Source organism: Sceloporus occidentalis, unplaced genomic scaffold (genome assembly GCF_023333645.1).
Source record: "Sceloporus occidentalis isolate IW3139 unplaced genomic scaffold, rSceOcc1.0.p SCAF_1, whole genome shotgun sequence".
NCBI classification, from domain to species: Eukaryota; Metazoa; Chordata; class Lepidosauria; order Squamata; family Phrynosomatidae; genus Sceloporus; species Sceloporus occidentalis.
In genome coordinates, this window is record NW_028316981.1 from 214,391,412 (window position 1) to 214,463,500 (window position 72,089).

At 41.3% G+C, this 72,089-nt stretch overlaps 3 protein-coding genes across 5 annotated transcripts in view; all 3 read right to left on the reverse strand.

Moving 5' to 3' along the window:
* Nucleotides 1-1,172: 1,172 nt before the first annotated feature.
* Nucleotides 1,173-42,474, reverse strand: SPMAP2L (sperm microtubule associated protein 2 like). 2 transcript variants are annotated; one of them, XM_089488844.1, is made up of 9 exons: nt 42,373-42,474; nt 39,086-39,116; nt 28,361-28,414; nt 23,117-23,245; nt 19,521-19,661; nt 13,422-13,542; nt 9,617-9,748; nt 7,253-7,428; nt 1,173-1,333 (listed from the first exon to the last, which is right to left on the reverse strand). In XM_089488844.1, exons 1-9 carry the CDS (start codon nt 42,389-42,391, stop codon nt 1,219-1,221), a joined length of 918 nt encoding a protein of 305 aa, XP_089344970.1. In that variant the 5' UTR covers nt 42,392-42,474; the 3' UTR covers nt 1,173-1,218. The 2 variants fall into 2 exon arrangements, with proteins under 2 accessions (XP_089344970.1, XP_089344969.1); XM_089488843.1 differs by having other exon boundaries at nt 19,521-19,679.
* Nucleotides 42,475-44,999: 2,525 nt separating this feature from the next.
* LOC149323369 (ADP-ribosylation factor-like protein 9) lies at nt 45,000-59,644 on the reverse strand. The gene is made up of 4 exons (XM_089488845.1): nt 59,433-59,644; nt 51,967-52,135; nt 50,093-50,268; nt 45,000-47,745 (listed from the first exon to the last, which is right to left on the reverse strand). The coding sequence occupies exons 1-4, from the start codon at nt 59,589-59,591 to the stop codon at nt 47,566-47,568; spliced, it is 684 nt and encodes a 227-aa protein (XP_089344971.1). The 5' UTR covers nt 59,592-59,644; the 3' UTR covers nt 45,000-47,565.
* Nucleotides 59,645-65,447: 5,803 nt separating this feature from the next.
* SRP72 (signal recognition particle 72) overlaps nt 65,448-72,089 on the reverse strand; it is a 25,792-nt gene continuing 19,150 nt past the window's right edge. The window contains exons 15-19 of one of the 2 annotated variants that reach the window (XM_089488846.1): nt 68,767-68,844; nt 67,974-68,141; nt 67,703-67,740; nt 66,496-66,655; nt 65,448-65,726 (exon numbers count right to left, since the gene is read on the reverse strand). In XM_089488846.1, the coding sequence (XP_089344972.1) occupies nt 65,546-65,726; nt 66,496-66,655; nt 67,703-67,740; nt 67,974-68,141; nt 68,767-68,844 (625 nt within the window). In that variant the 3' untranslated portion in view covers nt 65,448-65,545. The remainder of the gene's footprint in view (nt 65,727-66,495; nt 66,656-67,702; nt 67,741-67,973; nt 68,142-68,766; nt 68,845-72,089) is intronic. The other variant, XM_089488848.1, reaches the window with a different exon arrangement.

A 72,089-nucleotide genomic window follows, 5' to 3' on the forward strand; every position in this document is an offset into this window, starting at 1 on the left:
ATATATATACACACACACACACATATACAGATGGTGCATACCCCTTTCGTAAGTTGCTAAAGGCAGCAATTCTCGTGATATTACATGCTAAATAGTAACCTCATTCTTCACCCCAGAAGTTAAAAATGTTGCCCCCGTTCAGAGCCCCACAGAGTATGCGCAAAGCTGCCGATGCACATCGGCCAATACACATTGTATTGGGCTGGTGTGGTTATCCAATCTGCACTTGCCTCACTTTGCCTGAATACGCATTGGCCGATTCGCAAAACCTCGATTTGGAAGGCCGCCCAGGTGTGAATGAACGATGCGATATGATGCGAATACGAATCGGCAAAGCGTATTCAGAGAGTGCGAGTGTGAATGAACGATGCGATATGACGCGAATACGCATCGGCCAATGCCAACTGACCTTACTTCTGTGCCCTGTGTGGAAAGGTCCTTTGTTGTTGTTGTGTACCTTCAAGCCATTTCTGACTTATGGGGACCCTAAGGCAACTCAATCATGGGGTTTTCTTGGCAAGATTTGTTCAGAGGTGGTTTGCCATTGCTCTTCCTTGAAACTGAGAGCCTGTGACTTGTCTAAAGTAATCCAGTGGGTTCCTGGCCAAGCTGGGTATCAAACTGGTATTCAAAGTCCAACATTCAAACCACTATGTCATGCTGGCTCTACAGAAAGTCATATATTCCAACCTGCTCCTAAATGCATGATCCACTATGTGTAGGTTTGCACTTGTAGCTATCCTGACAAATAAGTCATCCAGCTTCTGCTTCAATAGCTCCAGTGCATCTCCCAAGACTAGCATTTTTGTACTGCTAAACACCTCTTACCATTAGGATATTGTTCCTAACATAAAGCTGAAATTCGTTTCTCTGCCATTTCCATCTACTGGTTCTAGTTCATCCCTCTGAAGTGATAGAGGCCATGTCTGTCTGGTTCACCTTTTTCACAGTTCTAGCAGTGTTGTAAGGACTGGAGAACCCAGATAAGGTTGCAGCCATAACAGAATTCCACAGTCCCAAGAATCAGCTGCAGGTATCTTGAAAACTTGATATTAATCAATATTTTCACTGTAAGCAAAACAAGATGAATGCCTCTTAGTCCACCCTCTCCCCAAAATGGCAGGATCCTACCCCTTTAACACAAACGATTCGAAAGAAGCAGAGAAGGCAACCATGGTTCTCCCAATTTACTGAAAATTAGGTGCTAGGATGGAGTAATCAGCGCTTAATTGGTTGTGCTAATTCCTTGAGTCTCTCTGAACAGAATGCCTTCTTAGCAGACTCCTTCACAGTAAAGGCATCTGGGTTAAATTGGACAAAGTGGGTTGGAGCCCTGCAATTGCAAAGAGAGGGAAAAGTAATGGTCAGTCCAAACAATTTCCTTTTTAATCTTTCATACAAAAATCAAAACTAATATACAGCAAAACTCCTGTAGACTACCAGTAGAAACAGTGTTCCTTTTTGCCAAAGCAATCTGAAGGATAAACACAGCAATCTCACCATAAAGTTATATCTGGTGAGCAGGAATAGGATCACTGCTATGCCAGTGCAAAGAAAACCTAAACTAGTTTCATGGATTTTCCCTGGTATTATATTATTACAGCTCTACCTCATTTAACAAAGCAAATATGTTTATGGGCATGACTTCTTTAACAGAAAATTTGGTACCAAAGGCAGAAATAGCATGGAAAGAATAGGGATATGTTCTTCTTGTTGTTGCTGCTGTTGTGTGCCTTCAAGTCATTTTTGACTTATATCAACTCCAAGGCAACCTTATCATGGGGTTTTCGTGGCAAGATTTGTTCAGAGGAGACTTGCCAAACCACTGGCTCACTACCAAAAAGGAAGGGCAGTTCAACAGGTTTCAGCAGACATTTTATTCAATAATAATAACATGCCCATGTGAAACAACCAGGTCAGGGAAGTGTTGATAAGGAGACAAAAACATTCTGAGCTTTCTAGAGACCACTTGGAAGGCTTCTTCCAAAATACATCTAGGGATTTTTTTTTTCTTTCACTACCCTCCACTTTTCTTATTTTTATTGGCCAGATTTATAAACCTATGCTTTTTAATGTTGGCAGTAGTTGGTGAGGCAGGCTAATCTACTTGCTGTTCGTACATGCTTAACAAGGGATTCTGGAGGCAGCTGCTGTTTTTCTTGCCTGTTGCAACCAAGCAGAATTCCAGTCTTTCTCAGCTCAAGCTTTATTTCTTTACTGCACTGCAGACACTCTGCTACAAAACTGGCACTTAACATTTATATTTCTCTAGCCCTCCTAAACCACCCTCCCAATACTGTTGAAAACATCCAACAAGTCAGACAACAAAAAGAAGAGAAAGTGGGGCTGGGTGAGTGTAAAAAGGAAATTCTTTCGCAAAGGATTTGTTAACTAAGGTATGTCTGTACTTTGTCAATGGTACAGTCAACAAGAGCAAAATTAAAACAGGAGCAGAAAATCTGATCAGAACTTGGTGTTAAATCTCAGGAGACGCAGGGCTTTGTTCAGACTGTATTCACATCTAGAGGTCACTCCTATTCTTGTCAAGATAATATCTGTGCATGTAAAAGAGTAAAGACACTTGAGGCCCTTTGAGAAAACTTGCTATGGAACTTGGGGAGTACAAGATCCCACTGTAGGCCAGTTTTTACAAGAGTGGTTTAAATAAACTACATTTACCACAGATTTTCCAGTGTGGATTTGGCTTCTTGTGACAGTACCATTGTAATAATGACAGTACTGATCCCAACATTGGGACTTAAAAAGACTTAGGGAGCTGGGTAGATTTAGCCTGGAGAAGAGAAGGTTAAGAGCTGATATGATAGCCCTGTTTAAATATTTGAAGGTGTGTCTTATTGAGAATGGAGCAAGCTTGTTTTCTGCTGATCCAGAGGACAGAATTCAGAGCAATGGATGCAAACTACAGGAAAAGAGATTTAATCTCAACATTAGGAAGAACGGCCTGACAGTAAAAGCAGTTCAGCAGTGGAACACACTCCCTCAGAGAGTGGTGAAGTCTCCTTCTTTGAAAGTTTTTAAACAGAGGCTGGATGGCCACCTGTCGGGGATGCTTTGATTGTGTCTTCCTGCATGGCAAGGGAGCTAGACTGAATTGTCCTTGTGGTCTCTTCCAACTCTATGATCCTATGACTCTGTGATTCATTCACAACAAGGCATATTGAGACTAAGAAGGTAATGCAGCAGTGAAATGACATGGGTAGGGGCACATTTGTTCTCACATCAGGCAGTGGGACACTAGCACTTGCCTGGGAAAAAAAGTGATACACTATAGCAGTGATGGCAAACCTATGGCACGCGTGCCAGAGGTGGCACTCAGAGCCCTCTCTGTGGGCACACATGCTGTCTCCCCAGCACAGAGTTTGCCAGAGTTTCTTACTAGAAAGCCAGAGGGATGTGGCACTTTGCAATAAATAAGTGGGGTCTGGGTTGCAGTTTGGGCACTCGGTCTGTAAAAGGTTCACCATCGCTGCACTATAGTCATATTGGCCTGTTACAGACAGCCAAAATAAAGCTGCTTCGAGTCACAGTGGAGGTATGGTATTTCAATGATGCATGCGTCCTAAGAGTCCAGAAGCCACACCAAAGCCACGCTCCAGTCCTTAGGGCTGGAGCGTGGCTTTGGTGTGACTTCTGGACTCTTAGGATGCATGCATCATTGAAACACCATGCCTCCACTGTGACTCAAAGCAGCTTTATTTTGGCTGTCTGTAACAGGCCCCCGTTGCTTCTAAAGATAACAACTAGCAGAACTCTCTATTTCCTGGATTTCTTGAAATTTCAGGAACACATTTATATGATTTAATGTGCCTTTTGGTCCTTGGGTCTATCCATATGTTGGTTTTCTGATGGTAAATATACATCTCTATGGCCCCATTCCCACTGGGCAAAAAAAGTGGCTTATTTTGCTGCAATTCTGACTCAGATTCTGACTTGGATTCTGACTCGAATCTGACCCATTGTTCCCATTAAAAACGGGTGCAAACAGACTCGGGTTTTTTTACCCCAATTTTTGTTCCCATTGGTATTTTCCCTGTGGTAATTTGAAGTGGGTTATTTTGCTCCCCGTTCCCATTGCCCTTCCGGAACCTCTTTTTTTTAAAGCAGCTGTCAATCAAGCACCTAAATGCTTGACATCACAGCCAGTCACTGAGGCGCTTTTCCCCTCCAGGAAAGGGAGAATAGACCATCTGGGAAAGAGAGGAGGAGCCTCTATTCGCCCTAAACCCCTTTGTGTCCAGGCTCTTCTGTGTCTCCCCAGACTCCCTCTGAGAAAGAGAGAAGAGGAGCCTCTATTTGCCCCAAATCCCTTTGCCTCCAAGGCTCTTCTGTGTCTTCCCATAGTTCCTCTGGGAAAGAGAGAAGAGGAGCCTCTATTTGCCCCAAATCCCTTTGCCTCCAAGGCTCTTCTGTGTCTTCCCATAGTTCCTCTGGGAAAGAGAGAAGAGGAGCCTCTATTTGCCCCAAATCCCTTTGCCTCTGAGGCTCTTCTGTGTCTTCCCATAGTTCCTCTGGGAAAGAGAGAAGAGGAGCCAATATTTGCCCCAAATCCCTTTGCATCCAAGGCTCTTCTGTGTCTTCCCATAGTTGCTCTGGGAAAGAGAGAAGAGGAGCCTCTATTTGCCCCAAATCCCTTTGCCTCCAAGGCTCTTCTGTGTCTTCCCATAGTTGCTCTGGAAAAGAGAGAAGAGGAGCCTCTATTTGCCCCAAATCCCTTTGCATCCAAGGCTCTTCTGTGTCTTCCCATAGTTGCTCTGGGAAAGAGAGAAGAGGAGCCTCTATTTGCCCCAAATCCCTTTGCATCCAAGGCTCTTCTGTGTCTCCCCAGACTCCCTCTAGGAAAGAGAGAAGAGGAACCTCTATTTGCCCCAAATCCCTTTGCATCTGAGGCTCCTCTGTGTCTTTCCATAGTTCCTTTGGGAAAGACAGGAGCCTCTATTTGCCCCAAATCCCTTTGCATCCGAGGCTCTTCTGTGTCTTCCCATAGTTCCTCTGGGAAAGAGAGAAGAGGAGCCTCTATTTGCCCCAAATCCCTTTGCCTCTGAGGCTCTTCTGTGTCTTCCCATAGTTCCTCTGGGAAAGAGAGAAGAGGAGCCTCTATTTGCCCCAAATCCCTTTGCATCTGAGGCTCCTCTGTGTCTTTCCATAGTTCCTTTGGGAAAGACAGGAGCCTCTATTTGCCCCAAATCCCTTTGCATCCGAGGCTCTTCTGTGTCTTCCCATAGTTGCTCTGGGAAAGAGAGAAGAGGAGCCTCTATTTGCCCCAAATCCCTTTGCATCCAAGGCTCTTCTGTGTCTTCCCATAGTTGCTCTGGGAAAGAGAGAAGAGGAGCCTCTATTTGCCCCAAATCCCTTTGCCTCCAAGGCTCTTCTGTGTCTTCCCATAGTTCCTCTGGGAAAGAGAGAAGAGGAGCCTCTATTTGCCCCAAATCCCTTTGCCTCCCCCATTGCTCCCTGGGCTGTCTGGGGGGCAACCATGAGGCATTTACTGCAAAGCCCATCTGCTGCTCAGGCAGGGGCAAGAAATGAAAAAAGGAAAAAGAAAAGTTAAAAATGGTGTTCAATGGCTTCCTCACACATCAGTCTATGAACGTGGAGCAGGGGGGAGGTTGTAGGGGGCGTAATGTGTTTACTGTGTTTGGAGGTCAATGTAGCACGATCGCCTTACCCTGCTTCCCAATCTACCGGGGGAAAGGCTATGCGAGCGGAAGAAAATGGTGCTGATAATGCAGGAAAGAGAACAAGCGGGTGACACCCCCAGGCCAGCCCCTTGAGCACTGCTCCTCCCATCCCCAAGTTCCCGAATCAGACACCCTTTTGTTCCCATTCATTTGCCCCAAATCAGACTCAGGAGGCATAGGAAAACTTGCTAAAAATGTGCTGTTAAATTAAACTGCTTTATCAATCACTGATTCGGGTTTTTTCAGGATAATTCGATCACATGGGAGTCAGATTCGAATTCCAATGGGAACGATATCAAAGCAATGCGGATCAAATGCGCACTCAAATGGGAATGATGCACCCATGATTCGCGTCCTGATCCGCATTATAAGCCAGTGGGAATGGGGCCTATATATCACTCAGAAAGACACACATCCTCAAGGACTACAAAAAGTGCAAAGAAACTGCCCCATATGTAATTGTTGTAAATCTTTGTAAAACATGTGCTCCAACACATCTTGATTAACAGGCAAGTTTGAAAACAGAGAGTTGGATCCAGAGTAAGCACCATCCTAATCCCTGTTGAAAGCTGGCTGACATGGTTTAGAATGAGGTAGGAGTGTTGCTCTGTTGGGAGAAAAGAGTTCTGCCACCAGAGTAGAATGGCCAATAGGGTGGCTTCCAGGAAATCTGTGGAAAGTTTCACTAGCCACAGGAAAAGAACAATCAAGGAAAGGACAGCCTTAGACCTATGGATGCAAAGTATCTTTGTTCTCTAGCTTGAACAATAAATCTATGCCAGTCTGGAACTCAAACAGGTATTCATCATCTGATGGATTTTAATGGGAAGAAAAACAACTCTGGGGAAAGGAGGGAAAAATCTGTCCATCTTCTTTTCCTTAAAAGCAAAAAATATTGAAATAGGACCCAAGCAAGCATCCAAAGACAGAGAATTCCCCCAAAGGGGCTCATCCAGTTAGAAGGCCTTCTATTATAGGTATGACCAACATAGACTTGGAAAAGGAACAAAATGGAATGAAATCGTGGGTAAACAGATTTCCTTCTTCATACATTTAAACTTCCTTCCTGCTGCTGTAATGATCTGCAGTGGCATCAGTATCACAACCCATACAGACCACAGAACGGAGTGGTGTGGAAGCTCTTCATGTCATCCTGATAAATCAGGATTAGTACAGGAAAAGAGAAATTACAATAGAAGCCTAGAACATACAGACACTTGGAGAATCCAAGTTGATGATGTCTATGTGTGTTTATTACCTACATATACATATTGATGAGAGGACCCAGAATCATCAAAATGGAAGGGCATTTCCAGGAAAAATGCTTTCAAGACTCAACAATCGGAATACTACACTATGCAACCAGAGAACCAGGACACTGGAGAAAGGAATTTCCAGCACAAACAGCTCCAAATGTCTTTGACAACAACCACGCATTATTAAGCAAGACAACTCATAGGTAGATGCCTTCCATCCTGACCCTTAATGTAAGAAGCATTCAGACCTTGTGTACAAACAAAAGGTATCAACAGAGTACTACCAGAAAATCCCACCTTTTGGGAGGCTGACAAAGTTCCTCAAGTCTAGGTGTAGCCACTGCATGTTTTGCTGCCGCTGACACAGGCCACATAGGGGAACGGTCAGGGGAGCATTGAGCAGAGAGAGCTTTAGCCTTAGCAAGCTCTACTATCCTTGGACTTGCCACTGCTTGCAGGGCAGCTGGGTTCACCTACAGAAGGAAGCAGGAGAATTTATTTGGGAACAGCAGACATGTGATCAAATACAATGTACTTCGAACAAAGCCGAGTTTATCACATGGGGAAAAATTGGAAGTTTAAAATGGTAAGAACCCATTATTAACTCACAGTTGCGCAAATGGTTTCCACATGCAAAGCACTGTTATCCCATGCAGAATTAGAGATTAACCTGCACTTGTGAACAAGTGGTTTTCGCATGACACCAAATGTGCCTCCATCTCAATATTGATTAAAGCACGCACATCTTGCAAAAGCGAGCAAATGTGCAAACGATTTTCACACGTAGACTGTGACAAATCTCTCTCTCTCTCTCTCTCTCTCTCTCTCTCTCTCTCTGTGAGTGTGTGTGTGTGTGTGTGTGTGTGTGTGTGTGTGTCCCTGCCTTCCCTCAGCAGCTGCTCCTTTAAGAGCTCTGGCTACAGGGGCAGAAGCTGGAGACAGACAAGCATTCACTTAGCCTTTTCTCTCTCACTTGTTCTGTCCCTACCTTTGCCTCAGTAGCTGTTTATTTAAGAGCTCTGGCTAGGAGGAAAGGCTGAAGTGATCCCCAAACTATGCCCTTTAAGGGATTTTGGACTTCAGCTCCTAGAAGCCTCAGCCATGTTGGCCAATAGTCTGGGATTCTGGGAGCTGAAGTCCAAAATCCCTTAAAGGGGACAGTTTGGGGATTGCTGAGCTAGAAGGGAGGGCTAAAGCAGGTGGCAGATAGAGAGAGGGGGGAACGCATGGGGACTCAGACTGGGAGGCAAGCATTCATTCACTCTCTTCTCTCTCTCTCTCTGCAGTTGCATCAGCTGTTTCTTTTAAGAGCTCTGGCTACAAAGAAGGGGGGTTACTTATTTTAGGAGCTTTATAAGCATTATTATGGCATTGCCCCAATTTACTCCGCAGTACTGGAAGTAAATTCACCCCAAAGAACCATGGGAAATATAGCAACAAACACAGAAACAGGGAGAATCCCATGCATAAACCACAGGTAGGCTTCACACTGCAGCAATTACACAAAAAAAAGTGAATTTGTGAATGAAATGGAAATGAATTCATGATATTTCATTGCTACATATAGATTCAAATCTTCTTACCTCAAGAGACTAAACACTGGTGTCTGTAACCAAAGAAAGTGTCAGGAATCTGACAGATGCTGCCATAAAAGTGGTTGCTATTTTTCTATTTTACCTCTTTATTAGAAATGCCATTGTTTATGCTTATACTTTATAGAATTATTCAAATTGAATACCAACATGGTGGCAGTGAAAATTAAGTTGCTTTAAATTTGTAAAAGGGGATTGATGATAAAGTTGATGGGATTTGTAGTGCTTGCACAAGGAAAAATAATTGCTTGGCTAGGTGATGAACAGAGGTATAGGGAGGATGGTGATACCAATAGGCACTAAGGTTAGTCCCATGGGAAACCTGAAGAAGCCTGAAAGGGAAGTGTGTGAGAGAGACAGGAGGTGAGCAACACTGGCTTTAAAAAAAATTTGGCTTATGAACAAATGTTAAGATTAAGCCTGTGGACTTATGGGGCAGGAACATCGCTTACTCTATGTTTGCAGTTGGGGACTATGGTAGTTCTGTCTACAGAAGTCTTGTTAACTTCTTTGGTTATTGAAATGAAGCTTTGCTGTTCAAAGCCTGGTTTACTGAATTGAAGGGAGTGGGCAGTTTGGAACAGAAAGAAAAAAAATTACAACATACTTGCCAGCAATGTAAGTCAGGCCTGCATTAGTAATCAGGCTTGCACACCAGTGATTTCTAACACACAGTTTGTACTGATCTTGTTTTACTCTGTGGGATTCATGTAGGCTTGTGAAGGACTGCTCCATAATGACATGTTTGGATAGCTGAGGCTGGGAGCACTGAAACAGCACAAGGGAAATGGCTCTCCCTCCTTAGCACTCGTGCCTCTTCCTCTCCACTTGGACTTCCTGCCAAAGCACAAAGCTTCCCTATCCTGAGGTTCAGTGTGAAGCTGGTACCCCAATCTTATCAACTGTTATTGTTCCCTACAAATTACAGATAAATTTTGCCTTCAGCTGACTGACTGCCCTTGCATAATATCACAGCAACTCACCAACACCTCTGTCTGTTTGCACTCTTGGATAATCCAGATAGTAAAGAAACTCTCTAGCACCCAAATAACTAAAGTAATAGAATTACTTGTCGAATTGGTGCGTCCAGACATCTGTTTTCATAGCTTATAGGATACTTCTTAATTGCTGGCTGAGCTAGGTGCTCTGTCCTAAGGGATGCTGCAGCACTCTTTGCAGCCCTTGAAACATGTGTTTCAGCCTACAGAACAATAAATAAAAAATTATTTTCTATTCAGATGATATTTTCACAAACAGATAGAGACAGACACTAGCAACAAATTTATTACATGTAGGTAAAGGTAAAGGTTTTCCCTTGACATGAATGTCTAGTTGTAACCAACTGCAGGGGGCATTGCTCACCTCCATTACTACACTGAAGACTACTCTGGTGGTCAGGTGGTCAGCATGACTGCACAGAACATTGCTCACCCCATCATGCAGCACTTGGGCCTTGAACTGCCAACCTTCTGATCTTTCAAGCATTAGAACTGGCGTCTTAAGATCAGAAGGTTGGCGTTTTAGCCCCTGAGCTACCGCATCCCAGTGGCATGTTATTACATGTACTGCAATGAAAAAACAAACTCTCAGTGACCCAGAAGTGAACATTCACAGAAAATGTTTTACTAAAGTACTCAACTGCTCCTCTTTTAATTTTCCACCCATTGTTCATTCTTAGGTAATCTCACAAAACACAATAAAATATCCACACAACAAATGTATCAATTTCATATTAATTTAGTTGTTCTTGTTTTTCCCAAAAAATCTGAGGTGCTTCTAGGTGGTACTTGTATTGTGAAAAAGAAGTGGGTACCTGTCCTTCCAGTCTTAGGAGTTAAGGCTTCCTAACCTCCTAGATTTCTGAAGTCCATGATTCAAAAGGTAAGGCAAATGGCTTCCTTTGCCACCTCTTTAAAGGGAAATGGTACAAGCAAGCAAAATGCCCGGTTCACCCAAGGTTCTGGGAGAGGCAACTGTTACAAACTGGGATGTACAAAAATAATGTCATCCCTAGCATTGGTCCTATAACAAACATACCTACTCCAAACAAGAGGATAACTGTGCCCCACCTCCAAATCCTGGTCATTTTGTGGCTTCTTGAAGTGATACTTAAACGGGGCCATGCAGCTTTCTATTCGTATCTTCCTTTCCCATGATTGGGTGTGGGAATAAAAGAAGCCAGTCCACAATTTTGCATAGGGACAGGGATTGACAATTGGCTTTTGTAGCAGGAACATTCCTGAGGTTGATGACTGAGAATCAGTCTGAGAATGGCACCTTTCTTGTTCCCTTGTCAGAAGGGAGAAACCACTTTTGCTCTGTGTGATGCTATGGATTCTTCAAGGGAAAAGGTTGCTTCACTTATTAGATAAAGTGCCGTAATGTATGGAATATATAACAGCTGTAATAAGGTAAGGGCTATGTTGGGACGGTCAACAGTATGGAATGTTGGGAGTGACTAGTGACAGGCTGGACATCTCAGGGTTGTATTTTTCTTCTTAAGGGTAGATGTATATGGCAGCTAATTGGTAGTTGGTCCAGAGTTAGAGTGAGAGTGTGGTCTGCCATGGTTAGGATTAGGAGTTTGTCTGGGTTAGGAGAACTGTAGTCAGAGTCTGGATCAAAGTTAGAGTCAGAGTTAGTATTAGTTAGGATATGATTGTGTAAGAGAGAGCAGGAGTGCCAGTATTCAAATCCTGGCTCAGCCATGTAAACCCACTGGGTGACCTTGGGCAAGTCACACTCTCCCAGTCAGAGGATGGTAATGTCAAACCCACTCTTAAGAAATTTGCAAAGAAAACTCTATGATAGCTTCGACTTAGGGACACCATAAATTAGAAAAAAACTTTAAGGCACAACAACAACAACAGAGAGTAGGTTCTGTCAGAGTGAGTGTCCCTTAGGATTTAGATGTATTAAATATGCAGTCAGTGATGATTACAATTTCTGTTTATTAACGGGAGGAGGTATTGTACTCTTTTACCTCCTTTGTCCATAAAGGATGTTGGAAAGCAAAAGGTCAGACACACAGTGTCTGAGATGGCAGCAATTGTTCAAGGGTCTGATGAGTATATAGATGAACAAAAGTCTAACACAGGAAACATGAGTTCATCTAGGAAGTCCCCACAGTTGGTGGCCATAGCAGTGGGACAGGAGGAAGTGCTGGCAGTGGTGGCAGAGGTAGAGATGAGTGGAAGCCCTCACAACCTGCCAACTGGTATGTTCCTCAGCAGCTGCCCCTGACCACTACCCCAGCAGCCCTGAACCACACTTTTGGGAAACAGTTCTTTGAAATTCACCTCCTCTTCATTTAGAAATCTTTGTCATTTAAAAGAGAAAGGAGAGGCTACACCACAGATATACTACTCATGTTTATGCAGAAAGGAAACAGTTTTCTCAATCCACACATACTCCACAATACTCTACTCAGTGGTGTTGCTGAAGAAACAACCCATGTGTGGGTTGTAACTTCACCTAACTGTAACAAATCTTAAGTAATAGTTCAAATAGCAGGATGTTAGTCATACATATTAGATGAACAAAGTGGGAGCCCATTGCAACACAAAAGGATGGGGAAACAAGAGTTGTGAGGCATAAATGAAACAGAGTTTCTGTGATGATTGCATGTGGGAAGTAGACTGAGCAGATAGCTACGCAGTAATAGATTGTGCTGGTATTTACACAGAGACTGAATCTTGTTGGTAACAATTTTGGCTTAATACCTAGTTATGACAGCCACACTTATGAAGTCATAACTGGATGAGGTAGTATTGAAAGAGGTATCCATTATTTCCTTTTGCAATGCACTCATCAACAGTAGCAATGGGATTTTCAGGCACACTTCCATCCTCGTAGCTATTGATCACCTATGGGTTTTGCTAGGCATGTTCTAGTTGCTTTTGACCACCCAAGGAAGAAGGAGCAGATATACACTGGAGGTAGAGGCTGCTCCTTTTTTCCTTACTGTACAGCTGTAGCCAGACTGCGTCTGAGGACACACTTGCAAGTTACCAGAAGCTTGGAATGGGGAGAGAACTGCACCACTGCGCCCCTTGGCTGTTCTTGAGCACCTGGAGAAGATGTGGAGGGAAAAGAAGGAATCTATGCTCCCCAACAAATTCCAGCAGACATACATAACTGTTTGTGCTCACACTAACGGCTGGATGGATGAGAGAGTAGAGAGGTCAGTACTTCCAAGATAGATTATATTCCTGCCTTTCACCAGGGGACAGTTCATTTTTAGATAAGCGTTAAAGTACTTATATTGACCTGTAGATAAGTCAACTGAGGTTTTTTAAGTCAATTTTTTGACTAAACTTTTTAGACTTCTACATGAGTATATACAGTATACCTTGGTTCCCATGTTGGCAGAAATGCAGGATATTAAATAAAAAAACAAACACATTAAAGGTACTGTTATTGTTTTTTCATTGCCTTCTTCAATCTCCCAGTACATTCATATATCAGATGCCAATTCAGCCCAAAAGAAGTTCCTGATTTTTAATACCATCTAGAAGACAGAATGCTAATGAGTCATTCTTTCCTGTATACCTGGACTGTTTTATCAGAGAGAATGTAGCCAAAAACAACAGATTTATTTTTATGCAGTTGGTTATTTTTAATTTTCCAAGTTAAGCCAATCTTACACACTTAGAGGAATGGGAGCAAGCAGACACAACACTACTGCTTGTTAGCTGTTTTCAAACAGTTGAGCTGTAGGGGGAAGCTTGGGGCAGTTTTTCACAGCAACAGTTACCAAATAAGAGGCCCCTCTTATGGTCCTGAAAAAGATCTGTGATGAAGCTCTGCACAGAAACACTTGGCCAGACTGTTGCTGGAGCATCCTGTGTGTTAGAATCATTATCAATCATTACCTCTCTTGGAAGGGTGAAGCATGGATGCAGGTATCTTGGTTGTGCAAGCCGCAAAATCCGCGGAGAAGCATTGCTATGAATTGCTGGGAGGTTGTCAAGCCATTGGGGGGTGCTTTGTGGTCTGTAAGTAAACACAAGGAGGCAACCATTAACAACTGTCTGGGAATTCCCCCTGCCTCCCCCAAATAAGCATGGAATTCCATGCCTTTGGCTGGGAGTTTTTCTGGCTCTCTCACTAACACCCCAGTAATGTACAGACATTAGTGGTAGCAATCATATCATCTATAAGTAGACAATGCATCTGAAGAAAGGGGTTTACTCCATAAAAGCTTATGCCACAATAAGTTTTTCAGGTGCCATAAGATTTTTAATGGGTTTTGCTCTTACAGCCTAACACCACCTAACCCTTTTGAAATTATAAAAGGTGTACATGTGGTACATAATGAGTTGTCTACAACGACTGTATCAAAGATTTACAACTTCCAAGGAGCAGGAGGCCATTTTTCTCATTGGCCAAATGCCTGAAATCTTCCTGACTGAATGGATCATGGCATAAGGGAAAGTGGACAGAGGAACATTTCTAAAAGCTGTATAGTAAGGAATTTCTAAAAGGTAAAACTGACAAAATGACACAGATAAATGTGGTAAAAATAGATAAATGCATGCTTGTTATTTTATAAATATATAAACTTTATTTTATTATAATAAACAATTAGCATTAGACAATAAAATCCTCCCCAAACCCACCTAACAATTAAGTCATTGTTATTTGAATACATTAATGTATTTGGAATGCATTATGTATTATTGTATTAATTACAATTCACATAGAAACCAGATTAATTCTTCATAAAATACACTACAGTACTGTCATTACAGTGGGATTGTAATTCATTACAGAATGATTTTAAATAATAAATCAACTTGGAAAAGCATGAATTGACTATAGTACAGCACACAAGAAGTAGCAGTAGCATCAGAAGCAAATTGAAGCCCCGTTTCAATTAGCTGGAAAGCACTGTGAAATACTTGCAAAATCATGGTTTCCATCTGACTGGTAATCGAGAAGTTAATTGACTGGGTTAGTCAACTATACTGTGTTAATCCATTTAGCAGTTTACATTGCTAAACTGATAAGATTGGTAACTGTTAGGTAATTCAGTATGTTAGCGTATTGTACTATTACTACCTGTAGCAGTTTGCATTGCTAAATTGGTAATTAATTATGTTCTGTAATTGATTATGTTGGTCAACTGTATTGTGTTAGTACATTTAGCAGTTTGCCACCATTTTTTAAATTCAGTTTTTCTTGGGCTGCTTGGGGGAATGCAAAAGCAGAATTGGGGGTGCATGTGGCAGGCACTTAATACACAGATCTAATGGCCACATTACAAAGTTTGTTTGCAAGCTCTCCATTTTCTTGCCATGCTTTATGCTATAGAATATGTTGTTGTAGGGCAACAGGAAGAAGGTGAGTTACTGTGGTATAAGGGCACTGCCCCTTTCTTCGGACATAGGGAACCATTTGCTGCTAGCACCATTTTCAAGAAACAGTCCATACCATCCTGTCAATTGTTATACCTTATGAATGAAATTAATTTTCCTTGTGAAGGGCCTGATAAAGGCATTGTAGAGAACTCTTGTGAAAGTGCTGTTGTCCATGGTGATCGCATAGTAAAAGGCTAGTTTAGAAGTGCCCCTAGTGTTCAGCATGTTCTTCCTCTGAAACCACCATTGTGTACTAAATGATGATCAAGCAACTCCTTAAGTCCAGTTTGTAGAAACAGCATTGCTATTATTATGCCATCAAGCTGTTTCTGGTATGTACCTCTTTGAGCTGCTGTCTGGGGATTTACATCCTCCATACACATTTATTTTGTGACAGAAAACTGAATGCAAGGCAGAAGGTTTCTAGCCTTAGCATGCTTATTTTCCGTGTGCAGTGATTATCACTTTATCTAGTAAGTCATGTGAGCCCCAAACAAGTAGTGCAGTCCAGAAATAGGTTACCTCCTCGCCTGCTGTTTGTAAGAGCACATCCTAAAAATTTTCCTAAAAAAGAAAGAAAAAAAGTGGCTAAGGTTTTCCTAATATGAATATAGATCAGTTGTTGTTAACTGCCTTCAAGTTGACTTTGATATATGGCAACCATATGAATGAGACCTTCAAGTAATCTGTCATTAAGCTCTGGTCTTGAAGATTCGGGGTCATGGCTCCCTTGACTGAGTTTGTACATCTGGAATGTGGTCTTCTTCTTTTCCTACTATTTTTCACCCTACTAAGCATCATCTTCTTTTCTAATGAGTTATTACATCTAATGATATGGCCAAAGTTTAGTATCTTGGTTTCTAGGTAGACCTCAGGCCTGATCTGCTCTAGGACCTATTTATTTGTCTTTTTAGCAGTCCAGAGTATTTTCAGCACTCTTCTCCAGCACATCTCAAATTAGTTAATTTTCTTCCTACCAGTTTTCTTCACTGTCCAGCTTTCACAGCCATACATAGACATGGGAAATATGATGGCATAGAACATCCTAACTTTAATATATCTTTACATTTCAGGATCTTGTCCAATTCCTTCATAGCTGCCCTTTAAAGTCCTAGTCTTCTTCAGATTTCGTGACTCCAGTCTCCACTCTGGTTAATGACTGACCCAAAGTATAGAAAATCTTGAACTATTTCAATGTCTTCATCATCTACTTTAAAGTTATGTAAATCATCTATGATTATTATCTTTGTTTTTTAATGTTCAACTGTAAACCCGTCTTTGCACTTTCTTCTCTTTCTTCAATAATTTTCATGGCTCCTTCCACTGAATCTAATCCTGTTTTGCGTATTATATTTTCAGCATACAAATTAAACAAATAGGATAATAAAATGTAGCCTTGCCTGACAAGTTAAACAAACAAGATGATAAAATTAAGCCTTGCCTGACCCATCTAGTCAATTGGAGACCATTCCATTTCTCTGTATCCTGTCCTATGGGTAGGCTCTTGTCCTGGTTACAGATTACACATCAGGACAATTAAATGTTGTGGCATATCCATTATTTAAGAGCAATCCATAGCTTTTTGTGATCTATACAATCAAAGGCTTTCCTCTAGTCTATAAAACACAGGCTGATTTTCTTGTGAAATTTTTAGTATGCTCTAGTATCCAGCATATATCTGCAATATGATCCCTAGTGCCTCTTCCTTTTCTGAACCAAGCTTGGACATCTGGCATTTCTTGTTCCATATATGCTGGAGTCTTTGTTGTAGAATTTTGAACACCATTTTGCTTGCATGGGAAATTAATGCAATGGCCCTGTGATTACCGCAATCCCTGGTGTCCCCTTTCTTGGGAATTAGAAGATATATTGTGACTTTCCAGTTGTGAGCCATTGTTTTGTTATCCGTATTTGTTGATAGATTTTAGGTAGAATTAGAGTAGATTCTGTCACTGTACACTGAAACAGCTCTGTTATTATGCTGCCTTGCTCCCCACGCTGTTGTCTGCTGCGATGATTGACAATGAGCAGCGCAAATGGGGACGACTTTGGGGGCAAAATAAAGCAATTTCGCTTCCAGTAAGAAAAAGACCCATTTTATAATGGGAATGGGGGACCTTTTGAATTCGATTCAAAGCCGGATTGGGATTCAGACTATACTCTAAGTGGGAATGACCCCCAAGTTAAAATACTATAAATATGCAAAATACAAGTTTAAAAAACAATTAAACAATACAAACAATTACAAACATTACATTATTAAAATTTAAAATTTAAAACTCTTTAAAACAAATAACAAAACAAAACAGCACCGATGTCATGAGAAAGTCTGGTGGCACAGAAATGTCTTTACCTGCAGCTGGAAGGACAGCAGGGATGAAGCCATCCTGGCCTCCTTAGAGAGGGAGTTCCAGAGCTTTGGAGCAGCCACTGAAAAGGCCTTTTCTCTTGTTCCCACCAAACGCACCTGAGATGGTGATGGGACAGAGAGAAGGGCCTCTCTTGATAACCTCAATATTCTTGGGGGCTCGTACAGGGAAATACAGTCCTTCAAATAGCCTGGACCCAATGCTTCATTTATGGCAAAATTGGAAACAAATGGGATGCATATCTTGGCCTTCTGCAAGCAGAATATATTTTAAGTATAGTCTGCTTGTGATGTTATGATTTTCCTGCTTTCTTCCTTTCCTTGTGTTGGTCCTGCTACTCAACATCTCATTCAAAAAACTGGAGAAAACTAACTGCATACTGACCTCTGAATTTCATATATTTCACATCTGTCAATGTTAGGGGGGGGCACGGTGGGAATCACCTCTGCAATGCCACTTTTCCACACAGTTGCATGATATGACATTATCTTAAAATCTGGAGAGTGAGCTGAGTGTCAAGTGCAAAGGGTTGTGATGTGCAAAACTAATAAGAATGAAAGATGGAAAAATAAAATGAAATTGGAGGTTAGTCTTCATATTGTTCTTCTTCAAATGAATCTGTCATCCTTTCATCTCTTTTACATAGTTCTTGCACTTATTGTTTCTATCATTGTTGTATTTCTACTTGGTCATGTAACGTGTTACCCTGCTGCTTGTAGAGAATCCCCTGTCTTGATTTAAGTTTTCCTTTGATTTCTCAAAGGAAGAGATCTTTTATTTTTCCTTTTTTGTTGTCAATTCCTATTTCTCTGCATTGATTATTATAGTAGTTCTTATCCCTGCATATCAGTACCATTTCTCTTATTACTAGCTCTCCTGTGATTTCTCCAGTGTTCCCCTGTTGCTTTTGCTCATATGCTTTCTTTTTCATGCTTCATTCCCAAGTTTTGCAGCTGGTGGGAAAAGGGACAACAGTTTGGTTCAACTGCCAGTGGAAAAGCAAAAAGAGGTCCAAGTATGAGAGAAGACCAAAGAACTGTATTCAGTTATATGGTAAAGCATTTGTTCAATAAAATGAGCTTCAAAAATGATAGCATCCTTTGATTTTAATGTCAAAAAGAGACAAAAGGCTTTGGATGTATAAAAATGAGTTTTATTCAAAATAAAATAGGCAAACACATTTCAAACAGGAATTATAAACATGGCCGTCTTCAGGGAAGAACAATTTGAAAATGGGATGTCAATATTAACTGCAAGATTTGAAGAACAACCATCCACCCATCATTCCACCTGACCATGTTTTTTTTTTAATGCAATGCGGCATTCTCATTGAAATAAACAATAAATATTGACAAAAGAAGAATGACTGCATAGGTGCATCATAGGTAAGAAGTTTACATATTCCACCTTTTACAGAGATGTAACAGTCAATTTAAGCATCCAAAAGCAAGTAGCAGTTGCACAATTGTTTGAAGACAGCCAAGAATGTCACAGACAAAGACCAACTTTGGAACGAGGCATAATTGATATAAAGTACCATATGCTGAAAGATATGCAAGTTGAAACATTATTGAGCTGCAGTGATGCCTGTCAGATGAAATGGTAGCACATGCCCTCCACACTTCAGAGACAGTTATCAAGATGAGTATTGCTGGCTTGTGTACAAGTTGTTGAGAGCAGGTGATAGGAGAGCAAAATACCTACACTGAAGACTATATTCTTGCAAGGGTCACTAGAGATAGAGACAGGAATAGGTTTGGACTAAGGTACCTAGTTCTCTAGTCATGGATTAATTGTCTTTCAATGAATCCATTCACACAGGACAATGGAACAGTAAACCACTACTGTGGTGAAGCTCCCAAGTGGAAGAATTAATTAAGTCTGGGGAAAAGTCTGAGATTTGTGTGTGAAAGAGTCACATTACTGGTACCTACCCTCTTCTCCCTCATAAACACATTACTGATACATTGTGAAGGGTTTAGGAAGGCTATTTGGAATACAACTCCTAAGATTTCCCCCATGCTCAATTCAGGAAGTAGTCCTCAAAAGTTTGCTTTTCTAAACTTTGGGCACTGTGAAACCACACCATGCTGTAGGCAACATCTACATTTGTGAGGGGCAGCACCAAATGACATGTTAGAATGTGAGCCTTTCTGAAGGGTTGCTTCTTAAAGGCTTTCACACTGTGTTGAAATCCAGCTGGAACACACTAGTGACACAGCTTGCAGTTTGAGAGTCTCACCTTTGATTCAGATAGATGTCTCTTAAGCACTGTCTAGGTTCTGCTAGCTGCAGTATTCGTTTGGAGGGCATTATAGAATACAGATTTGGGGGGCGATGCCAGATCTCAGACTCCCGACCACAGCTGTACACGAAGAGGGACCTTTGGAGACACCACAAACTGTCAGAGTAGACAATGCAGGTGTGAACTATTAATTCAAATAACAAGGTCAAAGTATCAACACCACCTTACTTAGTTTATCCTGAATGTCTCTGATTACTTGATGATGAGCAACTGCCCCATCGAGGAGAAGGGTTCTAGCCTTCTCTATTCCTTCAGGGTAGTAAAAAGAATATCAGTATTTGTTCAGAATAAAAAGGATCTATGTTTAATAATTTTTTCATATTTTAAAAGAAAATCTGAAGTTCCTACAAACACACAGAAATGTTAATCTGTTGTTAATACAAAGCACATGTTAACAGTCCTGAATCACAGCCTTATTATTATTAGTAGTAGTGGTAGTATTCCGCTCCCCCCCAACTTTTACCTAAAGTCTAAAATACACTGCAGAAATAATCCAGTTTGAGAGTGCTTTAACTGCTCTGGCTCAATGCTGGGGAATTCTGGGAACTGGAGTTTTGTGAGATATTTCGCTGCCTCTGTCAGAGAGCTCTGGTGCCACAATAAACTACAATCCAGGATTCTTTAACACTGAGCCAGAGCAGTTGAAGAGTCTCAAACTGGATTATTTCTGCACTGCTTGCTTGTAAACTAGGATTGCAAATCAAGGTTTGTTGTTGGTTTGCATTTTAGAGGAAGAAGTTTTTATACAAATGTGGCTCAGAGCTAAGAATCACATGTTGGGAGAAGAAGGAAGGATAAGTATGAGCCCAAGTTTAATTCCATTTTAATTGACACTTTTGTAAGTTTTTAATTGTACAGTTGGCCCTCCTTTTCCGCAGGGGATCCATTCTAGACCCACCCGCAAAAACAAAGCCTCATGCATATTCAAGCCCCATAGGCTTGAATGGGGTGTGTGCCCATATGCACGTGCGTGGGGGCATGCCCCATTAAGAATAGCAGAGGTCACCCCTCCATGAATTTCCAAAGTCATGGATCCGAGATGACTGTACTGTGTTTTTAGACTGTAAGCTGCTTTGAGTCACATTTTTTTGGGGGGAAGTGGGATACAAATAAATATAATTATCACCATCATCATCATCATGGGGAGGACAAGGCCACCCCATTTGGAAAAACCTAGGGTGAAACTAAAATTACAGCAGCACACTTTTGTGTAAATTCATGTTGCTGCCAATTTCATCACAAGAAGGAATTGGGGTTGGCCAGCGGCTTCTATATCAGGGTACAATGAATCCACTCTGGGTTTTAATCCAGATTTTAAAGAAACTAGACAAAGTATGGAATCTATTTTGGTAACATGGCTCAGCAGCTTGGATCTTCCCTTTATAATGTGGAATAAAAATCTTGACAAGTAAATATTTATTTTTATTTATTTCATTGTTATACCTTATCACAGGTTCACCTTAGGGTCATCATAAGTCAGAAATAACTTGAAGGCACACAACAACAACAACAACAACAACAACAACAACCTCAATTTTCTGCTCACTGAAATGACTTTAAGATACACAACAACAAGCCACATACTCAGTCTTTTCTTTATGTCTCAAAATTGCCTAATGCCCACTGCCACAAATAAATCACTAGTTTGCATTTTACACATACACACATACCTTGATATTTGATCATTCTACCCACATGCATAAATAAAAGATTTAGAGGAAAATCCAAGGAAGAGAGTTCACAAACTATAAAGCTCTGCTTAAATTATTCCAGGATTTGTTCCAGTGTGCTTTATGAGGTGGCACTTAAAAGGCTCCTGGAATTCAAATTAAAACATCCTACCATTTCAGCACTAGCCACTGCTCAGTTCATGAGTCAGACCTGGCAATAAAGAATACTCCTACACCCTTTTCACTGCTGTCCAGATTGTCTACCCATTGCTGAATAAGAAATAAACTTCACATTGAATGTATGTATTATTATCTACATTATTAAAAGTAAGAAACAACAAACTTCCTCCACTTCAACTAATGAAACCTTTCTAATCCCTGAAGGCCAAAACTACTGCAGGTATTAATGGGATACCACCATTTGTTAGTAAATGCAGCCCTCTATTACGGCTCCTCTGCACTGCCAACCTATACTGATGGCACTGTACAATTAGCTGTCAATGCTTCCCTGAAAGAAAACCAGGGATTCTAGACTAGTGACCATGATGTGGAGACTCTGGAGAACAGGAAACAAGCATTAAAACAATGCTGATATTCTCTCAGGGAGCTACACACTAACCTGTGCGCATCAGTAATGTCAAAACCAGCAATACTGGTTATTACTAATGGCTAAACTTGTAATTTCTCATACTGAGTAGCAACAACAACACGATTTACAACCAAGATGGTTTACAATAGCAAAACATCTCAATTTTCCAGAATAAAAATCTATGCACTAATAAGATAACACTGGACACAATCCAGTTAAGAGCCAACTCAGCATATTTAGGTCCTATGTATTTCAGTGAGGGACTGGTCACTATGATGATCCCACTGTGGTGTCCATGTTTCTAAACACCATCTTTGGCATAAAAAGGAGGAAGGGAGACGGGGGAGGGGGGGGAAGGAATGTGGCAGCACCTTCAAGACTAAACTGGTTATTTTAGCATGAGCTTTGATGGATATAAACCCATTTCTTCAGATGCAATACAGAGTGATATAAAGCCTCAGGTTATAAAGCATATTTATAAGGTTGGGGAGTGGGATAGAATATAACAGGATCCTTCTGGATCCTATTACGTTCCATCCCTCTCCCAGAACTGAATAATTATGCTTTATTACCTGAAGCTTTAATATCACTCTATACTGCATCTGAAGAAATGGGTTTATGTTCATGAAAGCTTATGATAAAATAAAAACCAGTTCATCTTAAAGGTGCTCCCACATTCTTTTTCTGTTCCCCCTCCCTTCCACCTTTTTATGCTGTAAAAGATTAATATGCCTCCTTCTTTCAAAACCACTTTTGGCTGGGATCTAAAGAACTACTTCAGTCAAAACCAACCCCTCACATAAACAAAAGTGGGTGTTTTGTAAAGCTTTTGTAAGTTTTGCAGAATTCTCTAGCACAGAAAGATGGAAGGCTGCTGCGTTTCTATCTCTCCCTTCCCCATTCCTGTTGTCTGACTCCCTCTCTCATTTTCCCTGTAGTTATTGCTCATCAGTCTGCAGGAAATAAGGGAGAATAGGCTGCCATACTGGAAGATGTGAAAGTATGTTGTGTCAACGCTGTGCAACAGCAATCCTACAACATACGGCTCTTCCCCCCCCCCCCCCCATGTCTTACTATAAGTAGCATGTCACAGTCTCCATGGTGTCCAAAGAACCCTGTCATAAGCCACAAAAAACTACATACTGTCCAGGAAGTATGTGTTCAATGGTACCTTGGAACCATGAAATCAGCTACACAGATAGTTCTTTGAGTGCTGGACTCTCAGTTTAAATATGATTTTAAGTGAGGGAAATAAAGGCAAAGAAAAGACAAGCCTGAACTGGAGAGCTCCATCCAATTTTGCCTTGGGTTTTGCCAGAGCCAGAATCCTTGAACTTGGTTGACTTGTCAGAGCACATGTGGCGAGGGGCCAAATCGTCTCTTGATTTCCCCAGACTAATCTACTGTTGTGAATAAAGAATGCAAATATCAATCAAAACATGGTAAAATCCAAACATACAAAATCTGTGCTATCATATTTTAACCACACACACACATTTATAGCTATTTTCTCTTTAAAACAGAAGTGGGCAACTGCTATGTGGTCAGGACCTACTTTTCAGGTTGGCCAAATGCTTGAAAACAACACTTTTTGTTTGTATTATGCTTTAATGCTTTTGTAACTAAAATACATAAAATTATCCACATATATGTAAAATAAATTAAAAGTTTGTAGATATTTAAAAAATGTCCTTTAAAATAATTAAATTCATTAACATTTCCTGCATTATTTATTTAAAAATAAAATCCCCCATTCACACTCAGTTGTTATATGAATGAATTTATATTGACTTTAATTAAGAAGATATTACCGTATTGAACTAAAAAAGAATATCATTAATGGTAATATTGGTTATAGCTTATATTTAGTTCCTGTTGACCATGTCAGATTTAGAGAGCCATGCGGTGTTGTGGTTTGAGTGCTGGACTAGGACTTTGGGAGACTACACTCTGAATTCCTGCTCAGTCACAGAAATACACTGGATGTCAATGATGTCCCTTGATATAAAATGGCAAAATCAAGCTTTGCTTTTTTGCATTTTGTTTTTAGTATTTTCAAGCCATAATAATAATAATAATAATAATAATAATAATAGTTTTATTTGTATACCGCCCTTCCAATGATCAGGGCGGTGAACAACATATTAATAATACAAATACAAATACACCACAATACATATTAAAATACAGCCATATTAAAATCAAAAATTAAAACCCCATCAGCCAGCTGCCATTGCCATCGAAGAGGGGGAAGACTAGCTGGAGCTTGATTCGGGGAATGCTAATCGGAATAGGAAGGTTTTTAGCTCCCTCCTAAACTGGGCCAGGGAAGTGGCCGAGCGGAGCTCTATGGGCAGCGTATTCCAGAGGGCCGGGGCGACGATGGTGTATGAACTCCTCGTTGTGGAGGCTAGTCTAGCCCCTGGAACCCTCAGTAGTTGCTGCCCAGATGTTCTGAGGGTGTGGGGCGGAATGTATGGAGAGAGGCGGTCCTCCAGGTATCCTGGGCCCAAGCCATGTAGGGCTTTATAGGTTATCACCAACACCTTATACTGTGCCCGGAAGCGAATGGGCAGCCAATGCAGATCTTTAAGTATAGGTGTAATATGACTGGCCCTGGAAGTGCCAGTGACCAGTCTGGCTGCCATATTCTGTACCATCTGTAGCTTCCGGGTATGGTATAAGGGTTGCCCCTTGTAGAGCGCATTGCAGAAATCCAATCGAGAGGTTACCAGAGCGTGTACCACCATTTCAAGGTCTCTCTGGGCCAGGTATGGGCGCAGCTGGCGAATAAGCTGAAGCTGATAACAGGTGCTCTTGACCGTCGCATTCACCTGAGCTGTAAGGTGAAGCGACGAGTCAAGAAGCACCCCCAGATTGCGCACGGAGTCCTTCAGAGGAAGCGTGATCCCGTTCAGGACAGGTGGCACCACCGCCATTCCTGGACCAGGGGAACCTATCACGAGTACCTCCGTTTTCTCTGGATTCAGACTGAGTCGGTTTTCCCTCATCCAGCCCATTACCGACTCCAGACAGGCCACGAGAGAAGAGACGCCATCCTCGGTCACTGTAGCAGTCGGAGACATAGAGAAGACTATTTGGGTGTCATCAGCGTACTGATAACCCCGCGCCCCATTGTGGGCGTGGCCGGCGCGGCGGGTTGCATGATGGGGGTTGTAGTTGTTGTCAGCCTTGGCACGTGAGAAACAAACTAACCCTGAGTTACAAGTGCTGCAACAATGCCCTTCTTTATTGGCAACAAGTAACGTAACAAAGTGAGGAAAATTAACAACTGAGTCTCAACAACAACACGTGTCCTTTCTTCATTCAGGGTCCAGCCCCGGCGTGGGTGAGTTTAGCTAGGAGCCAAGGTTCTTCCCCCCGAATGCTTCTCCAGGCGCTCCCGGTCGGCCTTCTCCCAGTCCTGCGGTTCGGGTCCTTGCTCCCACCTCTGGCCCTTACTGTCCCACCATTCGCTCACTAGCCTCGGAGCCTCCCCCTCTCCCCACCCCTCGTCCGCGGGGTACGGGAAGTCACCCTCTTCTCTAGGGTCCCTTAACTTCAGGGTCTCATGAGGCCCGGGAGGTCTAGGGCTGGGTTTCGTTTGCAACGAGACTGGCCTTCCTACCCGCTGAGGGCTATGGGTTACCTTAGCTATCCCTATCTCGACCGCTTCTCCGCGCCCTCCTCTTCCGCGTCTCAGCCCTCTCCCCACGCTCGGCTGCTCCCTTCTCCTTATACCCTCCGGGGGCTCCACCTCCCTTCCTGCTGTCTCCGCCCTTGGGTCTCCTCTTCTGATTTCCTCCACCTGATCGCTCTCTCCTCCCCCAACTCTCCCTTCCTTCACCTCCACCTTGCTACACCCATGTCTCCGGATGATCTCTCCCAGCGGTTTCATGTAAATGTTAAAAAGCATGGGAGACAGAATGGCTCCTTGAGGGACCCCCGATGTCAGGGCCCTCTTATCGGAGCACACGTCTCCCAGCTGCACCATCTGGAACCTCCTGGAGAGGTAGGATCGGAACCACAGGAGCGCAGTGCCCCCGATTCCCACCTCTGCCAGGCGTTCCAGAAGGATACCATGGTCTATGGTATCGAAAGCCGCTGAGATGTCCAAGAGCACCAACAGGGACACGCTTCCCCTGTCGATGCCCAGACGGAGATCATTGACCAAGACGACCATGGCCGTCTCAACCCCGTAACCCGCCCGAAAGCCGGTTTGAAATGGGTCCAGATAATCCGTTTCATCCCAGATCGATTGAAGCTGGATTGCAACCGCCTTCTCGATCACCTTCCCCAAAAATGGCAATAGCGATACTGGCCGGTAATTATTATGCATCAGGGGGTCGAGGGAGGGCTTTTTTAACAGCGGTTTTACAGTGGCCAATTTTAAGCTGGATGGAAATTGCCCGTCTCTCAAAGATGTATTTATAATCCGGTGTAGCAACAAGGTTACAGCCGGGCCCCCCTGAGCCGCTAGCCATGAGGGACAGGGATCGAGGGAGCAGGTTGTCTTCCGAACGCTTCCAAGGATCTTGTCCACATCATCGGTACTTACCAACTCAAACTGATCCAGTTTAATGGAGTCCACGGAGGCTCTGGATACCTCTACCCTAGGTTCTGCTCTAATGCCGGCGTTAAGACCTTCGCTTATCCAAGAGGTTTTATCCGTGAAGAAGTTATTAAATTGGTCACAGCAGGCCTTAGAAGGTTCAAGGATCTGGTTCAGTGTGGGAGGGAGCTGAGTTAGCTCCCTGACCACCCTGAACAACTCTGCTGGACGCGACTCCGTGGACGCGACACGAGCACCATAGAACGAGTTCTTAGCTGCTCGTATCACCTCTCCATAGTCCTCCAACCGGCGGTCTAGGAGAGCCTTGTCGGCTAGGCGTAGGTGTTTCCGCCAGCGGTGCTCTAGCCGTCGCAGATCCCGCTTCCTTGCCTGGAGATCTTCCGTATACCAAGGCTTACGTTTGGAAGCAGGCCTGAGAGGGCGCTTGGGAGCGATGCTGTGTATAGCCCTAGAGAGACCGGTATTCCAGATACCAGTCTGGGCATCAACAGAGTCGCCGTCACTTCCAACCATGTGTCCCTCTAGGGCTTCCTGGAACATTTTGGATTCCATCAGCCTTCGAGGGTGGACCATCCTAATAGGTCCACCACCCCCGGGGGGGATCTGGGTAGAGGCCCTGATTTTTGCCTCCACAAGGAAATGATCCGTCCATGACAGGGGGGAAATGTTAGTTATTTCCGCCCACGGATTTTCCGCATCCGTACAAAAAACCAAATCGAGTGTATTACCCGCAAAATGCGTTGGACCCGAAATCAGCTGGGACAGGCCCATGGCCGTCATGGTATCCATGAATTCCCGAACCGCACAGGATGGAACGTAGCTGGCCACGAAGGGAATGTTGAAGTCACCCAGGACTAGCAGCCTGGGTGTCTCCAGCATCAGCTCCACTACCAGCTGTGTCAGCTCGTTAAGGGAGTCCGTTAGCGCACGGGGTGGCCGATACACCAACAGAATCCCAAGACTGTCCCTAGCCTTTAGGGTCAGGTAAATACACTCGATAAAGGAAGTCTGTCGGATGTGGTTCCTGGTGAGAGACAAGGTGTTCTTATGTATCAAGGCCACACACACACCCCCGCCCACCTAACCTGGGCTGGTCCTTCACCGAAAACCCGGCAGGGAGGGCCTGTGCCCACACAGCATAGATGGTTGAACCTGTGGGTGCAGAATCTATGAGTACAGAGGGCTGACTGTAGTGGCAAGGAGGTATTGCAGGGGGGTCTTGAAAGTGGAAATTACTATTTTTGGGGCCTACTTATGCTATTAAGATGGCCACATTTTGTCACTGCTCTTTCCTCTTCTTCTGGTATACAGTTATTTTCTCAATTCAGTTTTAGTGTATAACTTCTTTAGTGTCACTGTCTAGTAGAATTATTCAACAGGCTAAAGAATACATCCTCCAGTGAGAACTGTAATTTTTGAGTTCCTTTTCAAATAACATGAAATCCAGTTTTGACTGCTCCAGGTTAAGCATAATTTATCAGGCTATAATATTAAAATTTCAGGCATGGGCATGGTCCAAACGTGCACAGGGTAGTACCCTGAACCTTGCTGATGACCTACTAAGTGTCTGGATGGGAGATTGCCTGGGAAATGACACCTATTCTAATATGAACAACATGAAGGAAGAAAAGTAGCTTATAAATATATGCCAAACCAACCAACCAACAAACAATTACCTGCAAAATGACTTGACAGCTATAGTGTCTCAATTGGTGTAGAGATGTGGTTAAGAGCAGAACTGCAAACCCAGTGCAAATTTTGCAGCTGTTATGAATGTGCTACTTAACTAGACAAACTATTCTCTCTCAGCCTCCTCTGGTGAGCAATATGGAGACAGTAATAGTAGGCTATTGTGCAGGGCTATTGTAAATGAGATAATGAGACAAGTGAGATTGTGTGTGTGAGTAACTCCAAACCTTGTAAGAATTATGTAACTCAGTCTTACCGAGAAAGGTTCCACACATCTTTTATCGCCTTTGGTTTTGCAAGTTCCTGGAGCCTGGAAAGTATATTTTAAGCATTACATGATAAATGAAAAGGCACAGATACGTGCAACCATACAGCATACTATGTAGGTTTCTGTTCTCCAAAGATCCATACATTTCCTGTTTCAGATAATAAGTACTGTATGTGGGATGAAGCCTATCACACCTGTACAATGCCATCAAGACAACTGATCCCACCAATGAAAAGATGCAGCAATAGTGGTGTTAAGCCAATATACACACGGAAATGTTTAGTATCAGAAAGCCACCTGACCTCTAATAGGAGTAGGGAACTCACACCACTCCAGTTGTCGTAAGACTCCAACTCACATCAGCAACAGGCAGGAGGGCCAGTGGTTGGGGATTGAGGAAGGTGCAGTCAAAGAAAATCTGGACAGCCACAGCCACCCCACCCTGTCTATAAGAAAATTTCCTTTCAGAACTATAATTAAGGGTCTGTTCATTCATTACACTTTAGAAACAATAGCAATAGCAAATACATTTCTATACACTTATCAGTGCACTTAAGCAACCCCTAAGTAGTTTACAATGTGTAAACTAAATGCCCCCAACTAGCTGGGTACTCGTTTTACCAAGCCTGAGTCAAGCTTGAGCCCTTGGCTGGTATTGAACATGCAACCTTGTTGTTTCTGAGTGAGTGCCTGCAGTACAGATATTTAACTACTACACCACCAGTGTTGAACCTTTTCTAAGTCTTGGGTTCTTGCATACCACTTCTCTCAGGAGGAGAAGAAAATTAGGTATCCTTTATTTATTTTTTTATACAGTACAGTGCCATTAAGAGGCACAAAGCTTTACACCATACAATAATAAAAGATATTTATTTATTCAAGCTATTTCTTATCATCTTTCAATATCACAGTCTTCCCAGGGTACTTCATAGCATTGCAACATATATAATACTTATAAGTATATAATATTTATAAGCACCAAGGTGCTTATAGCCTGAAAACCTATATATTGTATACAAAATGTACTTTACTGAGTAACATAATCAAAGGTCATACCAGGAAGTGTACAGATTCCAGCAAATATCTAACCACCAGATCATTTTTACTTCTTATATTTCTGTTTGTTCAGAATTTATATACAATAAGAGTTCTTACTAATTATTATTTTTTTGCCATATTCAATTCCTGCATATATCCTGTAGTTTAACTAAAAGTGAGTTCAGAAGACAAAGGAAATGTCACCAAAGGTTGTAATTTCTTCTATGGATACTTTTCCATGATTACTTCTTTAATAGGAATATATTTAGGTGTACATTTAACACACCTCAGATATCCCTGTAGCAATTGTAAGGACCACACCTGCCTATCCTTGTCTACAGCAGGAGGGAATTAGCCCAAAGACAGAAGGAAACAAGCAAATTCATGAATATCCACTGTATGAATGCAAAGTAAATCCAAAGACTACCTAAAATTATATCCTTAAAAATCCTAAGAAAACATACCCTAAAAAAAGGAAACATATTTAAGATACTTCAGGATCCACTGCATATGGGAACTGATATCAATAGAAATAAGATATTCATATGCCCCGTGCTTTATAGACTATAGCAAATCCTTTGGCTGCATAGATCATGAAAGGGTATGGAATGCCCTTAAAGACATAGGAGTGCCAACACATCTGATAGTCCTGATGAGGAATCTGTACTCAGGACAAGAGGCTACTGTCAGAACAGAACACGGAAAAACAGAATGGTTCCCAATTGGCAAAGGGGTAAGGTAAGGATGCATTTTATCACCCTATTTGTTCAACTTGTATGCAGAACATATTGTAAGAAAAGGAGGCTTGGACACAGAAGGAGGAGTGAAAATAGGAGAAAGGAGTATCAACAATCTAAGATATGCAGACAACACCATAACACTAGCAGAAAACATCTCAGACCTGGAACAACTACTAAGGAAGACCACAGAATAAAGTGAAAAGGCAGGCTTCCTGTTGAACATAAAGAAAACTGAAATAATGACCACAGGTAATCTACACAAATTCAACCTAGAAAATGAATCAATAGAAATAGTAAAAGAGTTCTCATACCTGGAACCAAACACTGATAGAAATGGGGACTGCAGACAGGAAATCAGAAGATTGGGAATGGGGAGAGCAGCTATGAAAGAACTAAAAAAGATCCTACAATGCAAAGGGATACAACTGAGCACAAAAGTTAGAATCATATAAGTCATTGTATTCCCTATTACCAGGTATGGATGTGAGAGATGGACAGTTAAGAAAGTGGATAAGAAGAACATCGACTCATCTGAGATGTGCTGCTGCTGGAGAAGAGAGCTGAGGATGGCAGGGACAGCTAAAAAGTCAAATAAATGGATCCTAGGGCAGATCAAGCCAGAAATCTCCCTGGAAGCCAAGATGACAAAACTAAGGCTGTCATACTTCGGACACATCATAAGAAGGCACGACTCATTGAATAAAAACAATACTAGGAAAGGCGGGGAGATGCAGAAATAGAGGAAGACCACATGCTAGATGGATGGACTCTATTAAGAAGGTCACAGGTATGAGTTTGTAGGAACTAAGCACAGTAGTGGGGAACAGGGGGTCTTGAAGATGTCTTATCCACAGAATTGCCATGGTTTGAGATCGTCTTGAGGGGGGTTAACAACAACAACAAATATACCATGTTGATGAAATCAGGATAGAGCCCAGTTAAACCACTTAAAATGGCCACTGAATATTCTGCTCATGCAGTTCACATGTCTTCATATACCGTTTGCATTAAATAGGTAATGGCAGCACTTGAAGATACGTTCTGGAACGGAAACACCTGCAGTTTTTACAGTAATATGCTTTCCAAATAAAACGTAAATCAGTCCTGAAAATGATCACCCTGTGTTCATTGAATCACTTCAAACATGACATTGCTACATGTATATGTGAGGTGTTTTATACAACAGCTAAACATACTGTGTGAATACAACAAGCATGCATTTAGACCTATGAGTGTCTTGTCAAGTGCAGATGAAGGAAAGCTTGACCTGACTGTGACTCTTTGCTCAATGGACACCTGGTGGCAAATTTCAGGTTTGTTGCTGTGTAATATCTGAAATCAACATTTTCAAAAAAAGGAGGGGGAGGTATTCCCACAACACACCTAACTTTTCAGTTCCTCTTAATCTGTTCTGAGAGCACTAACTGGGCACAGACATGAAGATGACAGATTGCTATGTTCATTTGATGGAAAATCCCAGATAATGGATTTAGCTAATTATGCTTAAGCTCCAAAGTAATTCCCTTATGTATAAAACTTGCTCCCAGGCAAAAACAGTATCTGGTCTCAAAGCCCTTTTAATCAAGCCACAACACGTTCAAATACTGAACTTTCTTATACACGTAGGAGCCTCTCATCCCAATACCATAATTTTTTTTTAATTATTGATTTATTTTGACAAGATAGGAAGATGATGAGACTAAGCACCACAAAATAGTGAATTTCTCTCAACACATAAGGCAGGGGCAGCTAGAAGAAAGAGAAGGAGGGAAAAAAGCGACTGAGCATTGCTAGATCTATGCCCTTCTAAATGCCAAATGATTTTAAAAAGCAAATGGGCAGCACAGGAAGAATTACCAATACACCATCTTCTCTAGATAATTCAACCTTATTTTTGGATACATTGAAAGTGGCTCTAAAACACAAAAGTAGCTTTAAATAATGTTTGGTTCAAGAGTGAATGTCCCTGGCTATGTGAGTCATAAAGAATTATTCATCAAAGATGAGATAGACCCTTCACTCTTTGCTAGAGTGCTTGTTTTGCAAGCAGAAGAGCCCATGTTCAGTTCCTGAACATGGGATCAAATCTCTGTGTAGGGCTGGGAAAAACTTCTTTTCTAAACTTCAGAGAGTCCATCAGCAGTCAATATGGACAGTCCTGACCTAGATGTACCAATGGTCTGACTCAGTATAACACAGCTTTCTGCATTCATGTTTCTAGCTAAGCAGCATACCCCATTGTCAAAGCAACATTTGTTGCTGTGTGTTGCATAGCAGGACACTGAGCCAATTGGATATAGACTTGTGCTTGTAACCCTTTCGGTACAAACAATGTACATATTCTGAGTGTTTGGCAGAGATGTTCCAACCATTGTCTGTAGCTATTATCCACAGTAACCGTTGTTCCCCCCCTCCCCCGCCCTGATTGTTTTAGTAACAGATTTTAAACACCTTGCAGCAGATACAGTCAGCCTTTCTATATCACCATGGTCTGTGACACTGGATATTTAAAATGGGCTGGTTGGATGATTGCTATCGCTGGATAATAATAATTATTAAAATTACATCTTCTCCGTCTCGGGATGTAGAGGTCTGAACATATGACTCTGGAGTTCAGGGTTCAAATCCTTACTCACCCACTGGGTGAGTTCACACTCTCTCGGTTTTAGTCACACTTTCTTAGTTTCAGGCAATAGCAATGGCAAACTTGCCAAGAACCCCCTTAGGGTCACCATAAGTCAGAAATTACTTGATGGTACACATTCCACTCGAACTGCCATCGCAACATCCTATCTGGGGGTCTATAATTTGGTGAGGCAAATTAAGGATTCTAAATTTAGCTCCCTATAGGATGCTGCCATGGCAGTTTGTTGTTGAGTGGAATCACAATGCTATAATTGTACAGTGGGAAAGGGCCTTTGCTGTTGAGCTCTTGCATTTATATCAGGCCAGACCAAGGGGTTTCAAGCTGCCTTTCAATCAGAGGTGTGAATTTTGTGAACACCAATTATCTGGTGGGCCTGGAGAATGTTCTGAGGCCAAGGTACAGATAGTGTTGTCAGTTTCACTGGAATGAAACCCATCTACATACCATGAACTTCCTGAATCAGATCCTACTAAAACGAGAGGCAAACCCTACTGCCAGCTTTATTTAATGAATATAAATCAACATACTTCCATTCCTTTTGATCAGCACTCAGAGAAGTAAGGCATCAACTGTATGGTGATCCCTAATTGCTGATAGTTCAGACTTATGAGTAATAACAGTGCAGTGCCAATGGAGACCTTTTTTGTTCATTTCTGCTTCCAGGTTTGGTTCCACCACTGCTAGGGAACCTAATATCACACAATCAGGTCAATTTGCAGGAGGTCCAGATCTTTCAGAGACCTGTCAACTTGCAGAAGATTCATTTCAAAAGAAGCAGGGCCTTCAGTGACTATGCTTTAGCCAAGAATGGCCACAGTTCACCCTGTGTGTTCCGTTATTCATAGCCAGTTTCTCAGCAATGTGCAAAGCCTCCCCAGAGGATAGTTTAGCAGAAGGGAAACTGCAGAGAAAAGAAGGAGTAGAATCTTGTCCCTCCAGAAGGACCAGGAGAAAAGCAAAAGGAAGTAGTGCTGGAACCACCTGAAGCTTTAGATGCAATAAACAAAAAGAATAAACACCACACACACACACATGGACAACAATGACATGTAAGAGGGGCTTTCCTATAGGTGACCCCCCAAAAAAACTATCACCAAGCTCTCTCTCAATCTCTCTGTTTCTGTCTGTCTGTCTGTCACCCAAATTCACCCTGCCCTGCCTCCTTTTAATGGATTTTAGATTCATCCTCCATCCCTAATGTCTATCACACTGAATCAATATTGTACAGAACCATTCCTGATTTTAAAATATTTTATCCCCACTTCAGTTCTGTCTATACAGTTTTATTCACTTTTGAGATCTGCATGAACTTTATACAGTATTTTAAAGCTTAAATTTTACTGGGCAGGTCGAAGGAACGTTTTCTTCTCTCCACCCCCTCCCTGCTGATTTACTAATCCTGTGTATATATGTGCCAGGGCTGCACAGTGTCACAGAAAAGAAATTATAATTTGTAAATGTCTTGCACTAGGAGAGATTTACTGCCTACTTGCTTTGAGAGAGTTCTCTTCTACAGAACAATATTCCACTCACACTACCAATGCAATCACATACATATCTTCTGAGAAAGAAGCTCCAGTTAGTTCAATTGGACGTACTCCTAGGTAAATATGTACAGGATTGTAGCCTGAAAGGGACACTCTAAAGGCCACAGGAATATATTACTGTTTTTTTTTAAATAACTATCACATTTTTTCAACTATACCTTTCTTAACCAATTTCATTCAATTTATCTCCGGGAGCTAAAAATATTGTATGCTACTTGCCTCCATTTTTATCCTAGCAACAACCCCGTGAAGTAAGTGAGGCTGAGAGGCTGTTAAAGGGTTAAACTGCATGAGTGTTAATAGGGAAGCTGGGATCTATAATATGATTGATTAAGGAAGGTATGTGTGAACACAGAATCCACAGAATTCATTCACTGACCATGGGTCTGAAAAAAGTTGTTGTAATTTTGAGCATGGTCTGAAAAAGGCATTTGATTTTATACTAATGTATTAAACAACATTGTATTTATCTTTAATAATCTTGTACACTTGCATATACATATGTACAAGCATATACGTACATACTTGTATGAGTGTAAACACGCATGCACACATGCACACAGTATTGCATATATTGATTTGGGCTTTCCCCACCAGACTTTCCTAAACTCTATACATAAATTCCGAAGTCTTTGTGCTTAACATCAGATCTATGTGTTCTTCCTCATTAACAACTGTTGAACTTGACCACAGTGTTAACTATGCCTTCTTGTTGTCTGACTCTTTAGACCATATGTTAATCCCGCTGAGAAACATGGGTCCCTATTTTCATTTGTGAAATATTGAAGGGTATAAAATAGATTTTTTTAAAAAATGATTAATTTATTATCACAAAATTTGATACTGAGCACTTTTTAAGCAGAGATCAGTCAGGTACATGGAAAAAGGTCAATCAACAGCCACTAAATATGATAACATGATAAATGGTCCTGTTGAAAGGGAGTAAAGCTCTAAATATCAGTTACTGGGAACAAAAAAGAAAGTCCCTTTTTTGAGAGTCTTGTCCTCAGTAATTCATAAGAGTGTTAAAAAGAGGATTGTGATCTTAGACATATGAGTTTCCTAGTGCCATCTGGATGGCTACCTTGAGAGCAGAATACTAGGCTGGATGGGCCTCTGATCTAATGGGGAGCTGTGTGATTGGGCAGAGGTGTCCTTAATATGCTAGCTCAAAGTCATCTGAGTTAAATCCAAATGTATCCTCAAATAATTATTCTGACAAGAGAATTCTGACACTCCTCTTTCTTGACTAATACTAATCCACCTTTATTCAGATACAAAGGCGTTCCCCACCTTCTGCAACCCCGCCAGACAATTAGCTTCTAAAAGAGGGCTAAACGTAGAAAAGCAGAGATAATTAACAGATGGAATAAGGCAGTCCCTGCTAGTTTTCTATGTGTGTCTTCAGGGAAGCCTTCAATATTCTCAACTGGCAGGACATTTAAGTGGAATTGTACAACAAGTGGAATTATACAATTTATTGCTAGGCATTAAGCTGACTTATGAGCAAACGTAGTTAAAGGCATAACAGCTCAACTAGCCCATTTCCAGGGTGTTTAAACACACAGGAGATATTCTCTGTCCTTGCATCTCTATCAGCAAACTATCACTGTATGCACATTACAAGCCAATCCCAAACTTCACAGAATAATAACAATGGCACCTTAAAAAACCTATTGTGGCATGAGACTTTCTAGGAAAGAGCCTACTACTCTAATTCATACAACCTTGTGTTACGAGTGGTGTGGTGAGTCAGATCTCACAGGGTTGAGGCCCCATAAGTTTTTGATTGGCATGGATTGTAATATCATCTGCCACCCTCCATTTTGGGCACTCTTCTTCCTGCTGAGAGGCCATCCACATTGCATAAATAATCCAGGTTGACACTGCTTTAACTGCCATGACTGAATGCTATTTGGAATTCTGGGCATTGTAGTTTTGTGATATATTTAGCCTTCTGTTAGAGAGCTCTGGTGTCACAACAAACTCCAAGTCCCAGGGTTCCACAGGATGTAGCTGTGGCAATTAAATTGGTGTCAACTTGGATTATTTCTGCAGTGTGGATGCAGCCTGAGTTTAGCCACAATCCATACTGATTTCGCCAGCAGCAGTATACAGTACTGTTATGAGCAATCCATGTTGTGATCCAAAATATTCAGGGGTGACCTGGCCTTGAGTTGGCAAGAACCATTAGGCTTATAAAATAACAGCTCCTGGGTAAGATTAAAACTGATACCAAATGTTTTAGTATAACATAGCAGTCTGCACATCTGGACTCTCCACAGAGGTGTCATTTTAGAAATTACCTTAGTGAGGGCCTGCATATCAAAGTTTATCTCATTACTGATCACCTTGGAGTAGTATACATGCCCCAACCTCTACTTTAGTATCATAACAATTCTGGGAGGTAAAGCGATTCGCATAAGGTCACCTAAGGAGCTTCATCACTGAGCAGCAATCTGAATTTAGGTATCTTTGATTCTAAGCTGACACTTTATGACACACTAGCTCTTGATAAATCAGACAATAAACACAGCACTATACTGACAGTATAGTCATAAGTGGTGTCTGAGTAGGACCAGAGTGACCCACTCAGCCATGAAGTTGCTTGAGTGACTTTGGACCAGTCAGCATCATCTCTCAGCCCAGCCTAGAGGGTTGCTGCAATAATAATAATTGCAATCATAATTTCAATAATAATAAAGGTGAGGAAAACTGGCATATGCGTAGGAACCTATGGCCCTCCATATATTATTGTATTACAACTCCCATCATTCAGGATTGCAGGCTATGTTGGCTGGGGCTGATCAGAGTTAAGAGTCCAAATTATGAAGGGCCACAAATCCCCCACTCCTGATATACACGCATCCCCCCACTTTTGCTGGGTTTAGGTCCACAGGACCCCCAAGAATGTGGAAAAACCACAAATAACAAAAACATTATGTTTTTAACTTGAGAGAACACCTCTCTAGGAATCTCTAGGTCCTCCAGTACAACTCTGTGGTCAACATCTGCCAGACATTGACCACAGAATTGTGCTGGATGAGCTACAAATGCCTAGTGGAGTATTCTCTCTAGGATGTCCTTCAGTGCGACTTGTGATTAAAGTTGACCATAGAGTTGCGCTAGAGGACATATTAATAAAATCTGTGAATAATTAAATCTGCAAAAGTCAAAGCCACAAATGTAGAGGGATGAGTGTACAACATCTTTAGCTCCTAAGATATGCTATACTTATAAGTGGCTATACTTATATATAAAAGTGGCTATAAACAAAGAACCATACATTACTCAGTCTTTAAAGACTCATAGGTTTCTATTATTTTTCTAATAAGGAATAAGCACATCTATTCTGCAGACCTTTGTTTGAGCTGGAAAAACAAACTCTTGAGATAATCATTTTCAATTCACTGAAATTCATTAAAATGCAAATTAAAATTAAAATTAATTAAATTAAGTTAAAATCAAAATTTATTAAAATAATTCATTAAAATGCAGAAGTTGGGACAGAATTGTAATGCATGTCTCCTAGCCTCCCTTTTCCAGACTAGGATCCTGCTGGGTCTACCACTACATTTATACTGCTGCTGGCATGTAGAAGATGAAAAATGGTGTGCATGCAATCATATAATCAAAGTCATAGAATTGGAAGAGACCTCAAGGGCCATCCATTCCAACCCCCTTCTGACATGCAGAAACATGGAATCAAAGCACCCTCGAGAGATGGCTCTCCAGCCTCTGTTTAAAACCCTACCAAGAAGGAGACTTCACCACTTTCCAAGGGTGCGTCTTCCAGTGTTGAATAGCTCTCACTGTCAGGAAGTTCCTCCTAATGTTGAGATGGAATCTCTTTTCCTCTAGTTTGAAACCATTGTTCTGTGTCCTATTATCTGGAGCAGTAGAAAACATGCTTGTTCCATCCTCAATATGACCCCTTCAAATATTTCAGCAGAGCTATCATGTCACCTTTTAACCTTCTCTTCTCCAGGCTAAACAGACCCAGCTCCCTAGCAACAATAGCAAGAAGGAAATCAGGGAAACATCAGCAGTAGCAGAAAGTTGTCAACTCCAGGTCACCTGTATTTGAATTTTCAATACACGGATGGGTCCTCACAGCCAGGGTGCTCTGGGAGAGGTGGCTTGGAAAACAGCTTGTCCTGTGATACAGGCAACTGATCAAGCCATCCCTTCCAGAGCACCTTGGCTAAGAGCATACCCCACCACCACAATCAAAAGGCTACATCCACACTGCAGAAATAATCTGGTGCTTTGGTGCCACAACAAACTACTGTTGCTAGAATTCCATAGCACTGAGCCATGGCCATTAAAGTGGTGTCAAACCGGATTATTTCTGCAGTGTAGATGTAGCCAAAGCCACACACTAGAGAGAAACAACTAGCTTCAAACTTGTAGGCTTTTCTTACTACTGCTACTTCCGCTTCCCTTTTATGTGCTGGGAGAAAGTGCAAATGTTATGTAAAAAATCATTATGTGTGCGGTGAGTACCAACAGGACTCTAGTCCCAGAAATCTTGCTAGCTCGCTCTCTTATAGGCCAGGTACTGCAAACAGATGCTGGAAAGCAAAATGTAAGTACTCAACAAATTATAGAACATGACGCAAATTAAATTAAATTAAATGGCTCCCTGTGGGGTTGCAGCCACAGGAAGACAAAGGGTCCAGGGTCTGGGCCATTAACCAAGCAGACATTGGGAATTATGAAAGCTGATGTTTCCTCTTACCTTTCACTTGATGAACCATCAAGGGGAGAAACTGCAACAGAAATAAAAAGAGCAGACAGGTTTTAATAGCCTCGAATGTGTATGTTCTGTGTCATCATGGTTAATTTACAAATTAACTGTAATGACATCAAACTAGTACTCTCTACACACTGACTTTTAACTAACAAGAAATTTCTCCACACAGTTAAAGGTCAATTCATATCGCCATTAATTTTTTTGCGTGTGAGAATGATGATCGCGGATTTCAATTTGTCCATTTGGAGTTCTCTTTGAAACAGGGTGGTGTATGCTCTGAACCCTGCAATATCAGCATAAAAAACGTAATACATCTTCAGAACACATTTTTACATTTCAAATTCAAACACTCATTCAACTGCAACACTTATTTCTACTTATTTATGAGTGGAAGACGGTTGTAAAAAGCACTGCAATGGCTTCAGCATTAGTTCTGGGCATCCCTGCTGAAAGACATGTACAGTTGTCCCTCCATATTCGCTAGGGTTAGGGGAACAAGACCCCCGTGAATAAGGAAAAACCGCAAATAACCAAAACACTGTTTTTACCTGAGAGGACACCTCTCTAGGAATATCTAGGTCCTCCAGGGCAACTCTGTGGTCAATTTCCAGCATACACTGACCATAGAATGGCATTGGAGTAGCTACAAGTGGTCTTTCAGTGCAACTTTTAGTTAAAGTTGACCACAGAGTTGCACTGGAGGACCTAGACAGTCCTAGAGAGAACATATTAATGAAATCTGTGAATAATCAAATCTGCAAATATCAAAGCCACAAATATGGAGGGATGACTGTATTCCTTTCCCCCTTAGATTGATAGGGATTTTCTGCATGCAGACTCTCCTCTCTCTCTCTCTCAGTCAAACTAACTATGTGATTTTAGTCATTCCCCCTTTGGGACTGATATTTTCTCTCAAAGATTTTCTCCTGAACTGCTGTCCCATATTCTCCTCTCTCAACTTTCTTTGAAAAGACGGTGAGATTTTTTCCCCCCTAGGTGAACTATTCACTAGCAAGATTATGATATAACTTTTATGTGTATATATATATAGATTAAAGCCATTTGTAAACTTTTGTTTGAACTATAAGCTATTTGTGTTGTTTTTTGGAGTCAGTCTCGTATCTCAGGGAAGCATAGATAGAAAAAAGCACATTTCTGCTACTCTGCTGATTTAAAGTTAGATCCTAACAGGCTTGGCTTTGACATTTTTGATATTTAATATTTTTGTTTCCTTATCAAAGGCTGAAGACTTAGGAAACTTAAATTACCCTACAAGCCCAAGTATATCTTTGGAGTTCATCATCTTTGATTATAAATGGTCGGTAATGGCAGTCACAGTTATGAGAAACAGCTAGTTTTCCTGGCACTGTGCAGTTGCAGTAAAGTGATGAGTGTGTTGTGGGCTGCATTGTCAGTTCATGCAAAGCAACATGAAGACCAATGAGGCTGACTCGCAGGCGGCAGTGATAATACACCTAGAATGTCTCCCTCACAATCTTTTGTACACAAACAGGCAAATCACTGTAGAAAAAAAGCTAATGAAGATACAAAGTTGGAAAACCGTTGCTGTAATTGTATACCTCTCTGTGTAAACAAGATATTGGAGTGACCATTAGTATCTGTTTTCAGAACTCAATTCAGCAATTCACGTCTGAATTTCAACCTCATTCAGTATCCACTTACAGGATGCCAGGATTGAAATAAAGCACACATTGGTATAAAGTAATATTCCACTGAATGTTATTTGGCATTTCATAATTCTCCATTTGGAGAATTAGAAGAGCCGGTCAACCTTTGTACCAACGTTATTCTGTGATATAATACTTTCAGTCCACACACATTTGCTATAATATAATCTGGTGTGTTCAGTTAGAATCAAGTTAGATGTGACATCAGAGGTTTGGGAAAACACTTTGCTTTGTCTGGTGGGGAAGGAAAGGCAATAGCCAAAAGGACCTGGATGCTTTAGAGCAGGACCCGGTCAGTCTGCCCAGCATTTAATTTGAATGGATGTCACCCCATTCACTAGTTCAGTTTTACATGCCAAGACCAATGGAAAAGAGAGAGCAACCCTTAAAGACAAGCTATAACCATAAACAGCAGCAAAACAGGACAATTCTGCCCACATGCAATACACATTACTAGGTTTCTTGGTGCTGCAGAGGGGCAGGTAACAGTATTTGGCGATAATTATACAATATTCTCCTTGTCTCTTTTCCTTACTCTGTAACCTCCTCTGGGCTTTTTCTTGGCAAGATTTGTTCAGAGGAGGTTTGCCTTTGCCTTCCTCTGAGGCTTGCCCAGGGTTACCCAACGGGTTTCCATGGGTGAGCTGGGATTCGAACCCTAGTCTCCAGAGTCATAGTCCACTATTACACCAATAATACGCCATACTGGTTCCCTATAGTTAGGGATAAATACACTTGTCCCTCCATATTCACTAGGGTTAGGGGCACAAGACCTCTGTGAATATGGAAAAACCGCAGATAACAAAAACACCATGTTTTTACCTCAGAGACCTCTCTAGGCATCTCTAGGTCCTCCAGTGCAACTCTGTGGTCAACATCCGACAGACACTGGCCATAGAACTGCCCTGGAGGAGCTACAAAGGACTAGTAGAGCGTCCTCTCTAGGAATCTCTATGGACTTTGAGTGCAACGTTTAGTTAAGATTGACCATAGTTGCGCTGGAGGACCTAGATATTCCTAGACAGGGCATATTCATCAAATCCGTGAATAACCAAATCCGCAAATATGGAGGGATGAGTGTATACACACAGTATGTACTGTTTATATGTGTGTGTGTTTAGATAGACAGATAGACAGATAGACAGATAGATAGATAGAGCCAGCATGGTTTAGTGGTTTGAGCGTTGGACTATGACTCTATAGAGCAGGTTTCGAATCCCATCTCCACCATGTAAACCCATTGAGTGACCTTGGGCAAAAAGTCACACTCTCTCAGCCTCAGAGGACGACAATGGCAAAAAAAACCCAAACTCTGAAGAAACCTTGCCAAGATAGGCTTGAATTTGGGTCGCCATAAGTCAGAAACGACTTGAAGGCACACAACAATAACAAGTATCTCTCTCTCTCTCTCTCTCTCAAGAAAAGAAAAAGAAGCTGCCCACATGAGCAGCTAAAGGCACTCAGGGCGTGCTCAGGGTCACGTTCCCGTGAGACACTGTTTAAAAAAACTAAAAACAACAAAAAACAAAAAATGCACTCTGCTCATGCTCAGAGAGCCCTCTCCCTGCTGCGTGAGAGACGCACCTGCGCGCGGGCCCCCCATCCCCGCGCGCGCACGCCAGGAGGAGCAAAAGGAAAAAGTCCCCTCTCCGCTCCGCTCTTCAAGCAACAGGGAAGCGCGCGCGCGCGCCCCGCTGGCTCCTCCCCCTCTGCGCTCGCGCCCGCGCCCGCGCGCTCAAGGGGCAGCAGCAGTTGGTTCCCGTCGCCAAGGCAACCGACGACTCCAACTGCTCCTGTCCTTCCTTTTCCCGGAGTCCCTCGCCTCTCCTTCAGGCAGCCGCCAGAGGGCGCGAGAGAGCGAGAGCGCAAAGGGAAAATGGCTGAAAGGCTTAAGGGAGACATGATGATAATCGAAAGACACTACAGGAATAATCCAGTTTGAGATCGCTTTAACTGCCCTGGCTCAGTGCTAGGGAATGCTGGGAATTTATAGTTTGTTGTGGCACTAGAGCTCTCTGACAGAGAAGGCTCAATGTATCACAGATTCCTTAGCATTGAGCCAGGGCAGTTAAAGCGGTGCCAAAGCGGGTTATTTCCCCAGTGTGGATGCAGCAGCCCTGGATCCTAGTTCCTGCCTAACTGTCCTTCCAAGCCCTAGCTTTCTTCCAATCCCTCGATTCCAGTCTGTTTTAAATCATGACTCCAACAAGGGACAGAAACAAATCACAGACTTCACCGTTCCCTTTAAATGTAAATCACTTGTGGTTGTTGTTTTTGTTCTCCTAATGTCCAGCTGGACTCCTACATGGGCACTTCCTTCCTTGGCTTCCTCAGTAGTCGTTCCAAATCTTTAATACGGCATCATCCATCCATCCATCTTCAGAGTTTGATGCCCCCTCCTCCGGTTTGCATGCCTCCTTCTTCTTCTAATCCAGAAAGTGACATATGGAAATTTTAATCATATTTTGCATGGTTCGTCTCAAAGGTGCTGCAAGATACAGGATTTCCTCTTCTCAGCAGTGTCGACCCATGGACTTTTGAGTGTACCTTTGAAACTAGGGGCCTTAAATGTTTTTAAAGAGAGTTAAAGTATTTAGGAAGCTGGATTTGATGCCAGGTTCACTTTTCCTGCACCCTTTGAGAATCACTGTCTTCGTTGACATCTCCATGTAACTGATTACAGTAGTAATATTTACATCGTGTAGTCCAGACCAAGTGCGTCCCTGCACCCTTATGGGCTACAGAGAAAGGAGAACCCCAATAATACAGATGTTTTCTTAATAAAGTGCTGCACAGGCTATGTAAGCCGTATTCTTACTTGAGTGAAAAACGTATGCAAGCCCCTTTTCCAGGTCTGGACCTACAAGAACACTAAGATCGGAACCACTCTGTAAAAGAAAGAGGGTCATCTAAAAATGCAAGTCCAGCTCTGAATGATGGATCTGTCCATCTAAATAAATGAATAAATAAAACCAGGAAGGCACCACAGTCTCATCATGTACACAGCTCATTCCTTCTTATTCATGGGTAAACTGCAACTTCATCTAGGCTAGGAGTTGTTGGTCTGGCTCCTAAGAGCAAGCTGTTTTTAAAGTATTGCTACTGTAATATTGTAAGTTTCACGTACCTGCAAAATAACATGCTTAAACTGAGTGTACAGAAGCATGCTAGAAATCTCATTGACTGAAATTCCAGAGATTCCCTCAGGAAGTTTACAGAGTAAGACTTCAGTGTTTCTCTTTTCCAGCCGCTGCCTTGTTAGACCGGCCGTCTGTCGCCCCTAGTCGACCTTTGATATCGTGTTGATATTAAAAAGGGCATCTAGTCACACAGTCACCGGAGTTGCCTGGATGTGAGAACAACAGCCCGCCCAAATACAGAGATCTGGCAGACTTGACTTGGGAGCACTAGTAGACATAGACAGGATAGGCCTTTTGATGATGGAATCTGCGTAATCCCTTCACCCAGATGTGTGATGGAGAGCAATGCAGTGGGTATCTGCCAAAAGGTTGGGAATCAAAGGGCACTTCCCTTTGGAGATGATGCCTTTTTGTACGAAATTGCTATCAGCTACTACACCTTTTACACTGTTAGTTCTTGTGCACAGGTGTGACAGCATCTTTGAGTGGTTGATTTCCCCTTGTTTTTATAAATAAACGAACTGATTTGGAACCTGCCTCTGGAGTTCTTGGGTTTGGAACCGTTAGACATAGGCTAAAGTCACAGCTTTAGAGTTGCCCAAAGCCCTCTCACTGCTTCCTATCGAGCTAAATTAATTCCTCCATGGAAGTCAATAAATGGGTTCCCCTTCAGGATCCCTGCAATCTGGGTAACACCCCTTATGCAGCCCAATAAACTATCAGAACCCCACCAACATGACTTGGTCCTAAACCCCTCTGCATAATGTTTTCCTCCCATTCTACCCCACCCCAACTCCATTTGTGGTTATGTGTGTCATATTATGACAAAGGATTCCTTTGTATCCATTAGCTCACAGGTGGGAACCATGTGGCCTTCCAGATGCTGGACTCCAACTCCAAGTATTCCTCAGCACTGGCTATACTGGTGGGATGGGACTTGCAGTCCAACATCTGGAGAGTTGTACAATTCCCACTCCTGTACATGCTCTTGAGGATGCATCTCTGTCTCCTAGGATACTACAGGGCCCATAAGCATACTATAGTCATGAAAATTAAACTCAGAAAGCAAAGTAGGATAAAAATAGTTTGATTTTATAGAAAGGGAGCGCTTCAGTGTACAAGTGGAAAAACATTCCTAGAAAACATTTGTACCATTTCTACTGTTACAAAAACTGTGAATGGTATCCACGTTTTTTTCCTGAAATGCAAGAAGAGGTGTGATCTTGCCTTTACGTTGGGTATCTTTTGGATCTATGTTACTAACACCAGCTGACAAAGTCATAAAGGAAGTGGGAAGAAAGGGGAAATCTGATGTGTTACTTTACTGATGCAGCTTATGTGCTTGAGGTATTTTATACACTGTTTCAGAACTTCAAGGAAAACTGTCACTATAGCAGCAGATTAATGTATTTATACATTAATGTGCATTTTTGGTTTTTTCAAAAGAGAGAATTAGAAAGTGGGAGGACAGAGTTAATTCCTCCTCTGCCCTTAACTCCATCTACATACACCCCTTCTCCACCCCATGGTTCATTTTCAGTCCTGGAACAACTGGGAGTAGAGCAGGTAAAGGGGTGGGCTGCAGGCAAAAAGGGTTTCCTGAAAGCACATCATCTCAGATCTGGGGTGGTGGCACTCCACATTTGAAGACATGCACGGCCTCTTTCCAAGCAATCCTTTAAATGTGGCCACTCACCACTTGGAACCTTGTGAAAGGATGTCCTTTGAGCAATCCTTGAATAGTCCATTTCCCAGGCCCTGGAACCCCAAGCCCTGTATTTCTACAGTCTGCTTCGATATCCGTGGGAGATCTGTTCCGGACTACTGCGGACACCAAAATCTGTGGATGCCCAAGTTCCATTGTGCCCAATAGTTGCATGTGCATGCAGCCGAACCGTCATTAGGGCCACTGTCCCTAATATGGCACAGCTGTGTGTATATTCTGCCATTGGGGACAATGCAGGCTTGCCATCCGTGGATACCAAAGGCCGACTGTATTTGTTCTGGCAGTAAGGGAAGAACTGCAAGGCGCTCAGTCCTTTCTGACGACAAATGAAATTCCCCACAAGTTAGAAAAATGTTGGAGAAACCTGATAGAGAAAAGAATCACAATCATAACAAAAAATATTTAAAATACTTTTAAGAAGGGAAAAACCTGACTATACTGTCTTTTACTGTAAATTTTTCAAGAATATATAGATCTTTTTTTTAACATACCCATTCCCCAATGTTCTCCGTAACCTTCGCTCCATGTCTAAGAAACTAAAGGTATGTAGTCACTTTGAGGAAAGACAACGAACAAAAGATTAATTTCTTCACTTTGACCTAATGTTGTTCATGTGTCAACTTCACTGAATTTTGATTAGTCAAAAAGGAGAACTGAATGGCTCTTCGTGCCCTATGTAATTTAGCATGAAACTGATCAAGCTTGGTTTAAAAATTCCTCCTCCTCTGGAGCTCTCAACAGAAGCAAGAATGAAGGTTTTCGCCATTGTTCTGGTCTTTATTTCCTTAAAGTGCATCTTCCTCTTGCCTTGCTACAGCCCAGACAAGGAAGTGGATTACCTTTTTAGCAATACTCCTTTGAGCTTTCACTGCAGAAGTAGTAATGCCATTCCTTACAAGATTTTGGTAAAAATGCAAAGTACTGTGAGAGCATATTTTGTTCACCAGATCTCCCCCAAGACCATAATTATGTCACATGAAACTATACTGCCTACTGGGAAACCATGGAAATAAATTGCTTATTTGTGGTCTAATATTGCAAGTTTCATTTCCCAGTATTATTAGTTCAGGAAACTGGAATAATACCAAAAAAATTCCTCAAAAACAAGTGTGCTGATTCAGACCTCAAAACCTCAAAAACAAGTGTGCTTATTATTTGTGTTTTCCTCCAGGGTGGAATGGGGAATTACTATAACAAGGAAATGGATGAGGCCACTTGACACCAATTCCTTCACAATAGAGAAAGAAATGAGCAACTAAACTGGGATATTATTTTAATGCCTCAAATATCCAAAGCTCTCTAAAAGCTCTCCATGTTCTCATTCTCAAGAGAGAAATCAATAACTGAGTCCAGCAGCCCTCTCTGAATCCAGCGTTCTGCTTAGGACTATTTACTGCACATTCATAAATAAGAATATGTACACTTATATCAAAGGAGTGACATAATAAGAAACATCTGTCCGATTAAGAAAAGGAATCTAAGAGAAAACATCTATGAAGTTTCTGAAGAGCAAAAATGGCTCTCCGACTGCACACAACTAGTCCTTGCTTCTTTATGCTACATTTTACAATTTGGTGTCAATTAATATACTTCTCTTCCAGCTTTTCAGCTAGTATGAACCACCACACAGCCTCAGCTAATATCAACAGCAGTTACCTATAGAAGCAGCATTTGCCTCCTTAATTCAGGATGTTCAGTAATCCCAGTTTTGTTCCTCATTTTAAAGTCAGCGCTACTTTTCAAATAAACATAAATAAAGTTAAAAAATGAAATGGTCTTCACAACTTGAAAGTCATTTTCCTAGGAATGCCAGACCTGAGGTTAACTGCCACCACCACCAGATCTGAAGTTAAAGTAACAATTTATGGCTGGCAATAGAAGGATACTCATATGCCTCTTACAGAGTTCCTATTACAGAGTTTCTGACACCAGCTGTGCAATCAGTTCCCGTGTGTCCTTCAAGCTAGATGAGATCTCTAAGCCATCTTTTGCCACATGTGTACCAATCAGGAACATCTTTCTCTCGTCTCCAAGTTCCGACAACGCCAAAGCATCGTGAATGTCTGTGATACAGTATGCACCTGCAAGATCCTGCCCAAGAGGAAAAAAAATGGAAAAGATGTTATGCCATGCTCCATATCTTTCCATACGTGTTCCCCCCAACAAATTATACTAGCTTACCTGGTGTGGCTGCAAAATGGAGAAGACCTTAGACCAACTCAGCTGTTATGCCTGAACAGGATACACTAACTCTCTAAGGTCCAAAACACACTGCAGAAATAGTCCAGTTTGAGACTGCTTTAACTGCCCTGGCTCAGTGTTAGGGAATCCTGGGAATTGTAGTTTATTGTGGCACCAGACCCCTCTGACAGAGAAGGCTAAATGTCTTACAAAACTATAGTTCTCAGAATTCCCTAGCATTGAGCCAGGGCACTTAAAGCAGTCTCAAACTGGACTATTTCTGCAGTGTGTTTTGGACCTAAGAAGGATGGGATCACTGAACCTGCCACCGAAATGCCTTCCACACACCCTATCCTACCTACTCTATGTTTAGTGGAAACGTCTGTAGGGGGATCCTCCTTGTTTTGACTTGAACAAAAGCAGAACTTGTGTAGTTATAGTGAATTTCTTCTTCCGAAAGTAAAAGTTGAAACAAGGGGGGAAATCCCCCAAATAAGGGGCATAGGCAACCCTATAACCTGAAAGATTATAACTTAATGGTATCTACCAAGAGAAAGGCTTTAAAAAAACAGTTTTAGAACTACAGGTCACAATGAATTGAATTCATGACGAAAAAGGTAAGTCTGCAAAATTCAGTTGTATTACTGGTTCCATTTTTCAGTTTCAAAGCACAGGCTCAATAGAAAAGGTGTTTCACATGGAAATGGATGCCAGATCATAGCAAAACCTGAAAGACCTAGGTAGATGGGGGTGGTATCAAGTTGTCACAGGTATAGAAAAAAATGATAATGTGTGGAGAAGATGAAAAACTGGACTGAAGAAAACATGGTGGAAAAAATAGTTGAAATTCTATGAGAACAAGAAAAAAGCAGTGAAGGAAATAACATACAGTTGACTTACAGAGAAAGTAAGTGTATGAAAAACAGATTTTTACTGTGGAGAAAAATTACTCCTATTCACAGAAGCAGAATGCGCTCATAGAAGAACAAGTGACCTCAGCTTCAGTTCATTTCTTTGGCGCAACTGAACTATGATGTGGTGGTTTGTGTCTAAAGAAAGAATGAAGGAAGGAAAGAAAGAACAAACTACACTTTCTTCCTTAGAATAAATGATTTTCTCTGTATCCATTTCACAACATCAATATAATCATCAAGACTTAATTCTGGAAGTCATATATCCCACAAAGCTACACACTGGTAAACTGCCAACAGTTCCACTAATCAAAGCAAAAACCTTTAACCAAAGCGTTATCTCTTGATGTATCTTCTGCATTATCAGAAAGGATTAAGTTCTATGATTTTACAATGTGTTGACACATATAGCTAGCGAGGCATAAACCATGTATTACATATCACAGTAAATGTCATTGCAAGATCACTGTATGTTCCAAATAGTTGTATGGATGCCATGAAATAAAATGATGTCTTTGTACTGGATTAATGAGGATTTTGGTTTGGTTTACCCTGTTATTTTGTATTTGCATTTAATGTAACAGCCTTATCAGGGATTGGTGGATCATGGTCAATGTGGGTAGAAGACTGGACTTTAACAGAGAATGTTTTGTTTCATATTCTGCTCCATCAAGAGGTAATCTTGGGCCAATCATTCCTAATCTGATCAATCCCATAGGACTCATACAAACATATAAATAGTAGAAATATTTGCATGTCACTTAGCAGTACCGCAGGTTCAGTAAAATCATCAGTAGCAATTACCAAGTTGATGTCTAAATTACGTCTTAAGCTCCCTAACAGATGGCTGCCAGAGAGCTTATGGCATTTTAGGATTGCTACATCCTTCCTGCCTGTTGGCATCTTGCAGAAGGAAATATGGCAAGAAGCATGAAGAACTAAACACATGAATAAAAGGATAGGTGAGAAAGGCAGCGCTTGCTGAACAAGAAACACAGAACAAGATTTACCACAGATAACTTCTCTTCCACATGCCTGATTGTGAAACAATATATATGCTAATTCTTTTCTTTTCTTCTGGCCAGTAAGCAGGATTCCACACAAAGCATATTATAGGGCTTGGGAGTCTGCTGTGCCACTGTGTTCATAGATGCAATATAGATTTCCTCCGTTCTCAAGATTGCTTTACTATTAGACATCAAAATGAAATCCAAATAGTTATTATCTGCAACCAAGAGGCACAACCTACAAATAAGTATCTGTCCCTTTAGGAACCCAGATATGTTTCAAAATCATGCTCTGCTTTACTGCCTGGGCCACAAATTCCATTCCATGTTTGCATTTACCTGCTTATTGGCCAGAATCATAACAGGCAAGGTAGAGTTATTCTGGACAAGCTGATGAAGAAGCTTCTTAGCAACTGGCAGGCGTTCATGATCTGCTGAATCCACAACATAGATTAGTAGCAGGACTCTTGGCATGTACATCTTCCAGTAATCACGTAAATTCTCGCTGCCCCCAACTGCAAGCCACAGGAAGACAAAAGATCAGCAATACTGCAAGACCCTTATTTTTATCAATATCATTTCTCTGCATCCATTTTCAAATTGGTTTCCTCTGAACTCTGGGATTATTTGGAAAGATGAGTGTTAAATCAGTTTGCTCATCACTGCACAATATATGCAGCTGCAAGAAGCACTAGGTGTACTAACAGACAGGTAATCAATTCACATCAGACTTCTATTTAGTGGTCAGCCTAAGAGTCTTATGAGAACCAGCATGGTGTAGTGGTTTGAGAACTGGACTATGACTCTGGAGACTAGGACTTGCATTCCTGCTTGGCCATGAAAACACTCTGAGTAACCTTGGGCAAGCCACACTTTCTTAGCTTCAGAGGAAAGCAAAAGCAAGCTCACTCTGGACAAAGCTTATGAAGAAAACTCTGTGATAGGTTTGCCTTAGGGTTGCCATAAATAGGAAATTACCTGAAGGGCTATATCAGAACAACAACAACAACAGCAACTTAAGAGTCTTATCGCCCAAGAAACATTTAAAACTCAAGGTTTACATCAGGATAACCAACACAGATCCTATGGAAAACACATGCCCCTTATCTAGTCTTATACCACTGAAATATCAGTGCTGCAATTACTGCCAACATTTTGTGGTAGCATGACAGTGAAAAAAACACTCATATCCCCTTAAGAATATAGCATGAAGTGAGCACATGCCTTGTTTTCAAGTATAATTATCTCCTAGACACTTCCCAAAATTAGGATTATACTTCAAAACTAGATGCATATTCCCCGTGTGCTTTGTCCGTAAAGAGAAATATTTTTATTTATTTTTCCTGCTACTCAGACAAATTTTGGACAATTTGGTGCTGCTTTCAGAAATTCTGTGTGCTAAATTTGGCTCCTCAGAATCATGTGAATTTCCCACCAGTGCTTTAAATGGAAAAACATTTTATTTTTATTTTTAAAAAATTAGGTATCAGTCTCTTCCTGGTATGTTGCATTTCAACAACAAGGGAGGTTGTACCTGTATATTTCCATCATTGGCACTGCATCTGTACTGCAGAAATAATCAGGTTTGACATCACTTTAACTGCCATGACTCAGTGCTATGGAATTCCTTCAGCCATGGCAGTTAAAGTGGTATCAAACCAGATTATTTCTGCAGTGCAGATGCAGCCAATATCTACAGTGTGCTGACTATTTTCTACATCAGGGAAGGACCACCTGCATTGACCCCCCACCCCCAAGGCCCTGAGGATACATCTCCTGCGATAGCAGACAAAAGGCTTTAAATCTATGTGTTCAGAGATGATGCCTTGTTTATAAGAGCAGCACTATAGGAGGATGCCTGGTCATATTAATCTGTTTGTAAACATGACATGTGCTCTACATGAACCTTTGCTTGCTTCCTCCCACCCTTGCTGCTCCAGCCAAAGTTCAGTGGGGTAGAAGAAATAAAAACAAGGTTAAGGCTTATGGGACTGTATACTGTCCATCCCTTGTTCTAGACAAGAGAAAAATAAAAGCCATACAGTGCCAAAAGGATCATGCTGTCTAACTGCTGCTATTTTGATTTTGCTCTAACTGCACATAACTGATAAGGGGTGTGTGCTGATAATTCTTAACAATAATGTCTCTTCAAGTTCATTTTAAAATGGAGGATTTAAAAAAAAAAACGTTTCTCATTAGATACCTATGCTTACTTTCTAGGAATTCCATTTTGGTTTCCTCTGTGTTGATACACACAGCATTGATGCCTTCTGTGGGAGCTGTGCTCCGCTTTACATGGTTAGTTGCTAGTGAGTGGAGAACACTTGTTTTTCCAGCTCCGTCCAGGCCCAGAACCAAGATTTGCTTGCTGGATGGTTTATCCTACAAGATAGAAAGCAGAACAACTATCAGTTAAGACAGGAGGTTAGTCATCTCAGATACACAAGACTGTATGAAGCAGTTTTTTCTGTCTGATGGAAACAAAATTTTAACCATGTTAGCACCTTACAAGTCAAGGCACTGTTTCTGGAGAAATCTGGTAGTGGATTTGTTCCCTCACCATTTCTTTGGTGGCCCTATACATAAAGATATTGGAAGGGGGGGGGGGAATTCAGCAGATTCAACTTTGGCCATTACACAGAACTGCATATTTTTAAGATGTTGGCAAAATCACTGAAGTGCCCACTTTTGTGAATGCTGCAAATCACATGCCAAAAGTTCTTCAATAATAATAGCATATATAATTAGTTAATGAAAATATATCTTTCTGGATTTGTATCATGTTGCTATTGGTTTTCTTTACTTCTGCATTTTAAACCCCCACCAAATACGTTTATCATTTTGGTTACTTCTGACTTATATCATTACTGGTAATTAAATCTTGACAATAAAACAAATCTGAAAGTAGAGCTATGTTTTCAGTCCAAGTTATTTAAAAGAGCAAGGAGAGCTACAGCACATGCACTCCTATAGCCATACAGAACTCAGTGTCGTTTGCATCTTAATAAACATGCACAGCTGTGGGCTGCAATTACAACTGAGCATAATCAGTCCAACTACAGTCTAGGGAACTCTTGTATAACTCAGAAACTTATCAGAGCTCCTCAATAGTGGCAGTCAAGCTTCCCTGAAAGACAGCTTGCTCACTATTACCAATCCCCACCCACCCCCGGCCAAGAATCTACAAATTAAGCAGTGGTTCCCAACCTTGTCTATGCTCCACACCCCTAGGAAATGTTTGATTAATATTTGTACACTCTACAAAAGTAATACCCCACTTGAAGATGAGGTAGTCTGATGTCTAATTTTTGAACTACAAACAATGTTGCAGGTGAACAAACTGAACTTTAGAAATGCAAATCTAAATTGAGCAATTACTGTAAAACTTAGGGGCACGTAACAAAGGATCTAAAGGATGAAACAAAGGAAAACAATGCCAAAGAACTCACAAATTCCAGCAGGTATGTTTGTGCTCATACTAAAGGCTGGATGGATGGGAGTAGAGGTCAGATAGAGTGCACTCCAAGGGACACTTCCTTTTTTAAATAAGAGTTAAAGACAGTACTCACATTGACCCATGGATAAGTCAACTCAGGTTTTTGGGGTCAATTTTTTGACTAAAATTTGTAGACTTATATATGAGTATATACAGTATATTATAATTAATTTTTAAAACCCTGAATAATAACTCATCACTCATCACTCAAGGACACAAGCTACTCTTTGTCACACCTGCTTAAATTCCATCTTGAACCCCCTGGGAGTGTGAGCATATTAGGTTGGGAACCCTTGAAATAAAGGGAAGTCTTTAAAAATATATATTCTAGAACAGTCTTGCTCAGTGTATATGTATGTACTCCATATGTTTCAGATTACAGCTCCCACGAGTAGGATCCAAATGCTGGTGATGGCTGTCCCAAATGTCAAAAACATTGAAGGGGCACCAAATGGGGGACAGGCCCACATGAAATTGATGCAGGATGACAGAGATGCCCAGAATGTGTTAACAGTGTCCCCATAGGTGGTCTGTGCACTTTTGAGCATGGTCCATAATTCTCTACAGCATGTAAGGGATCCATGGAAGATGAAGATGGCTTAGCAGACATGCCAAGGTGGAAACATTTACCGGAAAACAGGATGTTAGCAAACTACAAGGGTGCCACTAAAAAGTAAAGATCCAACTGAGCAGTCAAGCAGTATTTGGACTGGCAAGATGTTCTGTGCTACATTATTAATGCCATATTTCAGTTATACAAAACTATTTTATTATGTATACACCACCAACAATATACATGAACACTGGACATATATACAGTTTAGGAATAAAATAAAGAGAACTCTGCTGCAATGAGCTGATAATCTGAAACATAGGCCCAGAACAAACAGGCCAAATGCGCCATGCTGGTGCTGATTTTAGGTTGGTGCACGGTCCCTAACCCTAGCACGGCATAGCGACATCCTGATGGTGGCATCCTGTCCATATGGGCGCCGCCATCTTGATATAAGCATATACACATTGCTGCACGTCACTTACGTCATGAGTGTGCCATTGGCACACTAGTGACATCTGCCCAGCACAGTAAAAAGAACCCATTTTTGGGGGGTTCTTTTTACTCTGGAGGGACGCCATGTGGTTTATCCTACAAGGTAGAAAGCAGAACCACCCAGGGGCAGAGGGGTTTCCCAGCAGACAATGGATCACTAATTAAACAGAAACCCTGAGGCCTTGCCATTCAACAACAGACCAACACAGAAATTAACATGTAGATCACTTCCTCTCAACCAAGGGCCACACAGTATATATACCCCACTCATTTCCATGCCAGCATTTTCTGAAGGTGCCAGCCACAGATGCTGGCAAAACATCAGGAATAAACTCTTGACAAATGAATGGGCCCTTGAACAGATCAAGATGGAAATCTCCCTGGAAGATGACTAAAGTGAGGCTTTTGTACTTTGGACACATCATGAGAAAGCACGATGCATTGGAAAATACAATAATGCTAGCAAAGGTGGAGGGAAGTAGAAAGAGAGGAAGGCCGCATGCTAGATAGATGGACTCTATTAAGGAGGTTAAGGATATGAATTTACAAGAACAAAGTAGAGCAGTGGAGGACAGGGAGTCTTGGAGATGTCTCATCCATGGTGTCACCATTGGTAGAGATCAACTCCAGGGCAGTTAACAACAACAAAGCTTAAACGCTAAAAGATTAATCCAGTAATCTTTAGTGGCCCTCAAGACTTTTATTTTGGCTGCAAGCGACATAAACTTTCTTCTGGTTTATGAACACTTTAATGCCATCAAACACTTTCCCCCTCTTGACTCAAAATGGATTCTGACTAATATCTATCAGGAACTAATTTCTTTCACAAAATGGTACTGACCAACTGTTCTCTGACTTAGTTTTTTGTGGATTTTTCGGGCTATGTGGTCATGTTCAAGAAAAGTTTCTTCCTGACATTTCACCAGCATCTGTGGCTGGCATCTTCAGAGAATGCTTTGCCTGGGAAAAGTTGGGTGTATATATACTGTGTGAGCCTGGGAATGCAGGAGTGATTTGCATGTGTTTCGTGCAAAAACCCACAAAAAACTATGGATGCCGGCCATGAAAGCTTTCGACTTTACAATGTTCTCTGACTGCTGTCTCACATGGTTTGGAACTTTTAAAAAAACTAATCAGCAACACTTATGTAACATGATACAGCCTTAGGCTTTACATGCTCACAATTTATTATGCAACAGCAGCTCTCATCAGGCAGCAATGCTAAAGATGAGGGATGGTTGGAATTACAACCCCAAAATATAGGGGAGGCACAATTTCTTCACTCTTGCCCCTAACAAAATTAAAGCCCGAGATGCATTAAGCACAAAGACAAACTGCAGCCTTCAAAGGGATGAGGGTGATAGATGTGAAGGCCCTAGGAGGTAAAAAATATCAGAAAAATTTGGCAGGCCTCAGGGTGGAAGGGTCTGCAAAAGAAGATTAGGGTCTGCTTGATTAGTGCTGGCAAAACATCAGGAAGAAACTCTTCTGGAACATGGCCACATAGCCCGAAAAACCCACAAAAAACTATGGATGCTGGCCATGAAAGCCTTCGACTTCACATTGACCCATAGGACTTTGTCAGTTTCTTCCTCTGAAATATGGCCTGCAGCATCTAGTATTTGTTGGCTGTCTCCCATCCAAGTACTAACCAGGGCTGATCCTAAGAACTATCTGGGACAAAATAATTTTTTTTATTGACTAATATTGATAGTTTCTTCTGTTTTTTCAGGGACTTCATCCCGTTCTCAAATTAGCATGACTGAAGAGGTTCCTTCTAGTTCAGGTATTTCTTAACAGTTCAAGATCTTGTAGCTCCGCATGTAACAAAAATAGAAAGGTGTTGGGTTTTTTTGGAAGTTCAGTTTGTAATTACAGCATATTCTAAATTAAGTGTATGTTTAATAAACATGATAATTCTGACAAATCAAGTTAGATATAATGCATTTTACTTTCCCATAGTAGAACAGGTCCAAAGCACACTGCAGAAATAATCCAGTTTGAAACCGCTTTAATTGCTCTGGCTCGGTGCTAGGGAATCCTGGCCATTGTAGTTTGTTGTGGTGCCAGAGCCCTCTGACAGAGAAGGCTAAATGTTTCACAAAACTACAGTTCCCAGAATTCCCTAGCATTAAGCCAGGGCAGTCAAAGAACTCTCAAGCTGCAGTGTGTTTTGGATCAAAGTGATTTTCAGCCTGGAAAGGATGCTAATATTCTTCGATTTTTCCAAAAATTACCATTCCCCACCCTCCCAAAAATTGGAGTAAAAAATTGTTGTGGTTTTAAAATTTCCAGAAACTTTACGTCTCTAATGATTCTTCAGGGATTCCCGCCAGCTGTGGAACGCATCCTGCATCCTAATATTCTTCCCTCGGGTTATTATTTCTGGCCAGCCACAGATACTGGCAAAACATCAGGAAGAAACTCTTCTAGAACATGGCCACATAGCCCGAAAAACCCACAAAAAACTATGAATGCCGGCCAGGAAAGCCTTTGACTTCACAAATGTCATATAAATGCAATGAAGGAGAAGGCACCACAACATTTTGGACGCTGCAGAAAAATATAGGACATTACAAAATAAAGGCCACCTTGAGTCCCTCCTGGGAGAAAGACTGCACACAAATTAAATATATAAAAATAAATATAAATAAAAGCTAAAAACAGTCATATAAATGTAAATTAATGCGTCTTAGTCATGCTCAACATGGAATCCATTTTGGAACTCCTCCTGGACAGAAGGATGTGTCCTGGAAAAGGAGGATGCCTGTGGTTACCACATGCTATGCATCTGTCACTTAGCAGGGTTCCTTGTACTCTTACAACTTGTATCACCACAAGATTTCTGATTGAGGATTTGCTACCTGTGGTAACCCATGAAGCAAACTCTCCTTCCTTGTGAAATTTCAGTACGGCAGCTAATATCTGCTGACTGTAGAAGACAAGAAAATAGTCCTTGTGGAGGCAGACCAACATGTCCTTTTGAGGTCACTTTGCCACCCAAACAAATGGGGGGGGGGAAGCTGAGGGGTGTACCTTTGCAATAAATACTTCCTCTCCCTCCATAACTTTGACCATTGAAAGTCCTTCTCTTCTAACTGCACATAAATAGCTACTAAAATACCACACCTTCTTAAGCAAGGGAAGAATTCAGATTGCTGTAAATGTACATAACCTCTGTGCCAGGCATGGGTTATTCATCTTGCAGCCATTGTTAACATTTGCTCCAGCTTGTTGTTGCTGCCAGCTGGGTTGTTGCTGCCAGTGATTTGCTTGTGTGTGTGTGCATGTACACATAGCACATTATGGATGGATATATGTCATTCATAATAGTTTCAGGACAACACCAATTTAACCAAGATGATGCCCTTCCAGCTTAGTGATAACTTCCTCTCCTCTTTTGCTGCTGGATATGGCAGCCAACCAGGTTCCTCTAAGTGACAAAAATAAGTTTAACTTGGAAGCATTATTCTTTTGTTTTTTCACATACAATCACAGAGTTGGAAGAGATCTGAAGGGCCATCCAGTCGAGCCCCTTTCTGCCATGCAAGAATACACAATCCAAGCAGCCTCAACAGATGACCATCCAGCCTGTTTAAAAACCTTCAAAGGAGGAGACTACCAGGGAGTGTATTTCACTGCCAAACAGCTCCTACTATCAGAAAGTTCTTCCTAATATTAAGCTGGAATCTCTTTTCCTGTAGTTTGAATCCATTATTCCAGGTTTTACTCTCTTGGGCAGCCAAAAGCAAGCTTGCTCCATCCCTTCAAATATTTAAACAGGGCTGTCATAGCACCTCTTAACCTTCTCTTCTCCAGGCTAAACAGACCCAGCTCCCTAAGTCTCTACTCACAGGGCATGGTTTCCAGATCCTTCACCATTTTGGTCACCCTCCTTTGGATACACTCCAGCTTCTCAACATTATTATTTCTATTATTAATAAGCTTTACTGGGCACAGTATTCTGGGTGAGACACTTCCCAGAATTCCCTAGCATTGAGCCAGGGCAGTTAAAGCGGTCTCAAACTGGATGGTTTCTGCAGTGTGTTTTGGATTAATAGTCTCCCACACCTTGACTAGATAACGCTCAGTGACTCACTACTAAACTAAATTTAATCTTGTGGAAGTTCATTTCTTTGTGGCAGCTCTTTAAGCCGGTTGTTAAGAACATCAGTTGCCAAATAGAGGATGAGCAAAACATGCAAGTGGCAAAGAGGCAAACAGTTGAAAATGACTCACCGCAAAGTTAGGTCTTCAAAGAGCCTGAGTCTGAATCCAAGATAAAACAAAGGTAGAAGAGCCACCCTCAGGAGTTTCCTATTCTAATCTCTTTCCACTCTGGCATTAATAGGATTCCACTTTACTGTTTTGAGTCTAATCTGTCCCTGACCTCAAAGTGTTGTTCATGTCTACAGACAAGAGGAATATGCCCAAGTACTATAGCAAACCTTAAGATGGCTGCAAAGCATGTGTTTGTTTGTTTGTTTGTTTTAAAATAAGGGTAACCCTGCTGACCACAAAACAAAATCGAAACCACAGATGTATACTTGGTATGACAATACCTTTTCTCCAACTCACTGATGCAAAATCCATCAAGGTGGTTTTTGAAGTTTACTGGCTTCTTCATCAGGCAAAGATGGTTTTAAAAAACCACACAGGAAGAAAAGTGGTGGTTTTAGGATTACATGTGCTTTGTGGTTGCAAAGGGAATTTGCTGCTATGTCCCTGTAAGTCCCCTCTGACTTTATAGTGACTCCAAGATATGGTTTTCTTGGTAAGATTTATTCAGAGGCTGAGAGAGAGTGTGACTTGCCCAAGCTGGGGTTTACATGGATTTGAATCTGGCCTCCAAAGTGGCTCAATTTCCTGGAAGCCAGGGTTCAAAAACCCACACACTTGGGCTGATGCCACACTCTCTCAGCCTCCTCCTCTCAAGGCTTTCCCCATAGCCAGCCTCCTCTGAACCAGCCTTGCCAAGCAACACCCCATGATAGGGTCGCCAAGGCACACAACAACTGGGTTGGACTGGATGGCCTTTGAGGTCTCTCCCAACTCTGTGTGATATGTACATCCTGCAACAACAAACCACAAGAGCAAGACCACCAACCCTCTGGGTGTCTCCTCCCAGTCCTTACCTGCCCCAGCCTGGCCGCCTCTTGGGCCTCTGGGGCCGGGTCCTCTGGGGCCCCTGGGGCGAAGAGGCCTCCCTTCCTGCTCCACAGGAGATAGGCCACTCCGCCAGTCAGGGCTGCGGCGCCCACCAGGGCCGCCACTTGCCTCAGGCCGCCCGCCATGAAGGAAGAAGGAGGAAGCCAGAGCCTCCTCCCCAGCCAAGGCCGGCCTGGCCTCTCCCCTCAGCCCCGCCTCGGCCTCTCTTTTTCTCAGTGCCCGCCCAGGTCTCAGACAAGGCCCCAGGGGAGGAGGCTTGGCTCTGGAGGGACTGCTAGGCACTCGCAGGGAAAGAAGGAGCCAAGATGTTGGCCATGTATTATTATACCACCCAAACCCACCACACTCGGGGATGCCTTTAGGCACAGTATGCCATGTTGGAAGGAGATCTTGTGTCTGACACTGGTCCCCAAACTGTGGACTTCCGTTTTATTTAATTTTATATTATTGTATTCATATTTTATCTATCTATCTATCTATCTATCTATCTATCTATCTTTAGCCCGCCTTTCTCCCAAATCTGGGACCCAAGACGGCTAACACAACATATATATATATACAACACATTGTAGGGAGATCTTGTGGCTGACACTGGTCCCCAAACTGTGGCCTTTCATTTAATTTTATTTTATTTTTATCCCACCTTTCTCCCAAAGTGGTGGCTAACAACAAATATAAAACACATTAAAATCGTACAATTAAAATTATATATATATATATATATATATATATATATATTACAAATATAAAATTTAAAACATACAAAGTTTAATAATAATAATAATAATAATAATAATAATAATAATAATAATAATAATATAAAACTAACCCCTTCATCCCCCCCCTCAAGGGGTTTTGAACTTCAGCTCCCAGAAGCTTCAGCCATGTTGGCCAATAAGTCTGGGATTCTGGGAGCTGAAGTCCAAAATCCTTTAAAAGGGACAGTTTAGGGTGGGAACACTGTAGGATCTTTGAGACTTTCAGCCTCAAAGGTGCTATACAGGATCTCTCTACATACTGATTCTACAGACTAACAAGGCTGTATCTTTGAATATACACTGATCCCTCCATGTTTGTGGCTTTGATATTTGCGGCTTTGATTACTCACAGATTTTATTAATATGTTCTCTCTAGGAATATCTTGGTCCTCCAGGGCAACTCTATGGTCAACTTTAAAGGTTGCGCTGAAAGACCTCCAGATTCCTAGAGACCCCTGATGGAGCAGTAGTTAAATGCCTGTACTGCAGCCACTCACTCTAAACCATAAGGTCGCAAGTTCAATACCAGCGAAAGGGCTCAGGCACAACTCAGGCTTGCATCCTTCCAAGGAGACTGCTAAAATGAGTACCCAGATTGTTGGGGGCAATTAGCCTACAGTTATAAACTGCTTAGACACTACTAGTTCGGTATGAAGCAGTATATAAATGAAGCTGTTTGTTTTGTTTGCTCCAGTGCAGTTCTATGGTCACAGTGTCTGTTGGACGTTGACCACTGTGTTGCACTTTAGGAAGTACAGAGGTGTCCTCTCAGGTAAAAACACGGTGTTTCTGTTATTTGCAGTTTTTTCCACAATCACGGGGGTCTTGTGACCCTAACCCTAGCGAATATGGAGGGACGAGTGTACATGTTACAGAATCATAAAGTAGGAAGTGACCTCAAAGGCCTTCCAGTCCAAAACCCTTCAGCCATGCAGGAACTCACAACCCAAGCACACATATGGCCACCCAACCTCTTTTAAAGACCTCCAAGGAAGGAGCCTCCACTGCACTCCGAGGAAGGAGTGTGTTCCACCATCAAACAGCCCTTACTGTCAGGAAGTTCCTCCTAATGTTGAGGTGGAATCTCTTTTCCTGTAACTTGCATCCATTGTTCTGGGTCCTGTTCTCTGAAGCAGCAGAAAACAAGCTTGCTCCCTCCTCAATATGACATCCCTTCAAATACTTAAACAAAGAAAAATACAACAAAATCCACAGAATAGTTGTATTTTTATTGGCCAACCCAAATACAGCAAATGCATCATGCAAGCTTCCAAAGCTTCATGGGCTTCTTTTAGAGTCCCCAGGCTGCATAAGCAGAAACTGCAGACTCTTTCCCTAAACAAATCCCTCAAAAGCAAAGCCATTAATTCTATAACAAGGTACTCGAGACACAAGATCTGTCCTCAAACACTAGCGGCAAATGAAGAGAACACAGGAATCCCACTTCTTTGGCTCCCCTGAATTGTAGTTTTATTTTGAAAAAGCCCATTCCCAGACTCCTGCAACTTCCACCTCTTGCCATCATCCATGCCCTGACAGAAACTGACTGAGCAAAGAAGAGGCTGAAAATTCACAGAACGAAAAGTCTGTGGAATTTGGTGACAACAGAAGGTATGTCTTAACAAATCCACAAAGATTACAGTAATCAAAGTTATTAGAGAAAGGACTCAATTTTCCTGCTTTCAAGCACAAACATCTCATCTTTGCTTTTTTTTCTTCCTGCCCATCTCCTGTCAAGTTTAGTTTCCACCTTCCTCCTCCTTTCTACCAGAATTGTAATCAAAATCCTAGTAATTTGCCTTTTCATTCCTTATAACTGACCTACTCTTCTGTTCCCCAAATAAAACTTCAACAGATTAATTTTATTAGAGGAAGCCTGAAGCACCATAAAAATGAATACATCCTTTATTTTTTTGACATGTAATTTGTTTTAATATTGTAATAATGTAATTCTGTTTTAATGTACCATTTCTGTATACTTTTAATTGTACCGCTTTTAATATTGTAAGCTGCTCTGAGTCCCAGTTTTGGGGAAAGAGCAGGATACAAATAAATATACTACTACTAGTACTACTACCACCACCACCACCACATGGAAGAGAAAGTATAAAATATACAAACGCTGAATCTCTCTTTTAAAAAAAACCTCCTTTAAAGGGGGTTCAGCATTTGTATATTTTATATTTTCTCTTCCATGTATTATTAACCCCCCTAAAAAAAGCCTTGACTTCTGGTGGTGGCAATGGTAGCCTTCAAAATAAATTGAGCAAGTTTGAAGGTGGCATCTCCTAGTCTTCCGTTGCCCCCCTTATCCCACAACAGCCACAGTGTTTTAGGGTGGTGCACCCCATATCCTCTTGCCAACCTCCCCCCCCCCAAAAAAAAACAACAACACTGCAGGGAAATCAAAGGCAAGAAGTCTTTAGGAAGCACCACTTTAAGGCAGCCTGTTAAAACATATGTAAAGTATAAATGAGACACACCAATGGCATTACAATAAACAAAACAACCCCTCACAGTTGTTGAAAGCAAAACTACTTACCAGTTTATGATTCTAAATGTGGGTTTCCATGCCTAGTGGCATTAAGGGCTTGTTGTTTAAAGACAAACTCCTATTCTATCAGTCCCACAAATTATTTGTTGTGTGCCTTCAAGCAGTTTATGTTGGCTGCTGTTGGCCTGCCGGCTGTTCAACAAAATATGCTCCAAGCTCACCACTTTCTTGTCCAGCATAACTGGTTTCTTAGGAACCATCTCTCCCACCTTGGTGATATCTGATGTGGGGAAGCAGGGAGCAATTTTATGACTTACGGATTTGCAGCACCTTTACTGGTTTATTACCTGCTGCAGCTATGCTACCAAAGAAAAGAATGACACTTTGGCAAAGCACTCTTCTCCTTTACCGATTCAGAAGGTATAGGAGACTGGAGATGGATCCGAACAGAAAAAGCTAATGGCCTGTATGTTTGTGGCCTCTACAATTAAAATTCGTTTTATGCTGCTAGATTTTGATTTGGTTGGTAAGAGAGGTATAAGCAAGCCACTGCCCCATCTGCTCTACTTGACAGCCCATCTATTTTTGTCTTTATAATGGCTCTTTTATATTTGGAACATCTGTTTCCCCTGCTAATCATGTATAAAATTATACAGTCTTAAATGTGGACAGAAAGGCAGCCCTCTGCCCCAGCCTTCAAAATCCTTTGTCATGGTTTCAGCATAGAGATTGAATAGATGAGAAGCTGTACTCTTTCTTGGCATGAACAAATGAAGCCACTTCATTGCCATTCCTTCCACTTCTCTCTGGAATTTGCCAGGAACAGCACTAAATATAACAGATTTATAGAAAGAAACATGACACTGCAGTTTATCGATGTTCAAAAGGTTACAATAGACACTGGCTAGTGAAAATTATCTGAAAGCCTTGTTTCTGTGCAAAGGTGCCGACAAGGTCAAGATCCGAGTTGCAATAAATTATTTCACTCAAGTTCTTCTCTAAATGTTGGTGTCAAATGTTTGTATCTGAAATCAACCTCCAAGAACATTTTATTTCCACCTGCATTTAATCTTGCAACGTGTGAAAGGTGGAATGTGATGGTATTTAGTATGCAAAAACTGATGGTTTAGAGACTGAAATCTGACTCACTCAATTTTTTTATTTAAAAAAATCCAAGTTATGGCACCAGCATTCACATGAGGAAAGTTGAATGTCCATGTCAAAATTTAATTCCAGGACCAGCCACATTACACCGGTGTTTAAAGATCTGCATTGGCTGCCGATTCGCTTCCGGGCGCAATATAAGGTGTTGGTGATGACCTATAAAGCCCTAAATGGCTTGGGCCCAGGATACCTGAAGGACCGCCTCTCCCCATACATTCCGTCCCGCACCCTCAGAACATCTGGGCAGCAACTACTTAGGGTTCCCAGGGCTAGGCTCGTCTCCACTACCAGGAAGACATTTTCCATCGCCGCCCCGGCCCTTTGGAATACGCTGCCCATAGAGCTCCGCTCGGCCACCTCCCTGGCCCAATTTAAAAGGGATTTGAAGACCTTCCTTTTTGGCACTGCATTCCCCGATTAAGATGTCCTATGGACCTCCTTCCTCTTCACTGGCAAGGGGACTGGCTAACTCGGGGCTTTTTCTGTTTTTTTGTTTTCTATTGTAATGATACTAATGTTTTAATGTATTGTTTTTAAAATGTTGTAAACCGCCCTGATCTGTGGAAGGGCGGTATATAAATAAAAAATTTTATTTTTATTTTTTTATTTTTTAATTGAGATTACATATGGCATAATTTGAAATGGGGTGTGTAAAATTTCAATTCATCTTTAACAATGACATGTCCAATATTTATCAGTAGTTGCTAGATATGCTTACACAGTTCAAGGAAAAGTTTACTAAAATGTCCATATGATTAAAGTTATTGTGTCCTACTATATGCTAACTAGAGGACAGTGTTTCTGTTGACAAAATTGCATTAAAGGAAAATCACTTCTGCATTCTATGTAGGTGGCCCTAAGCATATTAGGACAGCAAAAAAACCTGTTTTCTGTGTGTAGAAAATGGAAGGAACAACCATCAGTTTCCATGGGAAAAATAGATCTCCTGCTCACTTCCCCCAGGCATAAATTATATGTTGCCCAAATAACTTGAGAGTAGAAATTGCTGTCAATATGTTGTGAACTGGGTTCAAATCATTTCTCTTTAGGCAGAAATCTGAGCTTACAGAGCAATGACATTTGGCATTTCTTGTCTCTTCATGCAACAGCACTGTTATTTGTAAATTCACATACTTCACTCTTCAAAAGCATCTATTGAGGTTTTGGTATAATATGGAATTTTATATGTCATTTTGATCAGTTACACTGAAAAACTGTAAACGACACAACATTTTCAACTGCTGCCACCCAGCAGGAAAGTCTAAAAGGGGCAATTTCACAATATTAGTCCACTTTACATTGCCCTGTGATGAACTAACACAACAAGAAACAGAGCCAACCAGAGTGTCCAGTAGTGACTGTTAACCAAGAAATTAGAGAACTGGTCAACAACCAACACTAAGTGCAAGTGGTAGCACAATGACTGCAATGCAGAACATTCCTTTGAGATGTGGGCCCTTGCAGATGAAAATGCGGCACCACCACCCATGAACACTGGTACAGAAGGCAGAAAAAACATCCCTGTTATCACTAGAGTATGCAGACACATTTTTGAACAAGTCACATTCACCTTGTTTTTCTTCAACTTTTATTAGGCCCTTAGCATTCACAACTGGCAGAAAAATAAAAGATAATTGCAAACTGAACAGCCTGCTTGTTGTGATTACCAGCCTCCTTTCCCACTTTTCTTTTTTTTCTGCTGCTGTTTTTTCTTGGTTGCTGCGGCACCAACAGGTTTTTGATGCCTTGGTGGTATCATGTTGGTTGTTGAAGCAGATGGGACTGCTGTAACAGTGCCAGGTCTTGGGGAAGTAGGTGGGCTGCTTGCCGTTTTGCTGGCATCCCTGCAGACAGGGTGACATAAGCAAGACTACAATCACAAAGATCCAAATGAACAGTACTGTATATTATTAGTTCTCCAGTCACCCAGCCTCCATTTTAAACCTCTGGCCTAGCACTGAAGACCTGTTCCTCTGTATGATGCACAAATATCACATATGAATTCTAGTCTTGCTAGCAAAATATACATAAGCAGTGAACTTAGTTAATGAATGGGCTACAGTTAATAGATCTTCTGCAAGTACTCAAGTCAAGATACCTATTTATTTATCAAAATATTTTTAAATAAAAAAGCAATGACCTCATGTATATGCCATTCATAAATGACATCCACAAACCATTCATAAATAAAATAGCTGGCAAGTTGTTGTTTTTGAGAATCTGTCCCTGAAATCAAAGACCTATCAAGTAGCTGCTCAATAAACCTGAGTTCAGAATGTTTACACCTGTCAGAAACACCTCCAGATATCAGGATAAAATGAAAGAACATCCACCAAACAGGGGGAAGGTACAAGGAACAGTTGTGATGGCTTATTGCTCCTTCTTCTATGTCACAATTGATCCTTTGCTCTGCAGCTATAGCAAGGTTCCCTTCAGCATTTTCCTTCCTGTGACCCCATTCAGTTTTCTAGTCTCTCTGCCTTTTCTCACAGATTGTGCCCAATAATCATTTCCCCCTACTGGAACATCACTACCTTTTGATTCCCTTTTCATTGCCCTGGAATACTGGAAGGACTGGAAATAAAGCTTGCAAGGTTGGACACAATTACTCACAATTCTGAGGATGCTGCTGTCATTGCACCCTGGGTTCCTTTCCCAATCTGGTCCTTCTTCTTGCCCTTCTTCCTCCCACGGTAGTAGGAGCGTTCCCTCATTGGAAGCCAGCGCTCGGGGTCAGGGGTCACATTAGGGTCATAGTTCTTTGGCAGTTTTCCTAAAGTAGTATTTGGCAAGGGATAGACATTTGTGTAGCCTGATTTAAGAACAGCTGCATGGTAGATAAACTCCTACTTGCCGAACTACTTGCTGAAAGTTGCTATCAGGTGCAATCAGCTCTCTCACTGGGTACATGCTATATCATATACTGTTTTTATCTGTATGTTCTTAAATGTTCCTTTCAGCAATAAATATTTTGTTGTTGTAACTGACATATAGTTGGTCTTCCATATCCACAGATTCAACCATCCAAGGAGTGAAGATATTAAAAATGTATATAAATTCCAAAAAGCAAGCTTTGATTTTGTCCCCTTTTATAAGGGACACCATTCTACCATGCCATTGTATTTAATGGGACTCAAGCATCCATGGATTTTGGTATCTATGGGGGATCCTGGAACCAAACCCATGGATACCAAGCACCCACTGTACTGTACTAGGATGAAACATTGGCTTATGGAGAATTGATTTTACAGCCGCCTCTCCATTTTCCTGGGGGATCCGTTCCAGATCCCCCCACCCTGAAAAAACAGAAATCCGCCCTATTGGCTTGAATGGCAGCATGCACTTGCACGCACTCCATTTTAAGTCCTTCTGTTTGCCCCTCACGAGTAAGGGAGAGACGCTGATTCAAAGTCCTCACAAACGGAGGGACAACTGTACTTATAAGACCAGAGTCCTGTTAAAAATCTATGAAAAACAAGAAAGTTATGAGTTACCTCCCCAGAGATCCTTGGACCAACAAGATCCTTATGGACATTCACAAATAGGACCTAAGGCAACATCCTTCTCTTGCTAATTCCCCCAGCAAATGGCAGTCAGAAGCAAAGTACATGAGTACAAGAGCTATTCCAAATAAGCTATCATGTAAGTCACTCTATTGCCAAGAATTTCTAGCATGCTAAAAAAATCAACTCAGTTTCAACCTGAGTCCCTTTTAAAAATCCTCTCCTATACTGGCAGTCTTTAGATTCTCTTCACTAATTTCCCCAAGAGTACCTTTTGACTACAAACTAAGAACAACTAATGGCAACATAACACTCACCCTTCTTTTTCTTCCTTTTCTTCTTGACATCCCCTTGGCTAAAAAGAAATAAAGTGAAATAATCACGTATGAAAATTTACTTCAGACAAAATCCAACAGAATAAACAGAACTACCAGGTGCCAGGGAAGAAATCTGGGAACTATGTTTTAGTGTCAGGGAGAAAATGCTGCAGCAATTTGTAATTATAGAGCAGGTTTATTTTTGATTACTGAGCTGGACTTCTTCACATCATTATTTCGTGGGATGAGCAAGCATTAAAAATAACTCTACCCTTGTTCTTTTTGCTGGTTCTCAGTCACAGGTTTCACTCCTTTCTTCCGAATGTATGTAGCCCCATGAGAGTTTTCAAGTGCATCCACATCTACTTTCAAAGACATTGCATCTGAGGGGGGCAAGTGTTTGCTAAGACTATTGCAAGTGAGGAGTTTAGGAACAACAATGCACATGCATTAAGGAAATTAGAACAAAAGGAGGATTTTTCTGAAGGATATAACATGAACAGACAAAAACAAAGAGTTTGAAGGCAGGAGACCTGAAGAATTCCGTGGTGCATGAGAAGGTATGTAGGATGGGGTGATGTTTACATCTATCTTCAGGGATAGGACAGGGCACAAGCCTGAGCTTCTAAAAAGAAAGTGAGGTACTTGGTGTAAACATCTTGGAACCAAAATTATTTGTATCTGCATTCAGTTGAAAACAAGATCACTTAACCACCTCTACTGACCTTCCCTTGCAGTGCCCAGCTGGAGTTGTGTATGATATGAATTGAACATATGTCCTGTGAGACAATGATGAGGTTCAAAAGGCGTGTTCTGCATCCAACATGAAATATAAGTCCTAAGACATGCCCCCAAGTTCTCTGAAATGCATGAGAATACTGACAGGCACTTGGAGTTTCTTCATTATTCAATATAGCACTGTACTCTACAGAAACAGAAATCAACTCTGAAAAACCTAAAATATAGCATATATATGCATATTTTAGGGAGCAGTCAAAGAATGCCTCCTAGTTCCATCTCCTTTAACCACATAATGGATTAATTAGCCACATAATGAAGGATACACTTTAGCTTTCTCAGCATCAACCAGGGAGTAGGCAGAAATGAGCTGGGCCAAGGTATGGACATCATCTGGATTTTGCCTATAAAAATAAAAAGGTAGAATAGTTACATAACCCCTTTGAGAGAAAGCAGATAACTCAGGGCCCAAACCAACAAGCCAAAATAAAGCTGCTTCGGGTCACTTTGGAGGTATGCTGTTTAAATGACACATGTATCTTAAGAGTCCAGAAGATTCACCAAAGCTGCACTACAGTCTTTAGGAATGCCCTCCCTGTGTTTCAGGGAGGGTATTCACCATTTGTACAGTGGAATAAAGATATTAATAGGTTTATTTGGGGGGGAAAGAAACCGCGGGTCCGATTTAAAACTATGCAGGATGATGTGAGGCATGGGGGTATGGGACTTCCGAATTTAAAAATATACTACTATGCCTGCTGTTTCCGACTAAAATACATAGTGTGTATAGCAGTTATGGAAAATTATTACAAAATGCAAAACAGGTGGCATCTTACTCCCCTGAAACTTTCCAAAATTTATAAAAATCAGAACCCAAATTGTTGGAAATGTGGGAAAGAATGGGGCTCTTTTATACATATGTGGTGGCATTGTGAATGTGCCAAGAAATTTTGGATACAGATACATACTAAAATGCAGTTGATAACAAATTGTAAATTTAAGTTCAAACCAAAAAATGTTTTTATTGAATATGATTTTGGATTGTAAACCAGTAAATACACATGGGAAACTGTTATATTATATGATTTCAGCCGCCAGAATGGTCTACGCTTCTCACTGGAAAGGGGCCGCTCAGCCCACATGGAAGGATTGGATTGTGAAACTCTTAGACTTTATGGAAATGGACAAACTTACTTGTCATGTTAAAAACCTCGACTGGGAGAAGACTAAAAATGTATGGAACCCTTTAGTGTCATTTATTAAAACTGAAGATATAACCTCCAACTTTTTTTGGTAACTTCGTAGTTTTTTGAAGTTTAATTATAATTTAAAATATGTGGTTGCGAGGTTAAGAACTAAGCACGAAATATATACATAAGGAAAAAGCGAGTTAATTTGACGATTTGATTCTCCTTTCCGATTCTTTATTTAAAGAAAGGAGGAGAACTTAACCGGCAAGGTGAGAAAGTAATTTCTTGGTTATATGAAAGTATTAATGACAATATTGTGGCTCAAAAAGGTCTTAATGATTCTCTAGGAAGTTTTCTTTTTTGTCTGTTTGCTCTCGTGTGGATGATGTTATTGTTATGATATGTGTAGTGTATATGTTAATATGGATGTAATGTGTATATTTTCTTTATTGTATGTTGCTATATGTTATACGTTATATGTTTTTTAACAATTTAATAAAGACTATAAGAAAAAAAAGGCATGTCCTCCCTGTGAAATGCTGACTGGCATTGACACACACTTGTTTCTGGCATCAGTTTAAAATACAGATTTTTATCAAAACTTTTTTTTTTTTTTGGGGGGGGGGGCACCTAACAATTTTACCCAACTCTGTACAGTACAGGTTTTGTACTCATGATTGGAATGTAGAAATAGAGGTGTATAACCTTTTTAACAGAAACAGGCCAAACAGGGAAGGAGGAGGAATAGCCTTATATGTCAGGGACATTTACACCAGTGAAGAGTTCCAGGACATCAATCCTGGAAGCCAGGTGGAGAGCATCTGGATAAAAATTAAAGGTGAGGGAAACAACAGAAATGTTATTGTGGGAGTCTACTACAGACCCCCAAGTCAGACTGAGGAATTGGATTATGTCTTTCTAGAACATATGACCACACACTCAGAAAGGAGAGATGTAGTAGTGATGGGTGACTTCAACTATCCTGATATTTGCTGGAAGTCAAACTCAGCCAAATCCTCAAGATCTAGCAAATTCCTCAAAGTCTAGCAAACTCCTCACTTGCCTTGGAAACAATTTCATTGTCCAAAAGGTGGAAGAGGCAACAATGGGATCAGCTATTTTGGATCTGATCCTAACCAACAGGGATGACCTAGTTAATGGAGTGCAAGTGGTGGGATCCTTAGGTGGAGTGATCATGTATTCCTGGAGTTTGTGGAAAGGAGAAGCCAGGCATAGTCAGACATGCATTCTAGACTTTAGGAAAGCTGATTTTAATAAACTTAGAAAAATACTGGTGGTGATCCCATGGTATCCCAAGATTGCTGGAAGCCCAGATGAAAACAGGGTGAATTGATTTATTAAAATAATATATCTCACAGAAACATTCTAAAACATCTTTATCAAAAACAGAAACTCCAAAAGTATAAAAATGTACAATACTCCCAACAGTACACAACTTACTGCCACCCTGTAAGTAATTATCCCCTAAACCAGACTTACAATGAGAGCTTCTTAATGCACTGCCATTTTTTTACAAGAAGATAATTTCCACCTAAGGACTGTAATGAGTAACACACAATGCAAATGATTTGTACCAAAGGTCCATGCATCAAGTAAGCACTACATATTATCTGTGGCACAGAAAGCAAACTAAAAAAAAACACCTCACAATGTATGTTGCATTGGCTCTGAGCAACTGACTCCAGATCAATAGCAGAGTAGGATGGATCCAACTGAAATGGGGCATCTGGACTTAATAAAGTGGAATAGGACAGCTACTAAATTACAAAAAAATCCAGCCTGATCAGTAACAACACAAAGGCCCACAGGAGGCAAAAAGGATACTGTTTGTATTTTAAATCCAGTAGATTTTAAACTGAAATATAGGGACCAAGGCATGAAGGAAACAGTCAAATGGTAGCATGTATAAAGGCAGGGCACGAAGGAGGACTAAACACGACTGATGGGAATAAAAGAATGAAATATTTCTTTGGAGATGAGACAATTGTGAGGCTCTGTAATCCGACTGATAGCAGAAGCAAAGGGAAATAGAGAATTGACAATGACCAGTCATATCTATGAAGATATTTCTGTATATGCCTGAAAATATCTGTTAGCAATCAAGATATAAAGGAATCCTGCAGCACCTCCTAGATCAAGAAAAAGACCTTTCTAGCATGAACTTATTTCATCAAATGTGTCTAATGGGAATCAATGAAAACTTATGCTAGTAATTTCTTTTAGTCAGTTAGGTCCAAAACACACTGCAGAAATAATTTGGTTTGAGACCACTTTAACTGCCCTGGTTCAATGCTAGAGAATTCTGGAAACTGTAGTTTTGTGAAGCATTTAGCCTTCTCTGTCAGAGCATTCTGGTGCCACAACAAACTACGATTCCCAGGATTCCCTAGCACTGAGCCAGGGCAGTTAAAGCAGTCTCAAACTGGATTATTTCTGCA

What these genes read in the sequence shown, in the direction of transcription:
- SPMAP2L (XM_089488843.1), bottom strand. An exon ending in GATGGTTCATCAAGTGAAAG is followed by an intron (nt 28,415 to 39,085) that starts GTAAGAGGAAAC and finishes TATACTTTCCAG; the next exon opens with GCTCCAGGAACTTGCAAAAC. An exon ending in GACATCTATCTGAATCAAAG is followed by an intron (nt 13,543 to 19,520) that starts GTGAGACTCTCA and finishes GTTTACTTACAG; the next exon opens with ACCACAAAGCACCCCCCAAT.
- LOC149323369 (XM_089488845.1), bottom strand. Translation starts at nt 59,591, where the DNA reads ATGGCGGGCGGCCTGAGGCAAGTGGCGGCCCTGGTGGGCGCCGCAGCC. An exon ending in CAAAATGGAATTCCTAGAAA is followed by an intron (nt 50,269 to 51,966) that starts GTAAGCATAGGT and finishes TGTGGCTTGCAG; the next exon opens with TTGGGGGCAGCGAGAATTTA. An exon ending in TGATTCTGGCCAATAAGCAG is followed by an intron (nt 47,746 to 50,092) that starts GTAAATGCAAAC and finishes CCTCTTGGGCAG; the next exon opens with GATCTTGCAGGTGCATACTG.